The 67,422-nt window shown below is 42.2% G+C and overlaps 1 protein-coding gene across 1 annotated transcript; it reads left to right on the forward strand.

Annotated features, from left to right (window-relative positions):
• Nucleotides 1-678: 678 nt before the first annotated feature.
• Nucleotides 679-59,204, forward strand: LOC122911696 (zinc finger protein 420-like). Its single transcript, XM_044256666.1, is given in 9 exon segments — nucleotides 679-702; nucleotides 978-1,037; nucleotides 5,417-5,543; nucleotides 6,031-6,126; nucleotides 38,282-38,340; nucleotides 52,030-52,156; nucleotides 52,641-52,736; nucleotides 56,637-58,958; nucleotides 58,961-59,204. Coding segments are annotated over 8 exon segments (2,943 nt in total). The 5' UTR covers nucleotides 679-702; nucleotides 978-1,022; the 3' UTR covers nucleotides 59,062-59,204.
• The last annotated feature ends 8,218 nt before the right edge of the window (nucleotides 59,205-67,422 follow it).

Consider the following 67,422-nt stretch of genomic DNA (forward strand, 5'->3'; position numbering starts at 1 on the left):
AACCGCAGTGCAGCTCTAGCTGCCCATGAGTCCTGTCTCCATACTTTAATAAAACCACGTTTTTGCATCAAAGATATCTCAAGAATTCTTCCTTGGCCAATGACTCTGAACCACAACATTCTACACCAATGGGAATTTAAAAAGTACATTCAGTTTGGAAAATGATTTAGCGGTGACTTACGAAAATAAACTTTGCTAACCAAGGGGAGCATTTTATCACCACAAAATAGGTCTCTTTGGCCCAAGGCTTATTTTAACGAAACAAAGGAAAAGCTCTGAAACCCTGCAGAAGTTGCCTTTGGTAAAACAGATTTGCATTTGTTAAGGGAAAGCTCCATTTGTGAGGGTGTCTCCCTCTGTTGTTTAGAAAGAGGGAGAAAGTGTCAATCTCCAGAAACTCTCACCAGTGGACGAGGCACAGATTAAATAGCAGTAACAATCATGGACTTGGTCACTGTGCTTTGCCTGGTCACCTCCCCCAACGCTTCCCAGTAGGACACTGTGTGGAATGATCATACTCAGAGCATCCCACCCAGATTCTGTCCGTGGAAAAAAGTGTTGTTTTAGTGAAACACTCCAGGCGATTCTAGGTGAGTCCACCAATAAGCAGGAGGACTTCCCCTGAATAGAAGACAGCTGAGCGCAGGCTTTGGCTCCAACAGAGGTAACATGGCCTCTGCCCAGTGATTCTAGAAGCATCAGGTCTGTGCAGCACACTTCTTTCTTTCTGCTCTCCCAGAAGTTGTGTGTGTATCTGTGGTTGGGAGGCCCCCTGAAAGCAGAGAAGGAAAAACTCAAAGATTAGTTTCCAAGGAGATACTCATTATTTCTGAATAGCTCTTGATACAAAAGCCTAGGAAATTGGACCTTTTCTGCATTTCAAAGTCCTACCTGGAGGCGAGTGGTTTAGAGGTCCAGAGGCTCTTCGGTGACTTTAAAAAGGCATTGTCTCCTTACGCTGCTGTGATTTCTCCTAGAATCTGTTCTGAGGAAGAACGCCAAAGGACCAAGTGAAAAAAGAAATGGCCAGTTCTCAGGTAAGGCTTGCGTCTGAGTTTAGAGGCCCAGTCATCTTTTTCTCCTGAAAATCCTCACACTTAGAAATTACAAATACTGACTTTTCTCGTTCTGATGTTTCTGCTTTATGTTTACACCTAACTTTTAAACTTTCCAGAAATGATACTCAAAATTAGGTCTTTAAAAATGCTGCTCACCTATAAATGAGAGCCTTCTAACCCTTCTCTCCAACCTGGCTTCCAGTAGGCCATCGACAGTTGTCACTTTGAGGGGTGCCTGGGTGGCTCAATCATTAAGCATCTTCCTTTAGCTCAGGTCATGATCTCAGGGTCCTGGGATCAGGCCCTACGTCAAGCTCTCCACTGGGCAGAGAGCCTGCTTCTCCCTCTCTCATGTCCCCTGCTAATGTTCCCTCTCTTGCTGTGTCTCTCTCTCTGTCAAATAAATAACTAAAACAAAACAAAAGAAAACAAAAACTTGTCTGCCAGTATTGAAAATAATCCCTTGGTGACAGATCCACGGGGAAGGTGTTAAGTTAAGGATTCCTGTTGCTGAAGGGGTCTGGTCCTGGGATATCGGTGGAGGAAAGTGGTCTTATTTAGGTCCCATCTGGAAGCTTTACAGCTCTGTATAGACCAGGAGTTAAAAAATGCAGATAAGCAGTGGATATGAGACCCAGAATAATGTGGGACATTCTCTGGAAAAAAAAAGGGGGGGGCGAGGTCCATACCATTTAGCATGTGGAAAACATACTGTATCTAAAATATACTATAGGGGCGCCTGGGTGGCTCAGTGGGTTAAGTCTCTGCCTTCAGCTCAGGTCATGATCTCAGGGTCCTGGGATCGAGCCCCGCATCGGGCTCTCTGTTCGGCAGGGAGCCTGCTTCCTCCCCTCTCTCTGCCTGCCTCTCTGCCTACTTGTGATCTCTCTCTGTGAAATAAATAAATAAAATCTTAAAAAAATAAAATATACTATCTATTCCAGGACAGGGAAAGTATATGTGATCAAAGTGTGCATAAACCCAATGTATTCCCATAATTTCATTGACATTCTGATTTGCTTCTTAAGGGAATACAAGAATGCGGTACCTACATGGGGTGTCTCTTGAGTAGATGGGGGCTCTTAAATGTTGGGTGATGATCATGAGTGGGCCAGGCTAGGGGAAGCAACAGAACACACCTGAGGCAGAACAAAGGAGCTAGAAGTTCATTGGATACACACCAAGGGAACAGGGAACTAGGAGCTAGGAGAGAGGCTGTCTGCAAGGAGGTGGTTGGTGGGACCTGTTTTTACAGGGGGAAGATGAGGAGGCATGGAGACAGATGGAATATTCCCTTTTTTGGGACTGGGACCTGGCTCTAAGTAGCCCATTGGTTACTTAGGGCCTATGGCTGTTTGGGGGTGGGTCGCCTGATGGGCCTGTCCCTGTTCAGGCAGGTAGTCACCGGGCCTTTTCCCAGTCCGGAGCTCAAGCCTGTTTGCCTAAAAGTGGCCTCAACAAAGAACACACCTTTGAGGGGTTCTTGTCTGTCTGGAGCAGAAGAAAGAATCTCGGACACAAAATGGTGAAGGGATAGTGTATCAAGTGAAGGGGAGAACAGAAGGAGAGCTTTCTAGAGTGAGGGGGTCCCTAATGGGTTACCACAGAGCACTTTTATGGTGGTTCTTTTATAGAAAAGTGACCAGGGCACTTAAATATTCTTGATGTCACCCCCAGTAGCACCATGATTACTTTTCCTTTGAATATCTCATCTCTGATGTTTAAAACAAGCAAGGTGGTCTGGTTGTGTTCCCTTATCTCTGGTTTCCTTCTGCCTCCTCATTCCTGGGATTTTTGATGAGCCTGTTCACTTAGCCCATTGCCTATCCATCCCCACCCAGCCCGGCCAGTCCCTTACTCAACACCAATAGTCACAGGTCCTTCAGTGTGCCTTAGGCACTCATACCAACTTGTTTCATCACAGCTGATGTTAACTTCTTTAAATGGCTTGATGCTTTCTGCCAGACAGCCCCCCAGTAATGCTCATACGTTCCTTCTTACATTCATGAGGATCTTTGATGGATTTCCTGAGTGATGTGCAGAAACCATCATGTTTCAGCTGGAAATTCCTTAGTTTCTCTTTGCTTGTCGTGTCTGATCAGGAGAACAAAGCTAAAGAAATGTAGAGGAAAATGAAATGTCCTTAAAACGTGCCACCCACCGATAAATACTAGAGAAAAGCAAAGTGTGGCTTTCTTCAAGGAATTCACAGGTGCCTTAGTGTAATGCTTTGCTAGAGGCAAAAGCTACCTCAGGTGGACAATAGTCAGACCTCCAGGATCCTGTAGGTTTTATTCAATATATGAAAATCTCTTCAAAATTTCTTTTATCTCTTATCCCCTTAACGGAAAAGCATATAATCAATGCCTTCTCAAAATCACAGTGCAGCTCTTTCTGCCAATAGGTCCTGTCCCTGAGGCTTAATAAAAACAGGGCTTTTTGTTGTTGTTGCTGTTTTTGTTTTTGACCAATAATGCCTTAAGAATCCTTTCTTGACCATTTGCTCACAAGCCACCTCACATGAGTTTGCACTGGGCAGATGAAGGCTCCCACCTTGCTGTAGTTGGTAGCACGGACTTCTGGGAGTAGAGGATCTGACTCAGTCAGTCCTCCCTCTTGTGAGTTTTACTTGATTCCACACTCATGTCATAGACATACTCTTAAAAAAAAAAAAAGATATTGTTTCTGTTTATTTTAGAGTGAGAGAGATGGTGTGTGTGAGAGAAAGAAGGAGGGTTGATCCAGGGTAGAGGCAGAGGGGGAGGGAGAGACTCGGCTGACTCTGTGCTGAGTAGATCCCAGGACTCTGAGACCATGACCATGACCTGAGTTCCAAAGTCAAGAGTAAGATGCTTAACCCATTGTGCCACCCAGGCACTCTATTTCCTCCTTTGTATTTTCAGAAGAAGAAAACAAGAATCACATAATTAACATGCTTGAGGATCTTAAAATCCTGAAATAGGTCACAGATGATGATTGAAACCAAAGCGTTTGATTAAATACTGTGTACTGGGACTTTCAAGCACGGGGGTCAAGAGAGAATTCTGGAGATGCTGTATGGTACCAGAAAGGTTTATTGCAGTAGCATGGGGACAGGACCTGTGGGTAGAAGGAGCTGCAGGTCAGCCCCATGAAGCTGGTGGTTATGTGCGCAGTGTTCAAGGGGGGAGGGTAGGTGCACAGAGTATTAGATCACAAGTGTTCATATTTGTAGGTGTAAAACTACTTTTGTAAGATTTCTCCGATGTTATTGTTCAATTCGATATTAATATTGGTGAGATGTACAGGGAGTCAAGAGACCCTTTAAGAATGTAGCAAGCAGGGGTGCATGAGTGGCTCAGTGGGATAAGCCTCTGCTTTGGGCTCAGGTCATGATCCTGGAGTTCCGGGATCGAGTCCTGCATCAGGCTCCCTGGTTGGCAGGGAGTCTGCTTCTCCCTCTGACCCTCCCTCTTCTCATGTTCTCTCTCTCTCGTTCTCTCAAATAAATAATAAAATCTTAAAAAAAAAGAATATAGCAATTAGTGTATTTTTTATTTTTAGCAGAACTAGGAAGCCTGTGGGTCAGCTTTCTGAGTTAAAGGTAAATGTTTTTCTGCTTGTATCCCTCATCATACTACCCGTGTAAATAATAGCTGTTTTTAAAAAAGATTTTTGGGATTTATTTATTTGACAGAGAGACTCAATCCCAGGACCCTGAGATCATGACCTGAGACGAAGGCAGAGGCCCAACCCTCTGAGCCACCCAGGCACCCCAATAATAGCTGTTTTATCTGTATCATTCTATGTGTTTGTGTTGATACTGGGAATAAAAGACAGAGGCAGCATCATGTGAGCACATGTAAGTCTCATGTGAATGAAAATGGTCCTTGAGTTAATCACTGTGAGGTTTTCTACTGTGCCACTTTTTTTTTTTTAAAGATTTTATTTATTTATTTGACAGACAGAGATCACAAGCAGGAAGAGAGGGAGGCTGAGGGAGAGGGGTAAGCAGGCTCCCCGCTGAGCAGAGAGCCCGATGTGGGGCTGGATCCCAGGACCCTGAGATCAGAACCAGAGCTGAAGGCAGAGGCTTAACCCACTGAGCCATCCAGACGGCCCTAGTCATTAACCTTCTATTGCGTGGTTTCTGTTTTCACCACAGGAGCCTCTCTCCATGGGGTGTTTTGGCTAAAGTAAAGGGTAAGGGGAAAAGAAGAGGTTAGCTCAAATGTGGGATAAAGTTTGGTGGGTACAGTGAGATAAGCAGTGATGGCCAGGTGTTGGGGTCTAGCTGGTGACATTAACTCCCTCTTTCAACTTAGGGACCATTGTGAACTCTGTCAATGGCCCCTTGGTGACTGTGGTATTTATTGCAGGGACAGCTGACCTTCAGGGATGTGGCCATAGAATTCTCCAAGGAGGAGTGGGGACGCCTGACCCACACTCAGCGGCAACTGTACAGGGATGTGATGTTGGAGAACTACGGACACCTTCTCTTCCTGGGTGAGAATGACTCCTTGCAGATTTCCCAGACCCACACTCAGGGTTTCATTCTCCTTTGAAGACTGTCTCTTGGATGATTCCTCTTTGCATAACTGGAGATCAGATCACTACACTAAAGAACACAAGTAAGGGTTGGTAGGTGTAGACAAAAATCCTCCTGACGATTGCTTTTCAGCTTTAGCCTCCCCTTCATTCAGGTAACAACATTTCTATAGATGAGTGGCTGTTGAAAGTCTGATGTGGCATAAAACGGTACCGCCTGCATTTAAACTCCAATTTTCACTCCTTATTATTGTATTGGCAGTACTTAGAAGCGCAAGTTAGGATGTGACTCTTTGAAAGTCCTTCATGTTCTACAGGGGCTGCTGGTTAACAGTGTTTGGTAAATCATCTTTTAGAATTCTGCAATGTTCTCTCTTCTCTGCTGATGCAGTGTAGATTGAAAGACTCTCCAGCAATAAGTATATTCGATTTCTCTATTAAACAGGTCTCATTGTGTCAAAGCCTGATTTGGTCTCCTTTTTGGAGCAAAAGAAGGACCCTTGGGATGTGACGAGAAAGAAGACAGTGGTCTTTGATCCAGGTAGGTGGGAATGGATGAAGCAGATGACAGAGGTGAAGTCCAAGTCTGAAGGAGGAAGGTAAACCTTCAAATGTGGTTCCAGTAGCTCTGCTTGAATGAAAATCAGTTGGAAAAGCCCCGTCTTGTGTCTCTGTCTCTCCCAGAGGGACATCTGTGAGCCAACATCATCATGCTTTTATTTTCTCTAAGGATTCTGCTTCAGCTCCAGTGATGGTCCATCATGTCCACAGGGAGGACCAGGAGACTCTCCTCGGACTGGGAGGGTCTCCATAATCTGAGAGCTCTTCATTGCTTTGAGGGTCTTGGGAAAATCTCCCTATTTCTGAGGGTCTCTGTGCTAAGTCTCTTCTAAGTTCTGTTTTGCTTCATGTGAGAAAGTGTGACCGCGTTGTGGTGGGCATACTTGGGATTGGTGCAGAAAGACCCGGAACACTGGAGATAGACCCACATAGTTTCTGGTTTATGCTTTCCAATGTTACGGAGGCTTTAATCTAAACATATAAAACTGAGACTCCATAAATTCATCAGGTAACAAAGCACTTCCCTAAAATGAGAGAATATAATCCTTTATTTCACTTCAAATATTCATTCTTCGGGGCAGCTTGGTGGCTCAGTGAGTTAAGCCTCTGTCTTCAGCTCAGGTCATGTTCTCAGGGTCCTGGGATTGAGCCCCACATTGGGCTCTCCTGAAGGAACCTGCTTCCTCCCCACTCCCACCCCCCTGTCTGCCTCTCTGCCTACTTGTCATCTCTGTTAAATAAAATCTTAAAAAAAAAAAAAGAACATTCACAACTAAGTGAGTTGTTATAATATTGGCATTAATTTCAACATCTATTTATTGTTGAATTTATATTCTCTTTGCATGAGAAGCACATTTGGTGACTCAAAAGCAATTTGTTCTTAAAGATTTTATTTATCTATCTATTTATTTATTTATTTAGATTTTATTTATTTATTTGACATAGAGAGCGAGAGAGATCACAAGTAGGCAGAGAGAGAGGCAGAGAGAGAGGAAGGGAAGCAGGCTCCCTTCCTAGCAGAGAGCCCGATGCAGGGCTCGATCCCAGGACCCTGAGACCATGACCTGAGCCGAAGGCAGAGGCTCTACCCACTGAGCCACCCAGGTGCCCCTCAAAAGCAATTTTTACATTTTTAAAAAAAGGACTTATTTAATTATTTGACAGATAGAGATCACAAGTAGGCAGAGAGGCAGGCAGAGAGAGAGAGGGGGAAGCAGGCTCCCTGCTGAGCAGAGAGCCCAATGCGGGGCCCAATCCCAGGACTTGGGATCATGAAGATCCCGGAGCTGAAGGCAGAGGCTTTAACCCACTGAGCCACCCGGTGCCCCAATTTTTACATTTTTTATACCTCTGTATCTTGTCTAGGTGTTATATTTTGTCCTAACTGTGGTGTTGCTCCAGTGATATGCTTTGACACTCTTCTCATTAACTTTTCTGTCTTTGTATGTATGTTCATTCCTGTTACCTTAGAGATTCCTTAAAACATCTTTTTTTTTTTTTAAAGATGTATTTATTTATTTGGCAGACAGAAATCACAAGTAGGCAGAGAGGCAGGCAGAGAGAGAGGAAGCAGGCTCTCTGCTGAGCAGAGAGCCCAATGCGGGGCTTGATCCCAGGACCCTGGGATTATGACCTGAGCCGAAGGCAGAGGCTTTAACCCACTGAGCCACCCAGGCGCCCCTCCTTAAAACATCTTAAAGTTACATAGCAAACCATTTTGAACCAAAGTCAGTTTTATAGGAAAGTTTTCTACTTAAAACTCTTCACTCCTGAACCTACTTTATGTTACCACTATCAGAAATTCTTTTATGTTGTGTAGTTAATTAGGTCAATTTATGATTTTTAATGCTTTTGTTTAAGAACTTCTGTAGCAGAAATACAGGTGACCCCTGCTACCTCATTACAGCAGTACAGGTTTCCAGAATTGTGTAAATATTTATATTAGCAGGAGTTTTATGTTGTCATGTGCTTTCAGTTGCTCTTTCGAATCCTTTTATTTCAAGCAGAAAGACTTCTTTCACCTTTCTTGGGACAGGTCTGCTGGTAAATCAGAGGGTCTTTTGCTTGGCATAGCCTTCATTTGCACAGTCAGGCACAGCAGTTCTGCCAGGTCGATTGTTCTTTGGTGTGGATTGTTTACTCTGCGTGTACTTGAATACATGATCGCACTCTGCTTTTCCTGTAAGTTCTGCTGAAAATTCCAGTTATACTCTCATAGCAGCTCTTTTTCATAGAAGGTGAGTTACTTTTGTCACGCTGTTTCAAAATTCCCTTTTCACCTCAGATTTTTTTTTAAGGGTTTTGTTTATTTATTTCACAGAGAGGGAGAGAGAGCACGCACAAGAAGGGAAAGTGGCAGGCAAGGGAGAGGAGAAACGGGCTCCCTACTGAGCAGGGAGCCCTCTGTGGGGCTTGATAGCAGGACCCCAGGATCATGACGTGAGCTGAAGGCAGACTCTTAACCAACTAAGCCACCCAGGTGCCCCTCACCTCTGAGTTTTGATAGGTTTATTTGTTTATTTATTTATTATAATTTTTTATTTGACAGAGAGATCACAAGTAGACTGAGAGGCAGGCGGGGGGCGCGGGGTGGAAGCAGACTTCCTGCTGAGCAGAGATTTGTGGCTCCATCCCAGGACCCTGAGATCATGACCTGAGCTGAAGGCAGAGGCTTAACCCACTGAGCCACCCAGGCGCCCCTTTTGTTAGGTTTATTATAATGTGTCAGTGTGTTCATGTCTTGACATTTATCCTGCTATGAATTACTGAGATGGTTGAGTTGATCTCTTTTTCCCACATGTGTGTGCAGTAGAAGCCTTTAGTTCTTCATGTCAGCTCTTCCCCCCTTTTTACTCTTCTCTCCTTATGGGGTCCCCTTAATGTACATATCAGTCCACTTAATGACTGGTGTCCCATGAGTCTCCCCAGACTGTCCTTTTTGACATTTTTCTTTGATCTTCAAAACAAGGGTCTTGAGTTTGTCTGATTCTTTTTTTTTTAAATATTTATTTATTTATTTGACAGACAGAGATCATAAGTAGGCAGAGAAGCAGGCAGAGAGAGAAGGAGGGGAAGCAGGCTTCCTGCTGAGCAGAGAGCCCGATGCGCCTGATGCAGGGCTTGATCCCAGGATGCTGGGATCCTGACCTGAGCTGCAGAGGCTTTAACTCACTGAGCCACCCAGTGGCTGATTCCTTGTCTGATTCTTTCTTCCACTTGAGCAAGTCTGTGGGTGACCCACTGGTGTGTTTTTACCTTCAGGCATCGTGTTCTTTAGCTCCCTGTTCCTTCTTGGCTGATTGTTAAACTTCGTCTCTTTGAGTTTACATTTTGGTCATGACCCGTTTTCTGATCTCACTGAGTTTCATATCTGTTTTCTCTTCCTTTCTCCATGCGTGTCTTTATGATGGTTAGTTCTTTGTCATGCAAGTAGGAGTTCTTCATTAACAGAGGGTCCGTTTGTGGGACTACTTTTGTTTGATGTGGCAAAGCCTTTGACTACTATTCAAAAATTACCAACATAAGGCAACACATACTGGTGAGAAGGTCGATAAAGGTAAAAAAAGAAAAAAATGTGGCAAAGCCTTTAGGCAGAATCACAACTTTCTAAGCATCAGAGAGTGCATGATGACAGAAACCCTATAAATGTAAAAAATGTGGCAAAGCTTTTATTTCATAATCCAGACTCTTCAACATGAGATCATACATCCTGTGGAGATACTGTAAAATGTCCAGAATGTAGACAAAGTCTTCACAATGAACTTAATCTTCCTCAACCTCAGAGAAAGCATATAGGATAGAAATGCCAGAAATGTAATGATGGATGAAAAACCTGTTTTAGTATATACTTCAGCAAAAAGTCTTAGTGAAGGAAAAAAAAAACATAAAAGACGTGAGCAGTTAGCGAACTATGTAATGGAATGACATTTATATAAAATCAGAAAAGTCACAGCAGAAAGCAGTTAGTCTCATTTTCCAGACATGATTCTAAATTAGGGTATTTATTATAGAAAAGAATGCAAAATTCAAAGAGTTAAATCAATAACATTTTAGCTTTGGACAGTGCAGACTTCAGGGTGTCAACTCTAACACAATTGACAATCTGCTTTTCACTCTTGGGTCTCCAAACATCCAATCACACCTAGCTTTCCATAGAAAGAGCCCATTGTTGACCAGAACCCTTACCTAAAACAAATGGTCCATATTCCCTGTATTTTATACGGTATTCTTATAGTAAGGTAGGCTTAAGAAGAGTCAATATTAAGGAAATCATAACAGAAAACATTTTTAGACTACTGCGCAATAGGTATCAACAAAATCTATGTGTAACTAGACCCAGGCCCTTCAAACCCATGTTACTCTGTTACGAGCTACATCTGTTAATATGCCTCAAAGGATCAAGGGATGATCATTGTCTGGGGAGGGATAATAGTGTGTCTCTTCCTTTTCTTTTGACCACATTTGAGATTTTTCACATGGCAAATACTATTTTACTCTTAAATCATCTCATGCTGTGCCTTTATTGCTTGTATATATGCAGAGTGATTTTATCGTTGCTGCCTCAGAGACACGAGGGGCTCTTGTATAATGGGGAATTCGCTTGTGCCACTTTGCACAGAAGGTTAAGGAGGCTCTAGTGTATAGTGAATGAGGAAAGTTACATGGAGATGCCGTTTGTGGTTGATGTGTAAGAATGATATAAATCATGGTGAAGTAAGTGTTCAGGGAGTCATTATTTACATTAAAGTAAAACAGAGAGGTGTGCCTGGGTGGCTTAGCTAATGATCCATCTCTGTTTCAACTCAGGTTTGGAAGAACCCCACGTTGGGCTCCAGCTCAGAGCCTGCTAGGGATTTTCTCTCCCTCTCCTTCTGGCCCTCCCCTGTGGTGCTCTTTCATGCTCTTTCTCTAAATAAATGGATAAATTATTTTTTAAAAAAATATTTGATTCATTTGTCAGAGAGAGAGAACAAGCAGGGGAAGCAACAGGCAGGAGAAGCAGTCTCCCAGCGGAGCAAGGATCCAGATTTGGGACTTGATCCAGGGTGCTAGGATCATAACCTGAGCTGAAGGTAGACACTTAACCAACTGAGCCACCTAGACATCCCATGGTTAGTGTTGTGTGTTTTTAACCATTTGTAAAAATGTTCTCTTATGCCAAGACCACAGTAACACAATCCGTTATGTTTTTCTAATAACATCATTAATTATCTTACAGTTTTGCTCAGAAATGTATTAAACAACATCTTCTGTGGTTTGAGTAGTGACTGAAGTTTTCTATTGTTTAAGACTTTGTTTGTAAGTAATCTCTGTAATCAACATGGAGCTTAACCTTAAAATGTTGAGATCAAGAGTCACATGCACTACCATGTGAACCATCTGGCTGCTCTTTGAATGATCATTCCTGTATTCCCATAGCAGAATGCCTTCTCAGGGCTTGGTGATAGCAGTAATCTACTTGTCATGGACAGTAGCTGGAATCTTGGCAAACTGAGAGCTGTTTTTACCATTATCTCACTGGGCGTGGATTAACTTCTACAGAATTTACTGCCAAACATGAGTTTAGTCAACTCATTGGTCATTGTCTTTAAAGGAGTTCCACCAAGAGTGATGGCTTTTGGGTGAAGAGATTTCTTTCATGATTTTGGATGTAGACTTCTTTAGTATTTTTACAGTGTGGCCAGGAGTGTGTCCATTGTAGTACACTGTGGGTCTCAAGTGTCTTCTAGACTATTAAGATTAGCCCTATGTATGCTGCCTGCAAGGAGCTAAAGTGAAGACTTCCAAGTACACCACCTTTTCATTTTCGATGTCACTCCCAAATGAGCAGCAAAACATGCTGAAGGAAAACCCATTTTGGGAACCATCATGGATATCAGAAGAAAATTATACATTTGCTCTACTCAGCATTGTTACTATTCCTTGAAATCATGTTGTGAGCTCATGGTCCACCCCAATGGTTCCTTGATTTTCATCCAGTACAGGCACAAGCAGTGGGTCGAGTGTATTCATAAGATCAGCATTTCCTCCACATCTTCACCTAAGTTCATAGCCACCCAAAGTATTTTTCTCCTTCTGTTTCACTTGACTCAACCTCCTGCATCTTTTATGTCTACATTGCTGTTGTTAATATTCTCCATTGACGGTTCCTGGAACACCTCTGCCCTAATTCCTATGTGTTTCCCAATAATTAGCCCTTTTACTGTCATGGGCCATGATTCTATTATATGCAGGGCTTACTCTTCCTCGGTAAGAAACATAAAATCCTCTCATCTTTTCAGATCCATGTAAATTGTATGCTTTTGTGCAATTTCTTCACCCCTCTCCCTTAGAAGCTCACTACAGAAATTTAAGGCAGATTCTCACAGGTATTGGGATCTCTTTACCTGTTCAAATGCAAGACCTACGGAGACATTGAGAAGAGAACATAACTGCTCACACGATTCTTCTGTATTGTATCGTGCAGATCATAGTCTTCAACAGGGTTTCAGTGATGCAGAATGGATAGATTTTCTTTCAGATCCTGTGTCAGATTCAGAAGTGTTTGATGAGGTAGTGTATACATATGAAAATTAGGCAGGAGTCAAGCCAGGGTCAAACTGAGTGGGGGATTTTGTTGGGAGATGATTTTCTGTGGGTTTATGTTTCTCCATGTTTTGTGGGTGGAGGCGTTGGAAGTTTTTCTTCTTGTCTTTCCATTGATGTTTGTGTATTAAAAAGCTTCAGAATATAGTGGTAGTATCTTGCTCTTGGATAGAGCACAGATTTGTTCACTGTACAGGAAAATAGAGAGAGCTCCTTCCATGGCAAAGTTCAGGTAGATAGGCTAGATATTCCTTTAATATATTGGGGTTTCTGGGGTACCTCAGTGGCTCAGTTGGTTAAAGTCTCTGCCTTCGGCTCATGTCATAAACCCAGGTCCCTGGGATTGAGCCCCACATCAGGTTCCCTGCTCAGTGGAGAGCCTGCTTCTCTCTCTCCCTCTGCCTACCACTCTGCCTACTTGTGTTCTCTATCTCTCTGTCAAATAAATAAAAACTTTTAAAAAAGAAGAAAAGAACAAAAACCAGATACAGATATGCCTAAACATGTGTCACTTAAAGTGCTTTTTTTTTTTTTTTTTGACAGAGAGAGAGAGATCGATCACAAGTAGGCAGAGAGGCAGGCTGAGAGGGAGAGGGAAGCAGGCTCTCTTCCGAGCAGAGAGCCTGATGTAGGACCCTGAGATCATGACCTGAGCCAAAGGCAGAGGCTTAACCCACTGAGCTACCCAGGTGCCCCACTTAATAAACTACTTTTTAGGAAGTTGCATGTAAAGGAAAGCTAACCTACTCTGCACATTAGGGTAATCCTATGTGTTCATGGGAGGATATAAACTTAGGAAAGTGAATTTATCTGTAACACAATGCTAGAGAAAGGAGAGGACATGGGAGAGAGGTGAGAGCTCCCAGCAGGAACCCAGCATTCAGAAGTGAATCCTGGAGTCCTCACAGGCTGAGCAGCCCAGAAGACACATGAAGAGCAGTCATTTCTGTGGGAGCTTCTTTAGTTGTTTCCTGCAGTATTCTCTCTCTCATGTCTCACCATTAAAGTGTACGTAATAATGGCCACATGGCTCATTAAGTCTTCTCTCCGTAAGTGGATTCTTTGGGGAATGCTGGAAAGCGCAGTGGATTTTTATGTCCATGCTCATATTAGGCAATGTCAGATTTTAGGAGGAAACCTGAGTTAAAAACAGAGCTCCTGTACCATGAACAGTGGGAAATAGTAAGGTAACGGAAAACTTCATAGTTTTGAAGGCGGTGGATTGACTGGAGTCCTGGTTACGAAATCCATCATTGTAACCAGAAGCAGATTGTACCTGCTTTATTTGTCAAAGAGGGAGCTATTTCCAAGAAGATGTTTGACATGGTGGCAGGAAGAAGGAAGGGAAAAGGTGGCTCAGAAGAGAGGCTGATGAAGTTTACCATAGAGGGGTAGAATTAGCTTGATCAGTGAACCAGCCCTGCAAGAAATGTTAAAGCAGAATCTTTAGTACAGTTAAGATAGCAAAAGTGATACAGACAAGAGGGCATCAGAGAATATCTCCCAGAAACAGTGACAAAACAAGGAATAATATGGCAATAAACACGTTTCTCTCAATAATTACTTTGGAGTGTACAGTATATTTTCTTTCAGTCAAGACACGTAGGGTGTCTGAATGGATTTTTTTAAAAAGACCCATCTATACGCTGTGTACAGAAGCCTCATTTTTGTTTTATTTTTAAGATTCACTTACTTGAGAGAAAGCATAAGCAGAGTGAGGGTCTGAGGGAGAGGGACAAGGAGACTCCATGCTGAGTGGGGAACCCAATGGAGGGTTCGATCCCAGGATCCAAGATCATGACCTGAGCTGAAGTTAGATGCTAAAGTGACTAAGCCACTCAGGCACCCCTGTAAGAGACTAACTTTAAACCTAAACACACCTGCAGATTGAAAGAGAGGGGCTGAAATGGATGTCAAAAGAAAGCCAGAGTAACAATATTTATATCAGACAAAATATAGACGATTTTTGGGGGCACCTGGGTGGCTGAGTAGATTGATCCTCTGCCTTCAGCTCAGGTTCTCAGGGTCCTGGGATCGAGCCCCGCATCTCAGCAGGGAGCCTACTTCCCCTCTCTCTCTCTGCCTGTGTCTCTGCCTACTTATGCTCTCTCTGTCAAATAAATGAATAAAATCCTAAAAAAAAAAAATAGACACTTTTGTTCTTGTATTGTCTTTATCCTGCTTTGGTACCAGGATAATGTTGGCCTCGTGGCATGATTTTTATTGTGTTCCCTCCATTCTGCTATTTCTAAGAGCATTTATTTATTTATTTATTTATTTATTGGTATTGGAATTGATCAATAAAGGCATGTAGACTTGTACTTTTCTGTACTGGGAATATCTTTATTCCAAATTCAACTCTTATTTTGTATTTGGTCTAAGAAGACTTGCTATTTCTTAGGTTCAAGGTTCGTATTTCAAACTTGGCAACTTCTACATTTGTAGGAATTATCCTTTTTTCCCTAATTTGTCTGAGTTGTTAGTATACAATTGTTTATAGTAGTCTGTTACCACAGTATATATTTCTGTGGTTAAGTGTTGTATCATTTTTTTTTTCCATTTCTCATTTTCATTTTTGAGTCATCTCTCCTTTTTTTTCTTAAGTAATGTTAAAGTATTGCCAGTTTTGTTTGTTGTTTGGTAAAACTGGGCTTTGCTTTCAATGTTATTGTTTTTTTCTGGTGTCTTTATTTCTGATTTCACTTTGGTATTTCCTCCTCCTGACTTTCAGCTAAGTTTGTTGTTGTTGTTGTTGTTTTCTATTTCCCTGTGGTGTAATGTTAAGAAAAAAAGTTGGGATGCCTGAGTGGCTCAGTTGGTTAAGCGGCTGCCTTCCGCTCAGGTCACGATCCCGGCATTCTGGGATCAAGTCCCACATCGGGCTCCTTGCTCAGCAGGGAGCCTGCTTCTCCCTCTGCCTCTGCCTGCCATTCTGTCTGTCTGCCTGTGCTCACTCTCCTTCTCTCCGACAAATAAATAAAATCTTTAAAAAAAGTTGAGGGGTACCTGGGTTGCTTAATTAATGAAGCTTCTGCCTTTGGCTCAGGTCATGATCCCAAAAGCAGACACTTCACTGACTGAGCCACCTGGACATCCCAATCATGCCATTTTAAAAAACATTTATTTATTTACTTTAGAGAAAGATTGAGATCTCCCAAATGGGGAGGGGCAGTAGGAGAGAGAAAGAATGTCACTCCCCACTGAGCATGGAGCCCAACGTGAGCTCCATCCCAGGACCCCAAGATCATAACCTGAGCTGAAATCAAGAGTTAGATGCTTAACCAACTGAACCACCTAGGTGCTCCTAATCATTGCCATTTTTGAAACCCATTCTGTAAATGTACAGTCTCGATACTATTCCGTATGTTGAAACACCCTTGAATTCACACTTGATTATGTTGTAAAATGGTAAATTGTGCTTTCGATTCAATTTATTTGTTTTAAAGATTTTATTTATTTGACAGAAATCACAAGTAGGCAGAGAGGCAGGTGGGAGGTGGGGGGCGGGGGGGAGAAAGGAGGCTCCTTGCTGAGCTGAGAGCCTGATGCGGTGCTCAATCCCAGGACCCTGGGATCATGACCTGAGCTGAAGGCAGAGGCTTTAACCCACTGAGCCAACCAGGCATCTCATGATTCAGATTATTTTATTGTCAACTTTCAAGGAATCTTCCTCACAGGTGGTAGTTTGTAGGCCTTACATGTAGCATCTCTCCTTTGGCTTTGATAACATGTTAATGCTGGTGTCACAGAGAGTGTTTTCATGGTACTCCTTATAAATGATTGAGGAGATTTGAACTAGTTTCTCATTATATATTTGTAGGAATTCTGCAGTGAACTCTTATGGCACAGGACTTCTCTTTGTTAGGCATTATTTTAAATGGCTTTTTCAACTTCTCTTTGTTAGGCATTATTTTAAATGGCTTTTTCAATCTACTGAGTAGTTGTAGATCAGTGAAGAGTTTTAAAAATATTTCTTCATGATGGAGTCCAGGTTGATTATATGTTTTTTGGTATTTACACTCATTTATTGGTATCTATTTCTTGGCATATAATTAGTGTCATTGCCTCATAATTACTTGTATTTCTGTGGTATCAGTTACACTATGTCTGTTTTACTTCTTCCAATTTTAGTTGGTCTTCTCTTTTATTCTTACTTGAATGGTCTGTCAATTTTGATTTTTTTTTCTGAAAACCAATCCTGTTGTTAGTTATTTTCCGATTTTTTGCTAAATCCTATTTGTTAATTTCTGTGTCATGTTTAAATTTCATTTCTTCTACTGGGTGCCAGGATGGCTCAGTCATTTAAGCATTTGACTTCAGCTGAGGTCATGATCTCAGGGTTCTGGGATTCAATGTTGTGTCAGGCAGGCTTCCTGCTCAGAGGGAATCACTTGACCCTCTCCTTTTGGCCCTTAACTCACTCATGCTCTCTCTCTCGTTCTCTCTCTAATAAGTCTTTGAAAATATTCCTTCCTTCTGCTGATTTTGGGCTCATATAATGGCACTTTTCATGAGGAGAGGAGAGGAGAGTGATTTGTGTTAGATCCTGACAATACTATAGAATTTTCTATGAAGTTGTGTGGTCACTATGTTGTGTGTAAGTTTATGTGTCCATGGAGGAACAAAGTCCTGATGCTTCCTACTCAGCCATCTTGCTGACATTCTCTGATTGATTTTATGGTTGCTATATTAGACATCCTCAGTATATTCATCTGCAAGTAGTAAGTGGAATGACTTTACTTTTCTGTTTTTTTCAATATCTTTCAGCTGTATCTTCACAGGGCACCCTGAGCTTCCTGCCAAAGCCATGCAAAGAAGCTTCATTTCAAGATGTGTCAATGGGCCAATATAAACATAATGTCCTTGATAAGTTACACTTGATGATAGACTGGGATAATGATCATAAAGGACATATCCAAATTGAGACTACTGCCCATAATGAGAATCTCACTGCCCATAATGGTGAAAGATACAAAATATTTTGTAAAACCTTCCTTTTTAAGTCCATTAGTTCTGCAAAACAGGGTGTTTCTGTAAGCAGCAGCTCCAATCCAATACTCAAACGTACGTATTTATGGATGGAGAATGTGGAACATTTGGAAAATTACCTAGCCTGTGCTGAACATAATGATTTGAACAATTTTGAAAATAGGATTGGATTGACCTTTCATTCAGATATTTGTAAACTTCAGGGATTTCAACATGGAGAAACAACTGCTAAGTGGGATCCATTTGAGAGGTCCTTCACTAAAGACTCAACCCTTCCAAATTCCCAGAGCATTTTCAATGGAGAGGGAATTGCTCAAGGCAGTGAATCTGAGAAAAAAATTCATCAAAGCTCAAATGTTAATAAACACCTGAGGACTCATTTTGCAGAGAACCATTTCAAACATATTAAATGTGGGGAAGTCTTTTATCAAAGATCCAACCTTCTGTCTAACAGTATGCATATAAAAGAGAATCCTTATATATTTAATGAATATGAAAGAGATTTTAACCAGTCCTCCAGTGTTGGTGATCATTCAGTAATTCATGTGGGGAAAAACCCATACAGATATAAGAAGCCCAGGAACATGTTTAGTCAGCCACCAAGAATACATATACATAAGACAGTTTGTACTGGAGAGAAAACTTACAAATGTAAAGAATGTGGCAAGGTCTTTAACCAGCAGTCATACCTTACTCAACATCACAAAACTCATACTGGAGAGAAACCTTATAAATGTAAAGAATGTGGCAAGGACTTTATCCAGCAATCAAGCCTAAATCAGCATCACAGAATTCATAATGGGGAGAAACCTTACAAATGTCAAGAATGTGGCAAGGCCTTTAGCCAGCATTCAAACCTTAGTCAACACCACAGAATCCATACTGGAGAGAGGCCTTACAAATGTCACCAATGTGGCAAGGCCTTCAAGCAGCACTCAGCCCTTGCTCAGCATCACAAAATTCACACAGGAGAGAAACCATATAAATGTAAAGAATGTGGCAAAGCCTTTAACCATGACTCAAGCCTCACTCAGCATCACAGAATTCATACTGGAGAGAAACCTTACAAATGTGAAGAATGTGGGAAGGCCTTTAGGCAGCACTCACACCTTACTCAGCATCACAGAATTCATACTAGAGAGAAGCCTTATAAATGTAAAGAATGTGGCAAGGCCTTTAGGAGAAAGACACACCTTACTCAACATCTGAGAATTCATACTGGAGAGAAACCTTATCAATGTAAAGAATGTGGCAAGGCCTTTGTCCTCCATTCAGGCCTTACTCAACATCAGAGAATTCATACAGGTGAGAAACCTTACAAATGTAAAGAATGTGGTAAGGCCTTTATCAATCAATCAAGCCATACTCAACATCAAAGAAGTCATACTGGAGACAAACCTCTTAAGTGCAAAGAATGTGGGAAGGCCTTTAAGTGGAACTCAGCCCTTAGTGTACATCACAAACTTCATACTGGAGAGAAACCTTATAAATGTGAAGAATGTGGTAAGGCCTTTATCCTCCATTCAGGCCTTACTCAGCATCAGAGAATTCATACTGGAGAGAAACCTTACCAATGTAAAGAATGTGGCAAGGCCTTTATCCTCCATTCAGGCCTTACTCAGCATCAGAGAATTCATGCTAATGAGAAACCTTACAAATGTAAAGAATGTGGCAAGGCCTTTATCCATCAGTCATTTCTTACTCAACATCAAAGAATTCATACTGGAGAGAAACCTCTTAAGTGTAAAGAATGTGGGAAGGCCTTTAAGTGGAACTCAGCCCTTAGTGTGCATCACAGAATTCATACTAGAGAGAAGTCTTAGAAATGTAAAGAATGTGGCCAGGGCTTTATCCAGCAGTCATACCTTACACAACATCACAATTCCTACTGGAGCAAGTCTTAAAAATTTGAAGACTGTGAGAGAGTTTGGAAGGACTGCTAAACCTTAAGCCTATGTCAGGGAATTCCTATTGGAGAGGAGATATATATGTGTAAAGAATGTGGCAAGACCTTTAGGCAATGATAAACCCTTGTTCCTTATCAGAGAATGTATAGTGGAGGAGATTTTACAAATATAAAATTTGGCAAGCCCTTTCCTAGTGCTCAAGCCTCTCCCAGCATTACAGAATTCATACTAGAGAGAAACCTTATAAGTGTAAAGAATGTGTAAAGTGGGGCACCTGGGTGGCTCAGTTGGTTAAGCAACTGCTTTTGGCTCGGGTCATGATCCTGAAGTTCCAGGATTGAGCCCTGCGTCATCGGGCTCCCTGCTCTGTGGAGAGTTTCCTTCTCCCTCTGACCCTCCCCCGTGTCATGTTCTCTCTCTCTCACTCTCTCAAATAAGTAAAATCTTAAGAAAGGAAGAAGAGAGAATGTGGTAAAGCTTTTGGATTGCTCAACACTTAAGTCATCATCCCAGAGTTCATACTGAGGAGAAATACTAGAAATGGAAAGAACATGACAAACCCCTGGCTGGAAGTCATAACTTGCTCAACATCATTATCATACAGGAGCAAAACTGTAATATGTAAAGACAGTTTTAAGGCCAAGCCTTTAATAGAATTCAGCCCTTACTCAGTATCCCAAAATGCAGTCTTGGTTCAAATCGTACAAACATAATGAAGAAAGACTTTCTCCTACACTTTAGAAAACATCAGAGTTTAGAGAAGAAAAGGAACTTTTAAGAGAAGAATGCATAGAAACATTTAATTGAAAATCAGATGTCAATAAATGTCACAGAATTCACAGTATACAGCAGTACACCAGTCACTCTCTTCAGAGATTACATTAAAAAAAATTTAATTAGCTAGTGTATGTACTATTATGCTTCAAAAGATACAAGGGGGATTTTTTCATTATAATTTAAATGTGTTTGTCTTTCCATTGACCCTGTATGAGATTTGTGACTTGCGATTATTCATGTATTTCTACTCTTAGAACTCTTCAGAAAATTCATTTATTTCTAGTGAGTGTGTGAAACTATGTAGGTGATTGGTGTTGCATCAGGGATATAAGAAGCTCTTCTTTAGGTGGGACTCATGCATATCTAATTTTCCATGGAAAATGAAGGACTGTGTAATGTACAATATATGAGGAAAATATAAATGATTATTCCTCTTGTGGTTATGACATTGATATAGGTCATCATGAAGTAGATGTTCAGAACATCATTCTCCATTTATTAAAACTAAAAAAAAAAATTGTGACCATTACCAGTTACATGTTTTACTAATTGGTGTTTTTAATGAAAACAAGATGGCAGTCTTCACAATAGTAATTGTTAGAGAGTATGAGTTGATGGGTTTGAAATGAATAAATCCTGACAGATAGCAGAGAATAACTAACTTCTGTAAAATGACATACACTCCTACATCCACATTTTTAGGAAATTACCAGAGTCCTGAAAGCATTTTAGTATGCAAAACTAAGGTTGTAAGAAGCTAAAATAGACTTCTATCAGATGTCTTTACTAAGCCTCATGTAATCACAAAATGAAAACAATGTAGTAGATATACAAGACATAAAGAGAAAATATCTAAGTATTCCCTTTTTATCAAATCAGGGGCACCTGGCTGGCTCAGTGGGTTAAGCCTCTGCCTTTAGCTCAGGTCATGATCTCAGGGTTCTGGGATCAAGCCCCGTATCAGGCTCTCTGCTCTGCAGGGAGCCTGCTTCCTCCACTCTCTGCCTGCCTCTTCCGCCTACTTCTGATCTCTGTCTGTCATATAAATAAATAAAATCTTAAAATAAAATAAAAATCATCAAATCAGGGCGCCTGGGTGGCTCAGTGGGTTAAAGCCTCTGCCTTTAGCTCAGGTCATGATCCCAGAGTCCTGGGATCGAGCCCCACATCAGGCTCTCTGCTTGGCAGGGAGCCTGCTTCCCTTCCTCTCTCTCCCTGCCTGCCTCTCTGCCTACTTGTGATCTTTGTCTGTCAAATAAATAAATAAATAAAATCTTAAAATCATCAAATCACAAAATAGCTAATGAATAAGAAAGTGATGAAAAATTCTAAACAGCCACACTGTAACTCCATACTTGTAGTGATACTTGCTTTAAATATAAAGGGCCTAAATTCTTGAATCCAAAGATATAGATTGCCTGAAAGGAAAGAAATACAAGAGAATCACTTCAGCTTTAGGAACACTCTGACTAAGTGCAGGTGTGGAAAAGAATATTCCATGCAAATGGAATGAAAAAGAAAGCAGGTTAGCTCTGCTTAAATCAGTGAAAATAAACTTTGAGCCAGAGAGAGTAGCAAAACATGGCAAAGCTTATTTGACATAATGGGCTCACTTGTGCAGTGTTCATAATGATGTGGTTTTTGGCAGAATGTCAAAAAAGATTTCCCTCATTGTTTTGGTTTTGGAAGGACAGGAATAGTATGATTATGTAACTTGTGTAACACTCTCCTCTTCCAAAACCAGTACCTTTTGCCATAAATGTTGGTGGTGTTTGTCCAGGTACCTCGATTGTAGCTTGTGTAAGGTTTATGAGCATTGATATGTCAGGAGTCACCTAAACAAGTAGTTGATTTTCAAAACACTTTCTGTGTTTTGAGGATTGGGGGGACAAAAAACCACTGAATAACAATTTGAGGAAACCTACTGCTGTCAGATTCTGATGTGTGTGGAAAAATATGGTTGCATTGAAAATCTTGGCAACTTACTCTAATAAGTAGCCAGTAATTTATCAAAACTAACTTGTAGAGGCTAATCTTTTCCACAGTATTCAGTTGTCTAACATCTTGCTATTATACATTGCATATTTTTTTACGTGTTATGTCATTTACATTGTTATCTGTTTTTTTTTTTTTTTTTTTTTAATTTGACCAAGAGAGAGCACAAGCAGGGGGACTGGCAAGCAGAGGGGGAGGTAGAGGGAGAAACAACATAGATCTCAATACCAGGACCCTATGATCATGACCTGAGCTAAAGGGAGATGCTTAACTGACTGAGCCACCCAGGTGTCCCTGCTATCTGCTATTTAAAATCCCAAAATAAATGACTCGGACTTTTCAGGCAGGTTACCATAATGCCCTTCAGGAAGATTCCTGTTTTATTTCTGGGCGTTTTTTTTTTTTTAATTCAGTTGCAAATGATAGGCTTCCTATGGGTCACCTTTGTCTTAGTTGTGATAGTGGATTTAGTCCAAGCTGGGGTTTTTTTTGGAAATGTACATCTTCCTGTAAGAAACCCTTATATCCTAGTTGCTTCAACATTTCTAGCATGGCTTACCTATGACTAACAGTTGTATAATTTATATATGCATTTACAAAATATAAAATGTTCACTACTTTAATTTTGGAGAAGGGTAGCTAACACATATAGGTATGATTTGTTACATTAAAGCTGTAGGTTTGTGTATTCATGTAGAGTATGTAGTGACAAGATATTTCTCTTTATTGCTTTCTGTTCCTTGAGCAACGAACAGTCTTTGTGCATTGGATGGTTGTGTTAATTTGTCAAAATTTGGATACATAGGAGTCACTTACTTTTAAAAGACTAATTTTGTTTGATCTATGCTAATCTTTTACATTTTTCAAATGAATGCTTTTCCTTAAAAAAGTAATAAAGGGGTTAATTCAACAAAGAGATACAACTTTTATAATTATTTATGCACATAACATAAAAGCACATAACACGTGAAGCAGCTATTAGCAGACAAGAACAGAGGAAGATTCAGCAGTCCATTAGAAGGGGACTTCGATACTGTGCCTTTAATAATGGGTGGATTATCCAGACAGAAAATGAGTGAGGGAACATCAGACTTCAATGATAAAGAGGCAGGGAGACTTCCAGCACTATGCAACAGCATCGGAGAGCACATTATTCTCACATGCACATGGAACATTCTCCAGTATAGAGTATATGTTGGACCACAGAACAAGTCTTAAGTTTATGATTGAAATGATACGAAGCACCTTCCCAACCACTATGGTGTGAAACTAGAAGTCATTCACAAGTACAAAATGAGAAAATTTACAAGTATGTGAAAAATAATCACAACTTTATAATAACCAATAGAATGGAATACCTTGTACATTGTCAGGTGAGAAGATAATGGGAATATTTACAATGTATACTGGATATAATTAACAATACATCTAAAAGTTGCTTAGACAATAGCTCCTTAAAAATTCTTACCACATGAAAACTTGTAAGTCTCTGAGGTGATAACTTCTGCAATATATGTAAGCCATAGGGCACGTTAAAATATATATTAATTATATCTCAGTGAGACTGAAAAAATATGAAATACGGCAGTTAGTGGTTTCCTAGCTGTAGGCATAAGAGGATAGGGATGGTGATAGAGCATGAATTCTCTTTAAGAGGTAGTTCAGTGCAAAATTGACTATGGTTTGCTTGCACTGATGTGAGAATCAGTTAAAAACCTCACTTTGGGGGCGCCTGGGTGGCTCAGTGGGTTGGGCCGCTGCCTTCGGCTCGGGTCGTGGTCTCAGGGTCCTGGGATTGAGTCCCGCGTCGGGCTCTCTGCTCAGCGGGGAGCCTGCTTCCCTCTCTCTCTCTCTGCCTGCCTCTCCATCTACTTGTGATTTCTCTCTGTCAAGTAAATAAAATCTTTAAAAAAAAAACCTCACTTTGCACATTTGTTGTATAATTTATTTGAAACTCAGAGAATAAGCAGGGGGAGGGGCTGGCAGAGGGAGAGGTGTTGCAGCCGGCGTGACAAGAGGGAACAGGGTTGAAGGATAGGAGAATGAAGAAAGGGAATGTGGGGAACAGGAGGGACACAGGCAAACCTATCAAGCAAGTGCCAAAGTTTATTTTGCAGAGTTCTGATTTATACCACACAGTAAGAGAATCGCCTTCTGTACATCTAGTTTCTATTTTGGCCTGAGAGTAGCTGGCCATGCAGAGATACCAGACAGCCTTGACCTTCGTGGTTTGGACACTTAGGCCATAATTCAATATTCTCAAAACACAGGAGCCTTATTAACTTAGTCTTGAGACAGCAGCTGCATTGGCAACAAGCCAAACCTTACAATGTTCTCATAACAATCCAGGGAAACACGGTGGCACTCTAGCTTGCCACCCGTGAAAGTCCTCGGTTAAAGAGGTTCCCAAGAACTGTTGCTCTATTGGGTTAACCCCTTCTAGGCACAAGGCTCCCAACAGAGAGGGAGAAGTAAACTCCCCAACTAGCAGGGAGCCAGAGGTGGGCCTCAATCCTAGGACTGTGGAATTACGACCTGAGCCACCCAGGCACCCCATCTGGTCCATTTGTACATTTTAAATGGGTGAATTATACACCATGGAAATTCTGTGCAAATAAAGCTATTACAAGGAACCCCAAATAAATACCTGCATAAGAAGACTTAGTATTATAACATCTCAGGACTATATAAATTCATCTATTAAACACACACACTTGTAAGATTTCAACGGGAATTTAGGATCTAACTTCCTTGCGTGTGTTAAGTTTTGTGATGATACAAAAACAATTTTGAAAAGCACATAGGAAAAGAAGTTTTGTCAAAGTACACATACATAATTACTATTATGATTTATGTTCAACGTTTTGATGTTCGATGAAGAAAATGGAGAGATGTGAAAATCTGTCTCAGTTTCTCTAAAGAATCAATAGAATGGATATCTGTAATTCTGTGTTTTTAATATCTATATTTCTATAGATCTCTCTTTATATATCTCTACATATATAGAAGGAAGGAAAGCTTTCTTTATGAATTGCCTAACCTAAGTGTGACAGAAGGCAAGTCTGATGTCAGCAAGGAAGTCCAGCAGGCTAGAAGGCCAGGAAAGAGCTGATGTTGAAGCTGGAGAATCTGAAGACGGTCTGGAGACAGAGTTAGGTCAGTAGGAAAAGCACCTTTGGAAGATACAGTTAATTACTATGTTCTCCAGAATAGACTGTCTAGTAACTGGTATGGATTTATTTGCATATGACTTTAATATAAACTACTTAAAATAGAAAAAATATAGATAACTTCTAGAGTTAAACATCATCATACAATATTTTGACTAAATGTGTGAGAGTATACAGCATTTCCAGGCATGCATTTGAAGCATGTGGAAGCATGCCTTCCACAAAAGACAAAATCAGAATTATGGTGGGATGTTACACTTAACAGTATAATCAAGAGCATATCTATTTTTCTTACCGATTATAAGTAAAAAATTAGTGTTAGCCAACAAGAAAATATTTCAATTATTACATAGGATTAAAAAATATCTCTGCAATTGAACCGTCTTTTTCCTTTTTTTTTCTATTTATTTATTTGACAGACAAATCAAAAGTAGGCAGAGCAGCAGGCACATAAAGAGGGAAGCAGGCTCCCTGCTGAGCAGAGACCCCGCCCCCCCCAAATGTGGTGCTCAATGCCAGGATCCTGAGATCAGGACCTGAGCTGAAGGCAGACTCTTAACCCAAGGAGCCATCCAGGGGCCCTGAACCGTATTTTTCTAAGTACAAAAGTTAATTGACAGAATAACTTGAATATTCAATAATGAAAATTGCTCAATTTCACAGCTCGCAAGTAGACTACTAATAAATACGCAGATAGCACTTTTAGCCTCATCAGGATAGATGAAATTGAAATAGTAATAGAGTGTTGGTAAAGCCAGGAGGAAAAACACACTGTATAAAATAACGCTATGTAATCCTATAAGCGCAATTTTGGTGAAGATTGGTTCGGTATCTATAAAAGTTTTTAATTCGGGCGCCTGGGTGGCTCAGTGGGTTAAGCCTCTGCCTTCAGCTCAGGTCATGATCTCAGGGTCCTGGGATCGAGCCTCGCATCGGGTTCTCTGCTCAGCAGGGAGCCTGCTTCCCTCTCTCTCTCTCTCTCTCTGCCTGCCTCTCTGCCTCCTTGTGATCTCTGCCTGTCAAATAAATAAATAAATAAATAAAATCTTAAAAAAAAAAAAAACTTTTGAATTCATTTGCCTTTGAAGCAGTAGTTATGGCTCACATTCTACTACTCATAGAAATAAAGTAGCCTGGGTGGTTCCGTCAATGAAGCATCTGCCTTCACCTCTGGTCATGATTCCAACCCTGGGATCAGCCTCATGTTTGACTCCCTGCTTAGCAAGGAGCCTGCTTCTCCCTCTCCCTTTGACGCTCCTCCTGCTTGTGTTTTCTCTCAAAAAAGAAAAAAAATTTTTTTTAAAGAAATAAATCTGTCTGAAATATAAATCATAACATTCTTTATGCAGAGGAACTTAAAAATGACTTCTATGTGATCAATAAGAAAATACACAGATATCTTAAGGTACATCCTCAAATCATTTTTACTAGTAATAAAACAACTCTAAATTAGATTACATAAACGTTGAGAAAAGCTGGAACCCATAATGGAACAAAATGGCATGCATAGTTTTAACTTGACATCTGTATGTATATTTCTAAAAGACTTAAAATTATACATGTAAGAAAATCTGAGTATATGTTTCTGTAGAAAGGGATTCATATTGCATGTATAATTATAAGGTACATAATTTACCTCTCATTCAGAAGTGTTTGAAATATTTGCCCGAAGAGAAATGTTGCATTGGTAGTCACTGTTGGAACCACACTTGAGACTGTCTGATCTCAAAGCCAAAGTTCTAGGTTGCTTCCTAGTGAATTGAAAGCATTTTACCCTCATTTATAATGAATGACCCAGACCAATTACTTGATGTACATTTAGCCTTCAGTTCAATGGATGAAGTATAGATTATTCCCAAACCTCCAGTTTTTAGATTTCTAGATTGATTATGCTTTTTTTTTTTAAGATTTTATTTATTTATTTATTTGACAGGTAGAGATCACAAGTAGGCAGAAAGGCAGGCAGAGAGAGAGAGAAAGGGAAGCAGGCTCCCCACTGAGCAGAGAGCCCGATGTGGGGCTCAATCCCAGGACCCCGAGATCATGACCTGAGCCGAAGGCAGTGGCTTAACCCACTGAGACACCCAGGCGCCCCTGATTCTGCTTCTTAAAAATGAATTCTTTAATCAATCAAGTTTAATATATGATTTTATTTTTGTTTTATTAAATATTTTATTTATTTATTTGACAGAGAGATCACAAGCAGGTAGAGAGGGGGAAGCAGGCTCCCTGCTGAGCAGAGAACCCTATGCAGGCATTGATCCCAGGACACTGAGATCATGACCTGAGCCAAAGGCAGAGGCTTAACCCACTGAGCCACCCAGTGCTCCTGTCATACGCTTTTAAAGGCAGTGTCAGTAAGAACTGATTACAGGTTATGGAATGATTTATTCAATTCCCTATAACACTTCTTTTTGGTATTCAGAATTCAGCAATGCTCTTGTTCATCCTCTAGTGAGTTTTTCAAATTCTGGCAGAGCTAAGTACTCTGCATTTTTCAGGACTTTGCCCTTTACTGGGGTCATTGACCCCATCTGGATTACACTGCATTTTCTTTAATCCCAGTCTAAACCGAGTAGCCTAATATCCTATGCCTACTAAGCACTACAGGCTGTCCCTCCTCTTTGATTTCCAGAACCTGACTTCCAACTCCAAAAGGAATGTTGGGTGTTAAAACTGAAACACCCATGGGGCGCCTAGGTGGCTCAGTGGGTTAAGGCCTCTGCTTTCGGCTCAGGTCATGATCTCAAGGTGTTGGGATTGAGTCCCATATCGGGCTCTCTGCTCAGCAGGGAGCCTGCTTCCTCCTGTCTCTGCCTTCCTCTCTGCGTGCTTCTGATCTGTCTCTGTCAAAGAAATAAATAAAGTCTTTAAAAAAACAAAACAAAACTGAAACACCCCCAAAGCTAATCTTCAAAAGAGCTTTTTTTTTTTTTTTAATGATTTTATTTATTTATTTGACAGAGAGAGATTACGAGTAGGCAAAGAGGCAGGCAGGGGGAGCAGTTTCCCTGCTGAGCAGAGGGCCCGATGTGGGGCTTGATCCCAGGACCCTGAGATCATGACCTGAGCCAAAGGCAGAGGTTTACCCACTGAGCCACCCAGGCGCCCCTTCAAAAGAGCTTTAGATCATTCCTTCATGGTGAGAATTGTTCAGGGCATATAAACAGCCCGAAGGCAAAGAAGTAAGAACTGACAGAAGATTCTGTGATACAGGGGAGAAATATTCAGAGAGTCAGCCTTCAGTAGAACAGCAAGTAAGGAAACCAGTCAATGAGAAGAAGCCTACTGTGGAGGACACCTCAGAGGAAGAGAGGTAAAGGGTTTCAAGTTGTAAAAAGAACAGCCTCTGAGTGAAAGTTTCAAAAATAGAAATATTTTTCTCTAACTATGGGTCAGGATGCGTGTAAGGGAGACTTTGAAACTGTCCCTACTCTAACATCCATTTTCTGATATTATCAAAAGACCGTTGATGTGAAGAAGTAAGAGGTATTCAAAAAAAGCTTCGAATCCTTGGTTTCATAGAGCATGTGTTTGGCTCAAATGCACTTTGTGATATTTTCTCTTCTTTAAAAAAGATTTTAGTACCAAGCACAAGCTCAGCATGCATTTCCCCCAACTTTTCCACCATGCACAAGACTTCACACATCTCACTGTATCAATAACAGTTTCATTTTACACTGGTGTGAATGGAGAAAAAGGTGGTCTGATAATACCAATAACTTCATTTCTACACAAAACTGAGTCAAAGGTTGACGTTTCACAGTGGCGGCATCACGTGGATTGTTTCATAACGCGGATATTCTGGACGTACGGTGTATCTCACGTCACACTTGGACACTGGCACACACACAGACGAGTTTGTCTAAGAAATAAGTCATTCTGTTTACAGGAAATCCAAGTTGGTCTTGGGGCAGATTCCTTTTCCTATTATACTGCAATAGCTCATCTAACATAATAAAAATCCCAAGTTTTTCTTCATACTTCATACTGACCTGTAGAGTATTTATACCTAAGAATATTGTGAAAACAAAGTACAAAAATGCAAATTTAAAATGTCAAGGTATAAGAAACAAAACTAAGCAGAGATCTAAATTAGTTGGAAACCCAGCCGTCAGGATTTATTCCTATAGCACAATAGTTAAAGCACTGTCTTTGCTACAATACAGCACTCTGCCTATAAGCCGTATGCGCATTTTCACATATAAATATGTGAAGTTTAAAATTCTAAAACTTTAAAAACTGGCTAAAACTTTTTTTCAGATTTTAAAATTTTTTAAGCTTTTAAAATTGTGTGTCTGTATCATTTTCCTCTACAAATTAAAACTCTGTATGGGCCCATATTATAGAGTCATGAAGAATTTTAAAAAGTAACACATGAAAAAAAATTAAAAGTAACACATGCACATTGTTCTTTTCAGTGTTTCATGCACATTCCAATTTCAAGGCTATTATGGTTGAACATTGGAAGCCTTTTAAGAAAAGGAAGTATATTTTTGTAATTTTCTTTGAGTAGAAACTAGTAAGAAGTGCTACCTATTGACTTTCAGCTACCATGCTCCACTGAATGCCTGCCTCATATTTCCATGGATCTCAGGCAACAAAGATGAAACAGCACTCATCTAGAAGCCGTAGGATGGCCTGTAAACACTTGACAACAGGCGTAACATTTTTTTATTACAGGGTATAGTTGGAAACCTGAAGAAGTTCTCTCTTCTTTACCATTACACCTTCCTTTTTGCTCCCCTGGGCACAGGTAAGGTCCACAGATCTGATTCTTAAACACCTGACCATAGGCACTCCTTGCTTGTATTTTTCTAGAGGAGTCATGCAGGCAATGGCAGGTTTGGCACTGAAAGACATTCTCAATGATTTTCAATACAAACTGTGTTCTAGGTTCGCAGCATGGGCAGGGGTGTGTCTCCTGGCACCACCTGCCTCCCGAGTGTTTTTCAGGTGATCATGCTCAGTCCCTGGAACTCCAGGTGGGCAGAGCTCCAAGTGAAATCTCCTGAGTACATTGAACTCAGTATGTTCCTTTATTGGGTGCTATATACGCTAATCAATGTGATTTTTCCTATATATGTGGCTGGCAATTTGAGTAGTAAACACATCATGAAGAAGAAAGATTTTGGGGGTATCTGGGTGGCTCAGTGGGTTAAGCCACTGCCTTCGGCTCAGGTCATGATCTCGGGGTCCTGGGATTGAGTCCCGCATCAGGCTCTCTGCTCAGAAGGGAGCCTGCTTCCCTATCTCTCGTTCTCTCTGGCTGCCTCTCCATCTACTTGTGATTTCTCTCTGTCAAATTAATAAAATCTTAAAAAAAAAAAAAAAAGAAAGATTTTGGACATTCTTCTGCTTCATTTCAAGGAGAACTCATGGTGCCAAGGGTTTGCACATGGCTGTTACTCCCTGGTGTTTCACCTTTGGGGCTCATGATCTGAGCCAGTGGTTCCCTGCTTTCCATGCTGCCCAGGCAGAAGAAGTAGGGATCCAGCACATTTGTAGAAATTGGGTTTTCCCCAGACCCTCCCAGCAGACCACAGTCACCCAGAACATCCTTGTCATGCTGGGCACCTTTGTATCATTGAACACCCTCACCTCTGTCTTCAAGGGTGCAGTGCTCTTGTTCCAAACCCCAAATTTTTGATGGGGAACATCTCTGCACTATCTGCTGCATGTTTCCCACCTGTCTGTCCCTTTCTTATCAGGAGCCATGACTCCAGTCTATCTGGGCTCTGTTGTGGCTGGATAAGGAAATCAAGTCCCTTAATATAATTAGAGATGTAAATTCTATGTTTTAACAATGTTAAAATGTTTACACTCATTCATCTTCAACTGAGTCCTAAGCTCTATTATTCAACACATTACAGGCAAGCAGTGACCAAGACAGACTGAGCTTTGTCCCAATAATTAAAAGTAACATGTAATAGCAATTGTAAAGGAAAAGCCATGAATTTATTGTGGCCTTGTATAAATCAAATGATTAATGTTTACAGTGGAAAAGTTCAGAATCTATGTGCTAATGAATTGTTAGGTGCTAAAACAAATATTAGAGTGTGTAAATTTCAATGTGACCAATGTGAATTTAGGACAGTGTTATCCACAAGGATGCACATATGAGATGGTCATTCGAGAAACGGAAGAAAACTATGGACCCATGGAATAATAGGCTGTGGTCCAGCTGGATGGCAAATTCTGTTTGAGGCCGCAGAGAAATGGTCACTTAGAAGCTTTGCACAATGGATCCTGGTGAGATGGTATTCATTTGAATATGCGAAGTTTTGGGGCGCCTGGGTGGCTCAGTGGGTTAAGCCGCTGCCTTCGGCTCAGGTCATGATCTCAGGGTCCTGGGATTGAGTCCCGCATCAGGCTCTCTGCTCAGCAGGGAGCCTGCTTCCCTCTCTCTCTCTCTGCCTGCCTCTCCATCTACTTGTGATTTCTCTCTGTCAAATAAATACATAAAATCTTTTAAAAAAAATGCGAAGTTTTGGAGGAACCTTAGTATATTTAAATACGTGTGAAAATGGGCACCTATGAACTTAAATGTGGAGGGCAAAAAAGATGTATTTGCTTATCCAGTGTACATGAAAAGTTTATATACACACAGTCTTGGATAAAGGCATAATTGGGGAGATCTAGAAAAGGTAATTCTTTTTCATTATTTAGGGATTATATCAATTGACCGTATTGGTATTACGACTTTAAGTGGTTCACCAGCATGGTCTTCAAAGTGGACAAATTTATAATGAAGTAGTCAGTCAATTTGGAGTAGATGATAAATACACATAAAGGATATTCCTCCACTCTTCAGAATTATGTTAATACAGCTCTCTCGGTAATCACATTGTAAGCTGATTCAGAATATTAAGCATTCAAGAAAATAGCTCACTTCAACCTACTGATCTATGTAATTTTCTAAATATTTATATATATTTATATAAATACTTATATGCATTATATACATTTCATTTATATACATATAAGATGACATAGAATATATATAATGATATATATTAAGAATATATAGGACAAAACAGTGTATATACATGGGATATATACATTTATGATCCTGTTTATTTTTTTAAAAATATTTTATTTATTTATTTGTCAGAGAAAGAGAGAGAGCTCAAGCAGGCAGAGGCAGAGAGAAGCAGGCTCCCTGCTGAGCAAGGAGCCAAATGTGGGACCCAATCCCAGGAAACCGGGATCATGACTGGAGTGAAAGGCAGCAGCTTAACCGACTGAGCCACCCAGGCATCCCTATGATCCTGTTTAAATGTGCCTTTGGTGGTTTGTGGAAGGGAGATTTTTTTTCTTTAAGATCTATTTATTTATTTATTTACTTGACAGAGAGAGACACACTGAGAGAGGGAACACAAACAGGGGGAGTGGGAGAGGGAGAAGCAGGCTTTCCGCTGAGCAGGGAGTCCTGCGGCTCAGTCCCAGGACCCTGGGATCACGACCTGAGCTGAAGGCAGATGCTTAACTGACTGAGCCACCCAGGCGCCCCTGAAGGTGAGAATATTTTTAAAAATATTTTCGCAGGGCACCTGGGTGGCTCAGTGGGTTAAGCCGCTGCCTTCGGCTCAGGTCATGATCTCAGGGTCCTGGGATCGAGGCCCGCATCGGGCTCTCTGCTCAGCAGGGAGCCTGCTTCCTCCTCTTTTTTTTTTTTTTTTTTTTTTAAAGACTTTATTTAATTAGCTGACAGAGAGAAATCACAAGTAGATGGAGAGGCAGGCCGAGAGAGAGAGGGAAGCAAGCTCCCTGCCGAGCAGAAAGCCCGATGCGGGACTCGATCCCAGAACCCTGAGATCATGACCTGAGCCGAAGGCAGCGGCTTAACCCACTGAGCCACCCAGGCGCCTCAACTCTCTCTCTGCCTGCCTCTCAGCCTGCTTGTGATCTCTCTCTGTCAAATAAATAAATAAAATCTTTAAAAAAAAAATATTTTCGCAGTTTCCAATTACCAATTGTAAGTTTCTGTTATGAGGTCATACACATGCAACCAGACTGTTAAGATTGTTCAAAGTGTTTCTCTTTCAACATCACAGGCACCCAATGTGTTCTGTCTTTTGCTTTGTTCCCTCCTATCCTTGAGGCGTAGGCACGCAGTTCCTCTCTCTTTCACCCAACCAAACAGATGATGCTTACTACACAAAACAAATTCATCCTAATGTCCCCCTGGACTCTACAAGAATGGCCTTCTGTAATAGTAACATGTAGGGTCAGATAGTGAGAAATTTCAGGCCACATCTAGGGACATGTCTACAACCCTGTCACCCTGAAGAAATTACAGGAGATAAGCCCTTCCCCTTTCAACAACCTTAAAGATTAAAGGACTAAAAATTGGTCACTGGTGAAATGATGAGAGATAGAAGCAGAAAAATGTTCGCCTTTAACCTTATGGACAGCCTGCATTGTTTTGAAAAGGATCAAACTTGTGCTGGTTGGTACAGTCTTAAAGGGTCTCATGACTGCCTGTACATCTCAACCACAGTTAATGCCAAACTGAGAGATAAGCACCAGAGAAATATGGTAGTAGTTTTATGAGTAGAAATTTGAAAAAACAATTATGATTGGTGCACCTGGGTGGCTCAGTGGGTGGAGCATCTGACTTGATTTCTGCTCAGGTCATGATCACAGGATCCTTGGATCTATTACCCCATGCCCCATGTGGCCTGGGCTCAGAATGGAGTCTGGTTGTCCGTCTCCCTGTGCTCCTCCCCAATAGCTTTCTCTCTCTCTAAGAAATAAATAAGATCTTTAAAGAAAAAAAAAAAAAAAGGATGCATGTGTGATCTAATGCCCCCTACATGACCCCTCTGTCTTGAGCACTGAGCATATAGCCACCAGGTTCATACAGTCAAAATGAGGCTCTTTCTTGGGTCCTGTCTCATGCTACTTGAATAAACTTACTATGTTGCACCATAAAACATCTCAAGAATTCTTTCCTGATGGCTGTACTCAACAATTCCACTACCATTGTGTTACCAGAAAACCCAAGTATGGCTGCCAGTTGCATGAAAAGCCAATTACACAAGGCATGAGTTTTGACTGAAAAGAAATGAGGTTTGTTCAGGAGGCTGGCCATTTGGGAAAAAGGTGGATTCTTTTCCAGAAACCAACTCTAATGTTTCTACCTGGCCCAAAGATTTTTTTTAAAAGATTTTATTTATTTGCCAGGGAGAGAGAGTACACACAAGCACGCAGAGAGACAGGCAGAGGCAGCCAGAGAAGCAGGCTCCCTGCAGAGCAAGGAGCTCCACCAGGGATTTGATCCCAGGACCCCCGGATCATGACCAGAACTGAAGGCAGCAGCCCAACCAACTGAGCCACCCAGGCATCCCTGGCCCAAAGATTTTTAAAGGAACATTAGGGCAGTTAATCAGTAAAAAGGGAGCAGAGCAATCGGTAACACTTTTTGACTGAGTGCAGACTCACTGCTGCTACCTATTAAGGAGGTGTTTGTAGGTGATATACTGGGGCCCCAGGGGGAGCTTGTGCAAGAGAGTTCAGTTCCAAGGCTTGCTTTTCTTTTCTTTCTTTTTTTTTTTTTTTAAGATTTTTATTATTTATCTGACACAGAGAGAGCTCAGAAATAGGCAGAGAGGCAGGCTGAGTGAGAGAGGGAAGCAAGCTCCCTGCCGAGCAGAGAGCCAGCCCAATGCGGGGCTGGATCCCAAACCCTGAGATCATGACTTGAGCGGAAGGCAGAGGCTTTACCCCACTGAGCCACCCAGGTGCCCCAGTTCCAAGGCTTTCTAAGGAAAAAATGCATGATCTCTAGATATACAAAAGGAAGGTTTGATTAATCAATGACACAGGTAAATGTGCTTGCTAAACTTTGAGGACGACTAACTTGGGTGGAAGGGCATTGGCTTTCAAGCAACTTTAAAAAAAAGTTCCTCTAGGGGGCACCTGGGTGTCTCAGTCATTAAGTGTCTGCCTTCAGCTCAGGTCATGAGCACAGGGTCCTGAGATCCAGCCAGCCCTACATTGGGCTCCCTGCTCAGCAGTAAGCCGTCTTCTCCCTATCCCCACTGGCTCTGCTTGTATTCCTTCTCTCTCTGTCTCTGTCAAATAAATAAATAAAATCTTAAAAAAAAAAAGGTCCTCTAGGTTGATTCTGTTACTGCAAATGGAACGATCTCATTCCTTTATGAGGTTGATTATATACCATTAATAAATTAGATGGGCGAACTGTGTCAGGAAGAGAGCTAATGCCAGAGAATCACTCTATGCCATCAAGAGTTGCCTGCCTGGTGTGGCAAACCATTGTTTGACTAACAGTTGCTCTCTCCTTTTTCCTGTGCACATATTTTCCCCTTTCTGAAATTCTAAATCCCTTACCCCTTCTAAGGTCACTCTGCCTTCGAAGCATCAGTTGCCTATCTTTGAGCCTCCTCTCTCTGAGATGCGCATAATGAAAAAAATCACTTCCTTTCTCTCTTATGAATCTGCCTTTTGTCAACTTAAATACTCAACTGGCCAAAGAACTGAAAACAGAGGAAGAAAACAGTTTTCTTCCTCTTGGCATTCTGTCCTCAGAAACTGACTTCAGTGCTCCAGAGCTGAAACGGAGAAGAAGAAAGTGTTGGGGATAAAGAGGAACAAGAGCTTTATTGCTTTGCCAGGAAGACAGGCTGCCCTGAGTCAGGGCCTGGGATTTTGGTAGGGAAATCCTACAGGATCTAGCTGGTTTCAGGAAGAAATGTGTTTGTGGGGTCAGCTTAGTTCATCACCTGTTCAGGGTGGAACCGGGTGCCTGAAACAAAAGGCTAAGAAGGAGGAAGGAGAGGGTTGCAGAAGAGAGGAAAAGGATGCTTAGTTTAATATCTAGGCCTGCTGATGTTTTAAGGTAGTCATTTTGATTTTTGTTCAAATTCACGTTTTTACAGGGTTTCAGGTAGTCGCCAGGATAACTGAAGGAAGACAGCTTCCTATTTTACCATGAGAAACCACTCAGTATTTTCAAGAATGGGTAAAATAAAGAAAAAGGAGAAAACAGCAAATTTCAGGGAGAATGTTGAGGAATTAGAATTCTTATATGTAGCTGATGGGATTGAAAAATGTACATTCCCTTTGGAAAACTGTGTTGCCGGTAGTTAGAAAAATAAACATTTACCTACTGAAGGAGCACATCTTCTCACCCCAAAATATGTCTCTCTTAGCATAAGGATCTTTCTAGGCTGGGTATTTTAAAGAAAGAGCAGACAGGATTGCCCAGGTTGTGGGCACCTGTCTTCAGCTCAGGTCATGATCGCAGGGTCCTGGTGATGTGGGAAACAGAGGCAGAAGAATAATTATTCAATTTCCTTACCTACTGACAAGCCCTTGAAACAGACAGAGTGACCCCCACCTTAAGGCTTTGCTCAGGACAAAGGACAATCCTAGTCTGACCAACCCCCTACCCCCAACCAGGATCCTGTAAGTCTACTTGAACGATTCCTTTAGGAAACTTTATCTCTAAACCTCCAAGATAGTGTTGACAATCACTCCCAAGCATGTGACTCACTGATAGACACCTAAAGGGTCTCACAAGGTTTTTCTTAGAGATAATGAATAACCTTTTCCCCAGACAATAGCTAGTCCCTCAAGGTCCTAGAAACCTTGCTTCCAAAATTCCTTAGAGTCTACAGCCATCCCTAATCTCCTCTCAACTTACAAGTATGTAATAGACCACTCCTCACATCCCTGGGGCAGCAGTTCTTCCTGCTTCTGGGTCTTGTCCCCATGCTTTAATAAATCACCATTTTGCACCATCTTTCTTGGTCAATGGCTCTGGACCTCACCCCACAGAAACTCAGCTGTGTTCTAGAACGTCATCCCTGGGATAGAACTCCCCAGTGGGATTCATGCTCAGTGGGTAATAATCTTCTCTCTCTCCCTCTGCTACTCCCCTCCTTGTGCTCTCTCTCAAATAAGTAAATAAAATCTTAAAAAAAAAGGGGGGGGGGAAGAGCAGACAAAGGAAAGCTCTGAAACCTAGTCTGATTATTTTTGTAAGTGATATTTGTATTTCTAAGGGAAAACTCCATTTGAAAGTCTGTCTCCCTTTGTGTAGCTGAAAGAGGCAGAAAGTATAAATCTCCAGAAACTTGGATCTATGGAGAAGGCATGCATTAAATCAGAATAACAACCACAGCTTTGATTACTGCTTTTTGCCTGGTCACCTCGCCAAATGCTTCCCAATAGGATCCTGTGTGGTGTTTCAAGAAAAGATTATATCCAGTACCCCTACTTGGATACTTCACCAAGGTCACTTGGTGAAGGTGGAAATAACAGTGTTATGTTAACTAAATGCTCCAGGCGCTTCTAGGTGAAGCCAAGGTTAAGGAAAAGTCTTCCCCTGAATAGAAGACAGCTGAGTGCTGGCTTTGGCTCAAGCTGAGGTAGCCTGGGCTCTGCCCGGTGATTCTAGAAGCATCAGGTCCATGCCGCACACTCTTCTTTCTTTCTGCTCTAGCAGAAGTTGTGTGGCCCTGGTTGGGGAGGACCCATAAAAGAGAGAAGGAAAAAGTCAAAAATTGCTTTCCAGGGAGAAATTCCTTGTTTCTGAATAGCTCCTGACACAAAGGACTAGGAAATGGGGCCTTTTCTGCATTACAAAGTCCTACCTGCAGGCGAGCAGTTTACAGGTGAAGAGGCACTCTCTGGTGGTGTCTTTAAAAGCATTTTCTCCTGATGCTGCTGTGGTTTCTCCTAGAATCTCTCCTGAAGACAAACACCAAAGGAGGAAGTGAGGAAGAAATGGCCCATTCTCAGGTAAGCCTTGTGTCTGACTTCAGAGGTCTTGTCTTCCTTTTCTCCTGAAATTTCTCACATGTAGAAATGGCAAATACCTATTTTTCTAGTTCTGAGGCTTTTGCCTTATGTTTACACCTAATTTTTGAACCTTTTCAGAAATGATACTCAAGATTAGGTCTTTAGACTCCTCCCCTATATGCCAGAGCCTTCTATCCCTTCTCTCCAACCCGGCTTCCAGAGGGCCATGCACAGTTGTCACTTTGAATGAAAGACCTGCCCACCAGTATTGAAAATAATCCCTTGGTGACAGATCCATGGGGCAGGAGTTGAGTTAAGGATTCCTGTTGCTGAAGGGGTCTAGTCCCAGGATATCAGTGAAGGAAAGTGGTCTTACTTAGGTCTTACTAGGTCCCATCATCAGCTCTGTGTAGACTAGGAATAAGAAAAGGCACAGATAAGCACTGGATATGAGCCCCTGAATAACTTGGAACATTCTCTGAAAAAAAGGGGTGGGGTCATACCCTTTAGCATGTGGAAAACATACTGTATCTAAAATATACTAGATATTCCAGGACAGGGAAAGTATATATGATCAAAGTGTGTATAAATCCAGTGTATTCTCATAATTCCATTGACATTCTGATTTGCTGATTAGGGGCTACAAGAATGTGGTGCCTGCATGGGATGGGGTGTCTCTTGATCAGATGGGGGCTCTTAAATGTCAGGTGATGATCAGGTGTGGCCCGGGCTAGGGGAAGCAAGAGAACACACCTGAGGCAGAACAAAGGAGCTAGAAGTTCATTGGATACACAGCAAAGGAGCACGGGGCAAAAACTAGGAGAGAGGCTGTCTGCCAGGAGGTGGTTGGTGGGACCTGTTTTTACAGGGGGAAGATGAGGAGGTATGGAGACAGATGGAATATTCCCTTTTTTGGGACTGGGACCTGGCTCTAAGTAGCCCATTGGTTACTTAGGGCCTATGGCTGTTTGGGGGTGGGTCGCCTGATGGGCCTGTCCCTGTTCAGGCAGGTAGTCACCGGGCCTTTTCCCAGTCCGGAGCTCAAGCCTGTTTGCCTAAAAGTGGCCTCAACAAAGAACACACCTTTGAGGGGTTCTTGTCTGTCTGGAGCAGAAAGAATGAATCTTGGACACAAAATGGTGAAGGGATTGTGTATCAAGTGAAGGGGAGAACAGAAAGAGAGCTTTCTAGAGTGAGAGGATTCTGGAGTGGGTTGCCACAGAGCACTTGTATGGTGGTTCTTTTATAGAAAAGTGACCAGGGCACTAAAATCCTCTTGATGTCATTCCCCATAGCACCAGGATTACTTCTTTGAATATCTCATCTCTGATGTTTATGTAAAGTTTTTTCCGGCGAGATAAACACAACACCAGACAAAGTGGGTGCAAGGCAAGATTTATTAAAAATGCTCTCTGTCAAAGTTTCAGGGCTCAGGAGAAGGGGAGCCGAGAAAGTTGCGCCGGGAGGAGGTGAGCACCCTCGGGCGAGGTTCCGCGACTCTGGAAAGCAGAGTGGCGGAAGTCACGCCCAAGGCAGGGAGGAGGGAGCTCAGGGGTCTTTTGGAAGTTTCCCTTATTCGGATATCTCGCCTGCTCGTCGGGATCTCATTGGTCCACAGGAGCCCAGGGCGGGGGTCTCATATTCCTGCTTGGGCAGGGGTCTCAGATTCCTGTCCGAGCTCAGGTCCTGTGGCGGGAACTTCCGCCATCTTTAGTAGCCCTTCCTGCCAGCCCAACATTCTGATCTTTTGCTTAATATAATGATGTCAGGGGCGTCGACTGGGTTCTGGCTACTTCCTGCTGACAGGTGGCGTCCTCATAGGGGTAGTCGGAAGTGGGCAGGCGAGAGTAGGGCTGGAGGAGGAGTTGATTGACAGACACTCGGGCAAGTTCTTGTAAGCGACCTTGCAAGTATTGGAAAAGACAGGGAGCAACTGAGATTAGGAGGAGGTTCATGCATACAGGTCGCACCAGAGGGAGCAGCCAGGTTACCCAGTTGTATGGGTCCAGGCCCCAGGAGGACGTGTCTCGCTGCCGTGCTTGGATCCGATCCCTGAGTTCTTTGATCCTGGAGGTAACTATACGATTGGTTAACAAAGTAACAACATTCTTCATTTAAGAATAGGCAGGTCCCCCCTTTTTTGGCGGTCAGAAGGTCTAATGCCCGTCGGTTCTGTAGAGCTAAGGCTGCCAGGCTGGTGACTTCGTCTGTAGGGCTGTGAGGGAGTCAGCAACCCGTTCCGTGTCATCATTCAGGGCTTGGAAGAGTTCGTCATGAAAGTCTATGGAAGTCCCTATCCCCGCTGTTCAGTTGCCACCCCTGTGGCTACTCCTGCCGTTATGAATGGGAGGAAGGCAGCCCTTCCTCCACAGTGTTGGGGGAATAGGATGGATAGCAGCTGGGATTCAGAGTAGATGGTTGTAGAAGGAGATAGTAGAATGAATATACATCCCAGGAGTCATTAGTGGTCAGGCAGCGATAGATTCCCTGAGGGCACAAGAGAAATATTCCCGAGGGAGTACAGTACGGGAGGGAGGAGTTAGTGATATGGCAGCTGCGGTGGTAAGGGGGGAGGACACATTAATAATAGGTATGTTTTCCCCAGTGGGGCCGATATGAACCGTACTATTTGTGGCCCTGAAGTTGGGGAGTGGCCAGTCAATAGGGAGGAGTATCCCTACCATGTAGAGTGAGGTAAGGTAGATAGGATAAAAGAGGCAGGGAAATGGCCGGAAGGCTATGATTTATAAGAAAGGGCCGGCCGAATAGTAATTCAAATGGGCTTAAGCCCGAAGGCCCGCGGGGCGTAGCCAGGAGTCTGGTGAGAGCCATAGGCAGAAGTGTAGGCCAGGAAAGACGGGTTTCTAGGGTAGGTTTGGTGAGTTGGGCTTTGAGCAGCCCGTTGGCCTTTTCTTCCTTACCGAATGACTGTGGGTGGTATGGGATGTGAAGTTTCCAGGTTATGTTGAGGCTCTCAGCTACCCGTTGGGTTACACTGGAGATGAAGGCGGGTCCGTTGTCCAACTGGAGGATCCGGGGCAATCCAAACCTTGAGATGATGTGCTCGATGAGTATTGTAGCCACCAGGTCCGCTGTTTCCCGAGCCATGGGGTATGCCTCAATCCAGCCTGTGAATGTATCAACCAAGATTAATAGGTGGCGAAAGGTTTTATGGCGAGGCATCTGAGTGAAGTCCAGTTGCCAGTCTTCCCCCGGCTGATGACCTCGGAGCTGATGGTTAGGCCCTGGTCTGCGGATTCCTCCTTGTGAATTCATGGAGGAACAGGATTTGCAAGCCCTGTGGACAACTTGAATTACCTTAGATAAGGAAGGATGATAGAACAATGGCTGAAGAAATTAGTGGAGAGCCTATGGGCCACTATGGAGGGATCGGTGGATGTCAGTAATTAAGGTGTGCGCCAGATTGCCTGGCAGGGCAATCCTGTCCTGAATGTAGATCCACCCCTTATCTGGCAAGGGTATAGGCAGTAAAGTTGCAGGGTTTAAGGGAGGGGGAGGTAGAGAGAGAGAGATGCGGGTTTTCTAGGAATAGTAGATGGAATAGCTGGAGACGGGGAGGAGTCAGATGGGCCAGGGATCAGTGGCCAAGGTCTGTGAGTCGGCGGGAGAGTAGACCATGATGGGCTGCCCTAAGGTCATGTTGAGGGCCTTAGAGGGGGTGACTTGATATCCCTTGGCCCCCAGAACGTTAAGTAGGGTGCAGGTGTCATCTTGGGAGACCAAGAGGGAGGGGCTACAAGGGAGGAGGTCATCCACATATTGTAGTAGAGTACTGGCCTTAAGGACGCACTGCTGCTGTAAGTCTGTAGTCAAGGCCTGGCCGAAAATGTGAGGGCTGTCCCTGAACCCTGGGACAGAACAGTCCAAGTTAGTTTTCCAGAAGTGTGCGTGTCAGGATCCTGCCAGGCGAAAGCAAAAAGAAAATAGGAATTAGGGTGCAAGGGGACGGTGAAAAAGGCATCCTTTAGGTCCAGTACAGTCAAGTGAGAGGTGTTTGGGGGAACGTGAGACAGTAGGGTTAGGAATAACTGGGTGGAGGGGGACCACGGCCTCGCTGATAAGCCTAATGTCTTGTACCAGTGGATAAGCCCCTGAGGGCTTGCGTACTGGGAGGATGGGGTGTTACAGGGGGAAATAATGGGGATCAGGAGTCCCTGACGTTAAAGCCGTTCTATGATAGGTTTCAGGCCCCAGCGGTGGGCTAAGGAAATAGGAAACTAAGCTCGAGAGGGAAACTTAGAGTTATCCTTAAGCTGTACTTTAACTGGGGTAAGGTGGGAAGCAATGATGGGCTCTGAGATGTCCCACACCTGAGGATCTCCAGTAGGTAGGTCATCTGGAGCGGGGTAGGATGAGACGGGTTGAGGTGGATAGAGGGGAGGAAGGGGAGAGGCAGATAGTTGCCCTTAGTTTCTGGAGAATTGTCCCTACCCAGTAGAGGGACCAGGCAGGAAGGAATCATAGGAACGAGTGGGGGAAGGGGAACCCATCCAGGCTACAGGTAAGGGGAAGGGTCACCCTAGGATTGGAGGAGGTCCCATCGATCCCCATAACAGTAATTGGTGTGAGGTTCGAGGAAGTCCCGAGTAGGAAGGCAGAACAGAGTAGGTAGCCCCCGTGTCCAGCAGAAAGGAAATGGACTTACCCGGAGCGTAACCCTGGGCTCGGCCTGGGTGAGAGGGGTGGCCGAGTCTGGGCTTCGTCAGTCATCCTCCAATCCAAGCAGTTGAAAGGCCGACTTACTGTCTCAGGGGGTCCCCCACGTTGAGGCGCCGAAGATACCCCGAGATTAGGGCAGTCGGATTTCCAGTGGCCCATCAAATGGCATTGAGGGCAAGGCCGAGTTGGCGGCTTTGGATTGGGGCACTGGCGAGCCCAATGTCCCTCAGCCCCGCATTCGAAACAGGCCCCCGGGGGGGTGCGATTGGTTGCCCCTCTCTGCTGGCTCCCGGAGCTGGCTCCCGGAGCTGGCCGGCCGCAGGGCTGCTACCAAGTCTTGGGTCTGCAACTGAACCTTTTGCTGGAATCTGGCTTGTCGTTTAAGCTCAGCCGCCGCCTCACGGGAATTAAAGACCTTAAATGCCATTTTCACCAAGTCAGAAATGGGGGTCTGAGGGCCCTCCTCAGCCTTCTTGAACTTTCTCTGTATATCCGGTGCTGATTGAGAGATAAAATGAGTAGCCAGTACCGTGGCCCCTGCAGGAGAGGTGGGGTCCAAGCGAGTGTCCTGGGTTAAAGCCTCAGTCAATTGGTTAAGAAAAATGGTGGGGTTTTCGTAGGGGCCTGGACAATCTCCCTGATCTTGTCGTAATTAACGGCCTTATTAGAGGCTGCCTGCATGCCGCCTATGAGACATTGGACCATGCGGTCGCGGCGCCAGTGGCCATCTTGGCCATCCTGATAATCCCAACCTGGTTCTACAGCTGGGACCGCCCAGGCTCCAACTGGCATGGCAGCATCAGTGAGCTGGACCTGATCTTCGTGCTCCCGGGCAGCAGCCTGGATGTGTTCCCTCTCCTCTGTGGTGAGGGTGGTGGTCTGGACCACATGTAAATCATGCCAGGTGAGGTCATAGGCTTGGGCCAGATATTGGAATTCTTTGATACAGTTATCAGGATTGGCCAAAAAGGAGCCCAAACATTTCTCAATTTGGGAAAGGTCTTGTAGAGAGAAGGGCGCATGAACTCGAACAACTTCCTCCACTCCAGCAACCTCCCTTAGGGGGCAGACTAACTCGGGGGTGGGGGTTGCTGCTGCTTTCAAGCCCTAGTGCAGGTGGAGCCATACAGACACATTCATGCAGTCAGGCACTCTTCAGATTCAAACAGATTGGACACCCTCCCCTTTGGGTATCCCTGGCTAATGGGAGGTGATCAGTCTCCCCTTCCATTCCTTATGAAAGGATCTAGCTTAAATAGTAGCCCTGCGGCTGTTACAACAGAATTCAATTAAGCACAAAAGATGTTTATCAACAGATTTTAAAAGCGTAAACCTAGTTCCAGCGCCCAGCGCTCTGGTATTTTATCCCATTCTATTAAAGGTTACCAAAGACTTTGAAAGCCACCTTAAGAATTACCCATTAAAACTCCGAGACACACAATTAAACATTAGTTCTAGTCATCTCTTTGCTAGCAGATTTTAACAAATAACAAGAGCCTATTTGACCTTCAGTAAACTTTGATTGGAGTTTCCCGTTTACCGCGGATAAATTTGTCAGGAGTTCCGAAAGGAGTGGGGAAGGAGAGGGGGAGGGGTAGACGAGGGCACCGGTTCAGAAATCCTGAACTTAAGGGACCTTGGGGTAAAGGATCATGGTAAGGAGGAGGAGGAGGAGGAACCAGGGGCCCTCTTGTCGGTGGGTGGGTGAAGCTCTCCGGGGGTTCAGAGAGAGGAGACAGGGAGGAGAGGTCCGAGTCTTTGGGAGCAGTGGGTGGCAGGGTAAGGGGAGGGGAGCGGGCCAAGAGGACCTGTGAGGTGGAGCAGTGAGAGCAGAGGAAGGGGCGAGAGCGCAGAGTCCAGAAAGCCTGGACATAAGGGACCTCGGCCCATCTGCCTTGGTGTCTGCCAAGGTTATTTAGGTCCATGAAAATCTGATAATTAAACTTGCCTTCCGGAGGCCATTGGGACTGAGTGTCTAATCGGTATTATGGCCAAGCGACAATACAGTAATGTCGTTTTTACAGGTCCTGGTCCAGTTCCAGGGTTTTAAGATTGGCCAACAGGCCTAAAACACCTCCGGGATGTTTTAGGGTCGAATTTGGATTGGGAGGTCCCCACGATTCGCTGCCAGGCAACCCGGGGGCTGGAGGAAGGCGTCCCCTCATCCACCACTGGGTTGCGGAAAAACTGTGTCGACTGCGGTTGAGGTTAGGACGTCTCCCGGCCTCTCGGAGTCTTGGAGGTCACCTGGTGACCGGCAGGGTCCACCCTGACGCGGCCGCGATTAGGGCAGGGCTTTCCGGAAGGAGGCGCGGAATCGGGGAAACTCACCACAGCTTCAGAAGTGGCGTTCGGAAAGGCAGGTCCAGTCCGGCTAGGGAAAGGAGAGAGCCTCCCCACTGTGTGGGGGCTCAATCTCCTTCCCGGGTTTCGGCACCAAATGTAAAGTTTTTTCCGGCGAGATAAACACAACACTAGACAAAGTGGGTGCAAGGCAAGATTTATTAAAAATGCTCTCCGGCGAAGTTTCAGGACTCAGGAGAAGGGGAGCCGAGAAAGTTGCGCCGGGAGGAGGTGGGCACCCTCTGGCGAGGTTCTGTGACTCTGGAAAGCAGAGTGGCGGAAGTCAAGCCCAAGGCAGGGAGGAGGGGGCTTTTAAGGGGTCTGGGAGGAAGCTCAGGGGTCTTTTGGAAGTTTCCCTTATTCGGATATCTCGCCTGCTCGTCGGGATCTCATTGGTCCACAGGAGCCCGGGGCGGGGGTCTCAGATTCCTGTCCGAGCTCAGGTCCTGTGGCGGGAACTTTCGCCATCTTTAGTAGCCCTTCATGCCAGCCCAACAGTTTAAAACAAACAAGGTGTTCTGGTTGTGTTCCCTTACCTCTACTTCCTTGTGCCTCCTCATTTCTGGGACTTTTGGTGAGCCTGTTCACTTAGCCCATTTCCTATCCATCCCTACCCAGTCCCCCCAGACCCTTACTCAACACCAAAGATCACAGGTCCTTCAATGTACCTTAGGCACTTATACCAACTTGTTTAATCACAGCTGATGTTAACTTCTTTAAATGGCTTGATGCTTTCTGCCAGGTAGCCCCCCTGTAATGCTCATATGTTCCTTCTTACATTCATGAGAGTCTTTGATGGATTTCCTGAGTGATGTGCAGAAACCTTCACATTTCAGCTGGAAATTCCTTAGTTTCTCTTTGCTTGTAGTGTCTGATCAGGATAACAAAGCAAAAGAAATGTAAAGGAAAATGAAATGTCCTTAGAACGTGCCACCCACTGATAAATACTAGAGACACGCAAAGTGTGGCTTTCTTCAAGGAATTCACAGGTGCCTAGTGTAATGCTTTGTTAAGAGGCAAAAGCTACCTCAGGTGGACAATAGTCAGACTTCCAGGATCCTGTAAGTCCTCTTTAACATACAAAAATCCCTTCAGAGGGGCGCCTGGGTGGCTCAGTTGGTTGGACGACTGCCTTCGGCTCAGGTCATGATCCTGGAGTCCCGGGATCGAGTCCCATATCAGGCTCCCAGCTCCGTGAGGAGTCTGCTTCTCCCTCTGACTTTCTCCTCGCTCATGTTCTCTCTCATTGTCTCTCTCTTAAATAAATAAATAAAATCTTTTAAAAAAATTAAAAAAAAAAATTAAAAAAAAAATCCCTTCAGAATTTCTTTTATTTGTGACCCCTTAATGGAAAAGCATATAATCAATGCCTTCTCAAAATCACACTGCAGCTCTTTTTGCTAATGGCTCCTGTCCCTGAGGTTAATAAAACAGATTTTTTTTTTTTAACTAATAATGTCTCAAGAATCCTCTCTTGACCATTTGCTCACAAGCCACCTCACATGAGTTTGCACTGGGCAGATGAAGGCTCCCACCTTGCTGTAGTTGGTAGCACGGACTTCTGGGAGTAGAGGATCTGACTCAGTCAGACCTCCCTCTTGTGAGTTTTTACTTGATTCCACACTCATGTCATAGACATACTCTTCAAAAAAAAAAATAGGTATTGTTTCTGTTTATTTTAGAGTGAGAGAGATGGTGTGTGTGAGAGAAAGAAGGAGGGTTGATCCAGGGTAAAGGCAGAGGGGGAGGGAGAACCTCGGCTGACTCTGTGCTGAGTAGATCCCAGAACCCTGAAACCATGACCATGACCTGAGCCGAAGTCAAGAGGAAGATGCTTAACCCATTGTGCCACCCAGGCACCCTATTTCCTTCTTTGTGTTTTCAGAAGAAGAAAACAAGGATCACATAGTTAAATGTTTGAGGATCTTAAAATCCTGAAATAGGTCACAAATTATTGAAAACAAAGTGTTCGATGAAATACTGTGTAGTGGGATCTTTGAGCACGGTAGTCAAGAGAGAATTCTTGAGATGCTGTATTGTACCAGAGAGTACGTTTACTGAAGTAGCCTAGGCACAGGATCTGTGGGCAGAAGCAGCTACAGGTAAGCTGCATGAAGCTGGTGGTTATATGCTCAGTGTTGGGGGGTGGGTAGGTGCACAGAGTATTAGATCACAAGTGTTTGTTCGAATTTGTACATGTAAAACTACTTTTGCAAGATTTCTCTGATACTATCATTCAATTTGATATTAATATCGGTGAGATGTACAGGGAGTCAAGAGACCCTTTAAGAATGTAGCTAGCAGGAGCACTGGATGGCTCAGTGGGTTAGAGCCTCTCCCTTCAGCTCTGGTCATGATCCCAGGGGCCTGGGCTCTAGCCCTGCATTGGGCCCGCTGCTCACCAAGGAGCCTGCTCCCTGTCCCGCACCTGCTTCTCTGCCTACTTGTGATCTCTGCCTGTCAAATAAATAAAATCTTAAAAAAAAAAAAGAATGTAGCAAGCTGTATATATTTGATTCTTAGAACTAGGAAGCCTGTGGGTCAGCTTTCTGAGTCAAAGGTAAACGTTTTTCTGCTTTATCCTCATCATACCAAGCCTCAAAAATAATAGCTGTTCTATCTGTATCATTCTATGTGTTTGTGTTGATAGTGGGAATAAAAGACAGAGGCAGCATCATCTGCAATGTGATTTGTAAGTCTCACGTGAATGAAAACATTTCTTGAATTAATCACTGTGGCAGTTTTCTACTCTATGACTTTTAATGTGCATATAACTACTTCCTGAATGTATAGGTGGTGCATGATGTGTAAAAAGATAGATCTTTTCACGTGGATACCTTGTCCCATTTGACACCTGCTATGAACATTGATTCAGAATCCTCCTCTCTGTATATTGACCTGTGTGTCCTTTTCGATGGACTCTAAGACCCATAACCTGAGTTAAGACATGATCCCTTTGCACATTAGGTAAATGAGGTTTATGGTTCTCCATGAGTGGAGATTTTAGTGTTACAGTGAGGTAAAGTTTGAACTGTAGGTCAGTCCATGGATTCCACGTTGGTCCCTCTGCCTCAAAGTGGGCCAGCCTAAGCACTTCTCTGTGGGCAGCCATTACTTTTTATTGCATAGTTTCTGTTTTCACCACAGGAGGCTCTGCCTATGGGGTGTTGTGGCTGAAGTAAATAATAAGTTGACTGGATTATCTGTTTTGTGTGTGTTGAGTTTGAGGAGTTCTTTATAGATCCAGGATATCATCCCTTTGTCTATATTATCATTTACGAATATCTTCTCCCATTTGGTGGGTTGCCCTTTTTTTGTTGTTGTTGACTGATATTCTTGCTGTGTAGAGGCTTTTGATCTTGATGAAGTCCCCAAAATTCATTTTTGCTTTTGCTTCCTTTGCCTTTGGAGACATGTCTTGAAAGAAGTTGCCGCAGTCGATGTCGGAGAGGTTACTTACTGCCTATATTCTCCTCTAGGATTCTGATGGGTTCCTGCCTCACGTTGAAGTTTTTTATCCATTTCGAGTTTATCTTTGAGTATGGTGTAGGAGAATGGTCGAGTTTCATTCTTCTATACAGAGCTGTCCAATTTCCCTAGCACCATTTATTGAAGAGACTTTTTTTGACTGCATATTTTTTCCTGCTTTGTCGAAGATTACTTGACCATAGGGTTGAGGGTCCATATCTAGTCTCTCTACTCTATTCCACTGGTGTATGTGAAACGGATAGAGACTCCCAGCTCTATCCTTTTGAGTCCCTGCCCCCCCTTTTCTCCTGCTAAGGCTAAGAAAAGGACCAGTAGCCATCTGGTTTGACTGAGATAATGTAACAAGTAATTCCTCCTGCTGAGACAGAAGAAAAAGACCAGAAGCCCAGTCCTGTTTGAATAAGAAAAGAAAGAGAAACAGCCCCCAAGGTGATTTAGCACTCTCCTGAGATGCCTCACACAGATTATACTTCCACAAGAAAGGGCCATTTGGCCTTGAGAGACTGGGAAAGGGCCCTGGCCTTGAGAGACTGAGAACACACCCCACTACCATCTCCCATTGCCTGTACCATAAAAAGTCACTACCCTGTGGGGTGCTCAGTCTTTGGGAAGGATCCCACTGAGCTTGCTGGCATTAATAAAGCTGTGTTCTCCCATCTCTCCATGTGCCCTTTGGGTTTCCCCGACCACCTCAGATTTTCCGCAACATATGTGTCTGTTTTTATGCCAGTACCATGCTGTCTTCGTGATCACAGCTTTGAAGTAAAGCCCGACATCAGGCAACGTGATGCCCCCATTTTTGTTTTTCTTATTCAGCATTTCCTTAGCAATCCGGGATCTTATCTGATTCCATATAAATTTTAGGGTTTTTTGCCCCAGCTCTTTGCAAAATGCTGGTGGAATTTTGATCGGAATGGCTTTGAAAGTACAGATTGCTCTAGGCAGTATAGACATTTTAACAATGTTTATCTTTACAATCGATGAGCATGGAATGGTTTTCCATCTTTTTGTGTCTTCAGTTTCTTTCATGAGTGTTCTGTAGTTCCTCGAGTACAGGTCCTTGACCTCTTTGGTTAGGTTTATTCCCAGGTATCTTATGGTTCTTGGTGCTACAGTAAATGGAATTGATTTTCTAATTTCCCTTTCTGTGTTTTCATTGTTAGTGTATAAGAAAGCAACTGATTTCTGTACATCGATTTTGTATCCTGCCACACTACTGAATTGCTGAATTGAGTTCTAGTAGTCTGGGGGTAAAGTCTTTTGGGTTTTCCATATCAAGTATCATGTCATCTGTGAAGAAAGATAGAATCTGACTTCTTCATTGCCAATTTGGAATACCTTTTACTTCTCTTTGTTGTCTGATTGCTGTTGCTAGGACTTCTAATACTATGTTGAACAAGAGTGGTGAGAGTGGGCATCCTTGTGGTTCTGATCTCAAGGGGAAGGCTGTCAGCTTTTTCCCATTGAGGAAGATATTTGCTGTGGGATTTTTATTTTTTTAAGGTTTTATTTATTTATTTGACAGAGAGAGATCACAAGTAGGCAGAGAGGCAGAGAGAGAGGGGGAAACATGCTCCCTGCTGAGCAGAGAGCCTGATGTGGGGCTCGATCCCAGGACCCTGAGATCATAACCTGAGCTGAAGGCAGAGGCTTAACCCACTGAGCCACCCAGGCACCCCATCATTGTGGGTTTTTCATAGATAGATTTTATGACACTTCTTCAATGAAGACATATAAATGGCTAACAGACACATGAAAAAATGGTCATCATCACTAGCCTTCAGGGAGACTCAAATCAAAACCACATTGAGATACCACCTTACACCAGTTAGAATGCCCAAAATTAACATGACAGTTAACACTAAGTGTTGGAGAGCATGTGGAGAACAGGGAATCCTCTTACACTGTTGGTGGGAATGCAAGTTCGCACACCCACTTTGGAAAACAGTGTGGCGATTCATTAAGAAATGAAAAATAGGGCGCCTGGGTGGCTCAGTGGGTTAAGCCTCTGCTTTTAGCTCAGGTCATTATCTCAGGGTCCTGGGATCGAGTCCCGCATCGGGCTCTCTGCTCAGCGGAGAGCCTGCTTCCCCTTCTCTCTCTGCCTGCCTCTCTGCCTACTTGTGATTTCTCTCTCTGTGTGTCAAATACATAAATAAAATCTTAAAAAAAAAAAAAAGAAATAAAAGATAGAGCTCCCATATGGCCCTGCAATTGCACTACTGGATATTTACCCCAGAGATACAGATAGAGTGAAAAGAAGGGCCATCTGTACTCCAATGTTCATAACAGCAATGGCCACAGTCACCAAACTGTGGAAAGAACTAAGATGCCCTTCAGTGGATGAATGGATAAGGAAGATGTGGTCCATATATACTATGGAGTATTATGCGTCCATCAGAAAGGGTGAATACTCAACTTTTGTGTCAACATGGATGGGAATGGAAGAGGTTATGCTGAGTAAAACAAGTCAAGTGAGAGAGTCAGTTATCATATGTTTTCGCTTATTTGTGGAGCATAAGAAATAACAGGGAGGACATGGGGAGATGGAGAGGAGAAAGGAGTTGGGGGAAATTAGCGGGGGAGACGAACCATGAGAGACTGTGGACTCTGAAAAACAATCTGAGGGTTTTGGAGGAGCGAGGGGTGGGAGGTTGAGCCTGGTGGTGGGTATTAAGGAGTGCACGTATTGTATGGAGCACTGGGTGTGGTGCATAAAGAATGAATTCTGGAATACTGAAAAGAAATTAAATAAATAAATAAAATTTTTTTTAAAAAGGATAAGGTGAAAAGAAAAGGTTAAGTCAAATGTGGGATAAAATTTGGTGGGGTTAGTCAGGTAAGTAGTGAAGGACAGGTGTTGGAGTCTAGCTGGAGACACTAACCCTCCCTCTTTTTTTAAAAGATTATTTATTTATTTATTTGTCAGAGAGAGAGAGAGAGAGTGCAAGCACAGGCAGACAAAGTGGCAGGCAGAGGCAGAGGGAGAAGCAGGCTCCTTGCTGAGCAAGGAGCCCGATGTGGGACTCGATCCCAGGATGCTGGGATCATGACCCGAGCCGAAGGCAGCTGCTTAACCAACCGAGCCACCCAGGCATCCCTAACCCTCCCTCTTTGATCTTATGGCCCATTGTGAACTGTATCAGTGGCATTTGGTGACTGTGATATTTATTGTAGGGACAGCTGGCCTTCAGGGATGTGGCCATTGAATTCTCCGAGGAGGAGTGGGGATGCCTGACCCACACTCAGCGGCAACTGTACAGGGACGTGATGTTGGAGAACTATAGACACCTGCTCTTCTTGGGTGAGAATGACTCCTTGCAGATTTCCCAGACCCACACTCAGGGTTTCATTCTCCTTTGAAGACTGTCTCTTGAATTATTCCTCTTTGCATAACTGGAGATCAGATCACTGCGCTAAGGAACACAAGTAAGGATTGGTAGGTATAGTCAAAATCCTGACGATTGCTTTTCAGCTTTAGCCTCCCCTTCCTTCAGGTAACATCATTTCTATAGATCAGCGGCTGTTGAAAACCTGGCATGGCATAAAATGGTACTGCCTGCATTTAAACTCCAATTTTCACTCCTTATTATTGTATTGGCAGTATTTAGAAGCGCAAGTTAGGATATGACTATTTGAAAGCCCTTCATGTTCTGCAGGTGGTGCTGGTCAACAGTGTTTGGGATAACATCTTTTAGAATTCTGCAATGTTCTCTCTTCTCTGCTAAGTGCAGTGTGGATTGAAAGACTCTCCAGCAATATGTATATTCGGTTTCTCTATTAAACAGGTCTCATTGTGTCAAAGCCTGATTTGGTTTCCTTTTTGGAGCAAAAGAAGGATCCTTGGGATATGATGAGAAAGACGACAGTGGTCTTTGATCCAGGTAGGTGGGAATGGATGAAGCAGATGACAGAGGTGAAGCCCAAGTCTGAAGGAGGAAGGTAAACCTTCAAATGTGGTTCTAGTAGCTCTGCTTGAATGAAAATCAGTTGGAAAAGCCCCGTCTTATGTCTCTGTCTCTCCCAGAGGGACATCTGTGAGCCAACATCATCATGCTTTAATTTTCTCTAAGGATTCTGCTTCAGCTCCAGTGATGGTCTATCATGTCCACAGGGAGGACCAGGAGACTCTCCTGGGAGTGGGTGGGTCTCCATAATCTGAGAGCTCTTTCATTGCTTTGAGAGTCTTGGGATAATCTCTCTATTTCTGAGGGTCTCTATGCTGAGTCTCTTCTACGTTTTACATCACACATTTGCTTTATGTGAGAACATGTGCCTGAGTAGTGGTGGGCATACTGGGGATTGGTGGGGAAATCCCCGGAACACTGGAGATAGACACCACCTGGTTTCTGGCTTACGCTTTCCAATGTTATGGAGGCTTTACTCTTAAACATATAAAACTGAGTCTCAGTCAGTTCATAGGGTAACAAAGCATTTCCCTAAGATTAGACAATATAATTATTTCACTTCAAACGTTCATTTCTCCTTGTAATAAGGAGAAGTTTCCGTTTCATGTGTTCCATTCCCCAGTGGTGAACTAATGTAATGCCTTTGTTTATTTGCTAGATTTCCTACGCAAAGTAATATTATAGGAGATTCAGAACTTTTAGAACCCATAGCCTGAAATAAAGTCTAAATTCTTAGCTTATTAGTAATTGCATCATTTTATAATTTTGTTTCAAAATATGAGGTTCCTGTGACTTTGTCATATGTTTTCACTTTCTTATTAGTTGTCTATGAGACTCATCTTTACTTACAAGATCAAAAGTCCTGATATGACATGGGCATGTGGTTTATAAGAAGTGATGTAGATAGTAAATTTCCCACATTGAAAAAAATGTTCTGTTCATAAATGGAACTTTAGTTCAGGGACAATTAATCGTAAGGCTTTTTTTTTTTTAATTTTAAGACTTTATTTATTATTTATTTGACAGGCAGAGATCACAAGTAGGCAGAGAGGCAGGCAGAGAGAGAGGCAGGGAAGCAGGCTCCCTGCTGAGCAAAGAGCCCCATGTGGGGCTTGGTCGCAGGGATCCTGGGATCATGACCTGAGCCGAAAGTAGAGGCTTTAGCCCACTGAGCCACCCTTGCGCCCCAATTGTAAGACTTTGTTTTTTTTTTTTAACTATTTTACTCAGAATGTATCTGGATTTAATCCCTAGTATTCTTATAAAATGATTGTTGCATATTTTACAACTTTGATGGCATTTGCTTATTTAGAAAGGGAAGTTAGTTGCTTCTCTGCTTTGCTCTAAAGAATTGATTATAACCTTGAATTCTGTGTAAGAAGAGGAGTATATCAGTAGCAGATCACGTATTTTGATGGCACTTAAGTCCTTATTCATAATATTTTTCATTACACCTCTTCATGATTGATTTTAATGGAGATTCCTTACAGTTTTACTGTGAGTGAACATAAGTCAAAATTGAAAATGCCTTTTTCTATGGATATACAGAATTAAAATTATAGTTCTATAGAAGGTTGCCTTTAAAATCATTCATATATTTTATTCTGTAGATTTTTTTTTAGTTAAAATTGGGCTTATTTTGGTTTTGCATATTCCATAATAATGTGCTTCCTTTTTTTTTGTTTTTGTTTTGTTTTGTTTTGTTTTAAGATTTTATTTATTTATTTGTCAGAGAGAGAGTGAGTGAGCACAGGCAGACAGAGTGGCAGGCAGAGTCAGAGGGAGAAGCAGGCTCCTTGCCGAGCAAGGAGCCCCATGTGGGAATCGATCCCAGGACACCAGGATCATGACCTGAGCTGAAGGCAGCCACTCAACCAACTGAGCCACCCAGGCATCCCATGTGCTTCCTTTTGTACGGGATTTTCCACAAAATTAGTTAGTTGTCTTTTTTTTTTAATGTATATTTTTTTAATAGACAGTTTTCAACACCTTTGAACAATGCGAATGTAACTCAAATATGAATCAGGCTTATGCCCTTTCCAAATAATATTACGTTTGTATTTGTCTATGTAAATATTACCCATACATTGTTTGTAACTCATATTATGTATTTCTGGTGGTTATGAATATTCTAGCATATCTAGGTGAGTTGTTATAATACTAGCATTAATTTCTACATCTGTATTGTTAAATTTATATTCTCTTTGCATAAGAAGCACTTTTGGGGTAATCAAAAGTAATTCTTACATTTCTTTTAAAGATTTTATTTATTTGACAAAGAGAGATGACAAGTAGGCAGAGAGGAAGGCAGAGAGATTGGAGGAAGCAGGCTCCCTGCCGAGCAGAGAGCCTGATGCAGGGCTTAGTCCCAGGACCCTGGGATCATGACCCGAGCCGAAGGCAGAGGCTTAACCCACTGAGCCACCCAGGCACCCCGAAGCCTTTAGTTTTTCATGTCAACCCTCTGCCCCCTTTCACTCTCCTATCTTTATGGGGTCCCCTTAATGTACATATCGGTCCACTTACAGGACTCTTACGAGTCCCAGACCCTGTCTTTTTTGACATTTTTCTTTGATCTTGATCTTGAAGACAAGTGTCTTTAGATTGTCTGATTCTTTCTTCTGCTTGAGCAAGTCTGTGGGTGACCCACTGGTGTGTTTTTAACTTCCGTCATTGTGTTCTTTAACTCCGTTTTACTGCTTGGCTGATTGTTATACTTAGTCTCTTTGGGTTTACATTTTGGTCATGACCCGTTTTCTGATCGCATTGAGTTACATACCTGTTTTCTCTTCCTTTCTCCATGTGCATCTTTATGATGGTTAATTCTTTTCCATGCAAGTAAGAGTTCTTTATTAACTGAGGGTTCGTTTGTGGGATTTCTGTTGTTCTCATGATGGGAACACATTTTTCTATTTCTTTTATCACCTTGTGATCTTCTGTTGACTTTTCATAATTAAAAAAAAAAAAAGCCTCTGGGCCCTGGTTTATGGACTTGCTTTGTAGAAAAGAACACAGACAGTAGTAATTATGGCATCTGTCACACATAATCTGGACATTTGTCATGTCTAAATTTTGTAGTTTCCCAGGTTACCAAAGTGCAGTTTCTTCTTTATAGACCACAATACCTTCCTTTCTCTGTTTCCCTTCAGATTTGTCCATTGTTTGAAGAAATATTCAACCTTTTGTCTGAGTAGCTACCACACTGCTTCTTCCAATCTTAGTTGGTCTTCTCTTTCAATCTGAACTTTGATTTGGTTACAGATCTGTCAATTTTTTAGTTTTTTTTCTTGAAAACTAAATCCTCCTATTGATACTTTCCTATTCTTGCTAAATTCTATTTTCTTCATTTCTCTTTTATGTTGAATTTCCTTTCTTTCAGGGGTGCCAGGATGTCTTGTGTTTAAGCCTTTGACTTCTGTTCAGGTCATGATCTCAGGGTCCTGAGACTCAGTCCTGTTTCAGGCTCCCTGTTCAGCAAGGAATCGACTTGCCCCTCTCCTTTTGACTCTCACCTCACTCATGCTCTCCCTCTCTGTCTCTCTCTCTGTGTCCCAAATAAGTCTTCAAAAATATTCCTTCCTTCTGTTGATTTTGGGCTTATATAATGGTACTTTTCATGAATATTTGATAAGGAGGAGAGTGATTTGTGTTAGACCCTGACAATACTATAGACTTTTCTGTGAAGCTGTGTGGTCAGTATGTTGTGTGCAAATTGATGTGTCCACGGAGGAACAAAGTCCTGATGCTTCCTTCTCAGCCATCGTGCTGACGTTCTCTCATTGATGTTATGGTTGCTATGTTAGACATCCTTAGTATATTCATCTGAAAGTAGTTAAGTGGAATGAGTTGACTTTTCTGTTTTTCAATGTCTTTCAGCTGTATCTTCACAGGGCTTCCTGCCAGAGCCATGCAAAGAAGCTTCATTTCAAGATGTATCCATGGGTCGATATAAACATAGCGTCCTTGAGAAGTTACACCTAATAATAGACTGGGATAATGATTGTAAAGGATATATCGAAATTGAGACTACTGCCCATAATAGTGAAAGATACAAAATACTTTGTAAAACCTTCCTTTTTAAGTCCATTAGTTCTGCAAGGCAGGGTGTTTCTGTCAGCAGGAGCTCCCCTCAAACACTCAAACGTCCATATTTATCGATGGAGAATGTGGAACATCTGGAAAGTTACCGAGCCTGTGCTGAACATAACGATTTGAACAATTTTGAAAATAGGATTGGATTGACCTTTCATTCAAATATTTCTAAACTTCAGAGATTTCAATGTAGAGAAACAACTGCTAAGTGGGATCCATTTGAGAGGTCCTTCACTAAAGACTCAACCCTTCCAAATTCCCAGAGCATTTTCAATGGAGAGGGAATTGCTCAAAGCAGTGAATCTGAGAAAAAAATCCATCAAGGCTCAAATGTTAAGAAACATCTGAGGACTCATTTTGCAGAGAACCATTTCAAACTTAATAAACGTGGGGAAGTCTTTTCTCAAAGATCCATCCTTCTGTCTAACAGTATGCATGTAAGGGATTGGCCGAATGAATGTGAAAGAGATTTTAAGCAGTGCTCCAGTTTTAGTGATCATCCAAAAATTTATATGGGAAAAAACCCATCCAGACATAAGAAGCCTGGGAACACGTTTAGTCAGTCATTGGGGACACATATACATAAGACAATCTGTAGTGGAGAGAAACCTTACAAAAGTAAAGAATACAGCACAGACTTTAAATTGCCATCAACCCTTATTCAACATCACAGAATTCATACTGGAGAGAAACCTTACCGATGTCAAGAATGTGGGAAGGCCTTTAAGCACAGGTCAAGTCTTACTCACCATCACAGAATTCATAGTGGAGGGAAACCTTACCAATGTCAAGAATGTGGCAAGGCCTTTAACCGCAGCACAAGTTTTATTCAACATCACAGAATTCATACTGGAGAGAAACCTTACCAATGTCAAGAATGTGGGAAGTCCTTTAACCAGTCTTCACACCTTACTCAGCATCAGAGAATTCATACTGGAGAGAAACCTTACCAATGTCAAGAATGTGGCAAGGCCTTTAACTACAGCTCAAGTCTTACTCGACATCACAGAATTCATACTGGAGAGAAGCCTTACCAATGTCAAGAATGTGGCAAGTCCTTTAGCAGTTCTTCACACCTTACTCAACATCACAGCATTCACACTGGAGAGAAACCTTTCCAATGTCAAGAATGTGGCAAGGCCTTTAACCGGATATCACGCCTTACTGAACATCACAGAATTCATACTGGAGAGAAACCTTACCAATGTGTAGAATGTAGCAAGGCCTTTAATGGGGAATCCAACCTTACTCGACATCACAGAATTCATACTGGTGAGAAACCTTACAAATGTGAAGAATGTGGCAAGGCCTTTAGGCAGCATTCAAAACTTACTCAACATTACAGAATTCATACTGGAGAGAAACCTTACAAATGTGAAGAATGTGGCAAGGCCTTTAGGCAGCAGTCAAACCTTCTTGAACATGGCAGAATTCATTTTAGAGAGAAACCTTACAAATGTAAAGGGTGTGGGAAGGCCTTTATCCATCAGTCAGGCCTTACTAAACATTACAGAGTTCATACTGGAGAGAAACCTTAGAAATATGTAGAATGTGGCAAGGCCTTTAACCGGATGTCACACCTTCCTGAACATCACAGAATTCATACTGGAGAGAAACCTTACAAATGTGAAGAATGTGGCAAGGCCTTTAGGTGGCAGTCAAACCTTATTGAACATCACACAATGCATTTTAGAGAGAAACGTTACAAATGTAAAGAGTGTGGGAAGGTCTTTAAGCAGTGCTCAGTCCTTATTCACCATCACAGAATTCATACTTGAGAGAACACTTACAAATATAAAGAATGTAGGAAGGTCTTCAGGCAGCTCTCAGCCATTACTCACCATCACGGAATTCATACTAGAGAGAAAACTTACAAATGTAAAGACTGTGGCAAGGACTTTAGCAGACATTCAAGCCGTAGTCAACACCACAAAATCCATACTGGAGAGAAGCCTTACAAATGTAAAGAAAGTGGCAAGGCATTGAAGAGGGAATCCAGCCTTATTCGACACCACAGAATTCATACTGAAGAGAAACGTTATAATTGTGAAGAATGTGGCAAGGCCTTTATGTTCCATTCAGGCCTTACTCACCATCAGAGAATTCATCTGGTAAGAAACATTACAAATGTCAAGTATGTGGCAAGGCCTTTAAGTGGCATGCATCCCTTTGTGTACATCACTTAAGTCATACTGGAGTGAAACCTTAGAAATGTAAAGAATGTGGCCAGGGCTATATCCAGCAGTCACACCTTACAGAACATCACAGAATTCCTACTGGAACTAATCCTAACAAATTTGAAGACTCAGAGAATTTGGGAGTACTGCTGAACTCTTTTTTTTTTTTTTTAAAGATTTTATTTATTTATTTGACAGAGATCACAAGTAGGCAGAGAGGCGGGTAGAGAGAGAGAGAGAGAGAGAGAGAGAGGAGGAAGCAGGCTCCCTGCTAAGCAGAGAGCCCGATGCGGGACTTGATCCCAGGACCCTGAGATCATGACCTGAGCCGAAGGCAGCGGCTTAACCCACTGAGCCACCCAGGCACCCCAGGACTGCTGAACTCTTAACTCCACATCAGAGAATTCAATTTGGAGAGTGATTATACACATGTAAAGAATGTGGCAAGACCTTTAGGCAATGCTAAACCCTTGTTCCTTATCCAAGAATGTATAGTGGAGGTGATTTTACAAATAGAAAAATACAGCAAACCCTTTTCCTAGTGCTCAAGCCTCTCCCAACACTACAGAATTCATAGTAGAGAGAAACCTTGTAAGTGTAAAGAATGTGGTAAAGCTTTTGGACTGCTCAACACTTAAGTCAGCATCCCAGAGTTCATACTGGGGAGAAATACTAGAAATGGAAAGAACTGGCAGGCCTCTGGCTGGAAGTCATAACTTGCTCAACATCATTGTTACCATCCAGGAACAAAACTGTAATATGTAAAGACAGTGGCCAAGCCTTTAACTAGAATTCAGTCCTTACTTGGTGTCCCAAGATGCAGTCTTGGGTCAAACTCTACAAACGTAATGAATGAGGAAAGACTGTCTCTTATAGTTTAGGAAACAACAGAGAGTTCAGAGAAGAAAAGGAACTTGACAGATAAAAGTCCATAGATACGTATTTAGTTGAACATAAAATATTAGTAAATGTCATAGAATTTCCAGAACAAAGCAGTACACTAGTCACTCTCTTCTTAGATTATATCAAAAAGTCTTAATGCAAAATTAGTTAGATAATGTTTGTGCTATTATGCTTCAAAAGATAGACGGGATTTTCATATGAGTATAATTTCAGTGTGTTTGTGTTTCCATTGATCCTACGTGAGATTTGTGACTTGCAATTATTCATGTGTTTCTACTCTTAGAACTCTTCAGAAAATTCATTTATTCCTAGTGAGTGTGTGAAAGTATGTGGGTCATTGTTATTACATCAGGGATATGAGATGCCCTTCTTCTTTACATGGGATTCATGCATATCTAATTTTCCATGGAAGATGAAGGACTGTGTAACATACAATATATGAGGAAAATCTAAATAAATATTCCTCCTGTGGTTATAACAGTGATATAGATCCTCTAGTTGTTCAGGACATCATTCTCCATTTATTAAAACTAAAAAAATTGTGACCATTACCAATTACATGTTTTACTAATTGGTGTTTTAATGTGTTTTCACATGAAATACTAAGCTGGTAAGAAGTTAGAGTGCTGTCAGATGTCTTCTCCAAGCCTCATGGTAATGACAAAATCAAAACAATGTAGTAGATACAGAAGACATAAAGACATAAAGAGAAAATCTAAGTATTCCCTTCTTTAAAATCATCAATCACAATGATAGTTAATGAATAAGAAAGCAATGAATAATTCTAAACAGCCAGACTGTAACTCCATACTTGCACTAATACTTGCTTCAAATATAAAGGGCCTAAATTCTTGAATCTAAAGATACAGATTGCCTGAACAGAGAGTGTAGTAAAACATGGCAAAGCTCATTTAACATAACGGGCTGACTTTGTGCAGTATTCATAATGATGTATTTTTTTGCAGAATGTCAAAAAAGACTTCCCCCATTGTTTTGGTTTTGGAAGGACAGGGTAGTTTTTCTTTAGATTCAGTTGCAAATGATAGGCTTCCTTAGCCTTAGTTGTGATAGTGGATTTAGTCCAAGCTGGGGGTTTTTGGAAATGTACATCTTCCCGTAAGAAACCCTTATATTCTAGATGCTTCAACGTTTCTAGCATGGCTTACCTATGACCAACAGTTGTATACGTTATATATGCATTTACTAAGTATAAAAGGTTCACTCCTTTAATTGTGGAGAAAGGTAGCTAACACATGTAGTTATTGTAAAGTTTTTTCTGGTGAGATAAACAACACCAGGCAAAGTGGGTGCAACGCAAGATTTATTAAAAACCCTCTCCAGCGAAGTTTCAGGGCTCAGGAGAAGGGGAGCCAGGAAAGTTGCACCGGGAGGAGGTGGGCACCCTCGGGCGAGGTTCCGCAACTCTGGAAAGCAGAGTGGTGGAAGTCACACCCAAGGCAGGAAGAAGGGACCTCGAGGGGAGTTCAGGGTCTTTTGGCAAGTTTCCCTTATTTGGATATTTCGCCTGCTCGTCAGGGTCCCATTGGTCCATGGGAGCTCGGGATGGGGGAGGGTTTTCAGATTCCTGCTTAGGTCCTTGTTCTCCTGTCCGAGCTCAGGTTTTGTGGTGGGGACTTTTCACCATCTTAAGTAGCCCTTTCTTTCTGCCAGCCCAACAGTTAGGATTTGTTACATTAAAGCTGTAGGTTTGTGTATTCATGTAGAGTCTGTAGTGAGAAGACCTCTCTCTTTATTGCTTTCTGCTCCTTGAGCAAAGAACAGTCTTTTTGTGCATTGCATGGTTGCGTTGATTTGTCAAAATTTGGATACATAGGAGTCACTTAACTTTTAAAGACGAATTTTGTTTGATCTAAAGTATTCTTTAACATTTTTCAAATGAATGCTTTTCCTTAAAAAGAATAAAGTAGTAAAGAATTCAATTCAATAAACAGATACAACTTTAATAATTATTTATGCACTCAACATAAAAGCACATAACACGTGAAGCAGCTATTAGCAGGCAAGAGCAGAGAAAGATAACAGCAATACATTAGAAGGGGACTTCGGTATTGCACCTTCAATAATGGGTAGATTATCCAGACCAAAAATCAGTAAGGGAACATCAGATCAATGATAAGAGGTGGGCAGATGTCCAACACTATCCAACAGCATCAGAGAACACATTTTCTCACATGCACCCGGAGCATTCTCCAGGATAAAGTATGTGTTGGACCACACAAGTAGTCTTAATAAGTTTATGATTGAAATGATATCAAGCACCTTTTCCAACCACTATGGTGTGAAATTAGAAGTCAATTAGAAGTACAAAATGAGAAAATTCACAAATATGTGAAAAATAACCAGGCAACTTTATAATAGCCAAAAGAATGGAAGTACCTTGTACATCGTCAGGTGAGTAGATAATGGGAATATTTACAATGTATACTGGATAGAATTAAAATACATTTGAAAGTTGCTTAGACAATAGCTCTTAAAAATTCTTAATCACATGAAAATTTGTAAGTCTCTGAGGAGATAACTTTTGCAATATATGTAAACCATAGGGCACATTAAAATATGTATTATATCTCAATGAGACTGAAAAAATATGAAATAAGCCAATTAATAGTTTCCTAGCCACAGGCATAAGAGGATAGGGATGGTGATAGAGTATGAATTCTCTTTAAGAGGTAGTTCAATACAAAATTGAGTATGGTGTGCTTGCGCCAGTGTGTGAGGTAGTCAAAAACCTCTCTTTGCACATTTGTTGTATAATTTTATTCATTTGACACTTGGAGCATAAACAGGGGGAGGCTTGGCTGAGGGAGAGGGAAAAGTAGACTCCCCAACTAGCAGGGAGCCAAAGGTGGGCCTCAATCCCAGGACTCTGGAATTCTGATTGAGCCACCCAGGCCCCCCATCTGTTCCACTTGTACATTTTATTTTATTTTATTTTAAGATTTTTTTAAAATTTATTTAAGAGAGTGTGAGAGAGAGAATATGAGAGGGGAGAGGGTCAGAGGGAGAAGCAGACTCCCCAGTGAGCGGGGAGCCCAATGTGGGACTCGATCCGGGGACTCCAAGAACTGAAAGCAGTTGCTTAACCAACTGAGCCACCCAGGCACCCCCACTTGTACATTTTAAATGGGTGAATTATACACCATGGAAATTGTGTGCAAGTAAAAATATTACAAGGAACCCCAAATAAGACATGCCTGCATAAGAAGACTTCGTATTATAACATCTGAAGACTACATAAATTCATCTGTTAAACACATACACACTTGTAAGTTTTCAATGGAAATTTAGGATTTAACTTTCTTGTGTGTCTTCAGTTTTGTGATGATACAAAAGCAATTTTCAAATGCACACAGGAAAGAAGGTCTGTCAATGTACACATACATGAGTTACATTCAATGCTTTGACGTTAGATGAAGAAAATGTAGAGATGTGAAAATCAGTGTAAGAATCAGTAGAATGGATATCTGTGTAATTCTGTGTTTTTAATATCTATATTTCTGTAGATCTCTGTTTCTCTATATATCTCTACATATATAGAAGGAAAGAAAGCTTTCCTTATGAATTGCCTAACCTAAGTGTGACAGAAAGCAAGTCTGATGTCAGCAAGGAAGTCCAGCAGGCTAGAAGTCCAGGAAAGAGCTGATGTTGAAGCTGGAGAATCTGAAGACGGTCTGGAGACAGAGTTAGGTCAGTAGGAAAAGCACCTTTGGAAGATACAGCTAATTACTATGTTCTCCAGAATATACTGTCTAGTAACTGGTATGGATTTATTTGCATATAACTTTAATATAAACTACTTAAAATAGAAAAAATACAGATAACTTCTAGAAAGAGTTAAACATCATCTTACAATATTTTGACTAAATGTATGAGAGTATACAGCATTTTCAGGCATGCATTTGAAGCATGTGGAAGCATGCCTTCCACAAAAGACAAAATCAGAATTATGGTGGATGTTACATTTAACAATATAATTAAGAGCATATCCATTTTTCTTAGATGTTATAAGTAAAAAATTTGTATTAGCCAATGAGTAATTTTAATTATCACATAGGATTAAAAGACAATATCTCTGCAATTGAACCTTATTTTTCTTTTTTTTTTTTTAATATTCCATTTATTTATTTGACAAGAATCACAACTAGGCAGAGCAGCAGGCAGAGGAAGGGGGGGGAAGCAGGCTCCCGGCTAGGCAGGGAGCCTGATGTGAGGGTCAAACCCAGGATCCTGAGATCAGGACCTGAGCTGAAGGCAGATACTTAACCCAAGGAGCCATTCAGGTGCCCTGAACCTTATTTTTCTTTCTTCTAAATTTTTTTTTTTAAGAATTTATTTCTTGGGGCGCCTGGGAGGCTCAGTTGGTTAGGCGACTGCTTTCAGCTTAGGTCATGATCCTGGAGTGCTGGGATCGAGTCCCGCATCGGGCTCCCAGCTCCATGGGGAGTCTGCTTCTCTCTCTGACCTTCTCCTCGCTCATTCTCTCTCTCACTGTCTCTCTCTCAAATAAAATATTTTTTAAAAAGATTTTACTTATTTATTTGACAGACAAAGATTACAAGTAGGCAGAGAGAGAGAAGGACCCAGGCTCCCTGCTGACCAGAGAGCCTGATGTAGGACTGGATCCCAGGACCCTGAGACCATGACCTGAGCTGAAGGCAGAGGCTTAAACCACTGAGCCACCCAGGTGCCCCTGTCCTAGGATTTTAAAGGCAGTGTCAGTAAGAACTGATGTCAGGGTATGGAATGATTTATTCAATTCCCTATAACACTTCTTTTTGGTATTCAGAATTCAGCAATGCTCTTGTTCATCCTCTAGTGAGTTTTTCAAATTCTGGCGGAGCTAAGTACTCTGCATTTTTCAGGACTTTGCCCTTTACTGGGGTCATTGACCCCATCTGGATTACATTGCATTTTCTTTAATCCCAGTCTAAACGGAGTAGCCCAATATCCTATGCTTACTAAGCGCTACAGGCTGTCCCTCCTATTTGATATCCGGAACCTGACTGCCAACTCCAAAAGGAATCTTGCGTCAAAACTGAAACACCCCCAAAGCTAACCTTCTCGATCTTTAGGTCATTCCTTCTCGATCTTTAGGTCATTCCTTCATGGTGAGAATTGTTCAGGGCATATACACAGCCCTAAGACAAAGAAGTGAGAACTGACAGAAGATTCTGTGATACAGGGGAGAAATATTCAGAGAGCCAGCCTTCAGTAGAACAAGCAAGTAAGGAAACCAGTCAATGAGAAGAAGCCCACTGTGAAGGACACCTCAGAGGAAGAGAGGTAAAGGGTTTCAAGTTGTAAAAAGAACAGCCTCTGAGTGAAAGTTTCAAAAATAGAAATATTTTTCTCTAACTATGGGCCAGGATGTGTGTAAGGGAGACTTTGAAACCATCCCTACTCTAACATCCATTTTCTGATGATTATCAAGAGACCGTTGATGTAAGGAAGTAAGAGGTATTCAAAAAAGCCTCACATTGTCGGTTTCACAGAGCAGCTGTTTGGCTCAAATGCACTTTGTGATATTTTCTCTTCTTTAAAAAAGATTTTAGTACCAAGCACAAGCTCAGCATACATTTCCCCCAACTTTCCACCAAGCACAAGACTTCACACATCTTACTGTATCGATAACAATTTCATTTTACACTGGTGTGAATGGAGAAAAAGGTGGTCTGATAATACCAATAACTTCATTTCTACCCAAAACTGGGTCAAAGGTTGACGTTTCGCAGTGGCGGCATCATGTGAGTTGTTTCATAATGCAAATACTCTGGACGTACTGTGATATCTCACATTGTGCTTGGACATTGGCACACACACAGATGAGTTTGTCTAATAAGTCATTCTGTTCTCGGGAAATCCAAGTTGTCCTGGGGCAGATTCCTTTTCCTATTATACTGCAATAGTTCATCTAACATAATAAAAACTCCAAGATTCCTTCATACTTCATACTGACCTATAGAGTATTTATACCTAAGAATATTGTGAAAACAAAGTAAAAAAATACGAATTTAAAATGTCAAGGTATAAGAGACAAAGCTAAGGGCGCCTGGGTGGCTCAGTGGGTTAGGCTGCTGCCTTCGGCTCAGGTCATGATCTCAGGGTCCTGGGATCGAGGCCCGCATCGGGCTGTCTGCTCAGCGGGGAGTCCGCTTCTCCCTCTCTCTGCCTGCCTTTCTGCCTACTTGTGATCTCTCTCTCTATTTCAAATAAATAAAAAAAAAATCTTAAAAAAAGAGACAAAGCTAAGCAGAGATCTAAATTAGTTGAAAACCCAGCCATCAGGATTTATTCCTGCAGCACAATAGTTAAAGCACTGTCTGCTACAATACAGCACTCTGTCCATAAGCCGTATGTGCATTTTCACATATAAATGTGTGAAGTTTAAAATTCTAAAACTTTAAAAACTGGCTAAATTTTTTTTCAGATTTAAAAATTTTTTAAGTTTTAAAAATTGTGTGTCTGTATCATTTTCCTCTACAAATTAAAACTCTGTATGGGCCCATATTACAGAGTCATGAAGATTTTTAAAAAGTAACGCATGAAAAAAATAAATTAAAAAAAATAAAAAGTAACACATGTACATTGTTCTTTTCAGTGTTTCATGCACATTCCAATTTCAAGGCTATTATGGTTGAACATTGGAAGCCTTTTAAGAAAAGGAAGTATATTTTTGTAATTTTCTTTGAGTAGGAACTAGTAAGAACTGCTACCTATTGACTTTCAATTGCTATGCTCCATTGAATGCCTGCCTCATATTTCCATGGATCTCAGGCAACAAAGATGAACCACAGTCATCTGGAAGCCAGTAGGGTGGCCTGTAAACACTTGACAACAAGGCGTAACATTTTTTTTATTACAGGGTATAGTTGGAAACCTGAAGAAGTTCTTTCTTCTTCATCATTATACCTTCTTTTTCACTCCCTTGGGCACAGGTAAGGTCCACAGATGTGATTGTCAAACACGTGACCATAGGCACTTCTTGCTTACATTTTTCTAAAGGAGTCAGGCAGGCAATGGCAGGTTTGGCAGTGAAAGACATTCTCAATGATTTTCAATACAAACTGTGTTCTAGCTTCACAGTGTGGGCAGGGGTGTGTCTCTTGGCACAACCTACCTCCCGAGTGTCTTTCCGGTGCTCATGCTCAGTCCCTAGAACTCCAGGTGGGCAGAACTCCAAGTGAAATCTCCCGAGTACATTGAATTCAGTATGTTCCTTTATTGGGTGCTATATACACTAATCAATGTGATTTTTCCTATGTATGTGGCTGGCAATTTGAGTAGTAAACCCATCACGAAGAAGAAGATTTTGGACACTGTTCTGCTACATTTCAAGAAGAACTCAGAGTGCCAAGATTTGCACATGGCTGTTACTCCCTGGTGTTTCACCTTTGGGGCTCATGATCTGGGCCAGTGGCTACCTGCTTTCCATGCTGCCCAGGCAAAAGAAGCAGGGGTCCAGCACATTT

Source organism: Neovison vison, chromosome 7, assembly GCF_020171115.1.
Source record: "Neovison vison isolate M4711 chromosome 7, ASM_NN_V1, whole genome shotgun sequence".
Lineage (NCBI taxonomy): Eukaryota > Metazoa > Chordata > Mammalia > Carnivora > Mustelidae > Neogale > Neogale vison.